This window comes from Micropterus salmoides, unplaced genomic scaffold, assembly GCF_014851395.1.
Source record: "Micropterus salmoides isolate LMB-PRFRI ecotype aquatic unplaced genomic scaffold, ASM1485139v1 Ms_hic_scaffold_20, whole genome shotgun sequence".
In the NCBI taxonomy this organism is placed as follows: Eukaryota; Metazoa; Chordata; class Actinopteri; order Centrarchiformes; family Centrarchidae; genus Micropterus; species Micropterus salmoides.
The window spans coordinates 16,771,386-16,825,329 of NW_024041151.1; the positions used below are offsets into that span (position 1 = coordinate 16,771,386).

The following is a 53,944-nucleotide window of genomic DNA, read 5'->3' on the forward strand; positions in this document are numbered from 1 at the left end:
CCAAAAATGGAACAATCCAGGTGAGGTATTGTAGAGTGATGGTACAAAGGATTGTGAGATTAATCATCAGTTAGGGGCATCGGCTGGCAAGGCTTTGTATGAGCATGTAGTGGTAAGGTGAGAGCTGAGCTATTAAGTAAAACTTTCAATTTATCATTCAGTCCTCATTCAAATCTTCACCTGCGGTCACAAGCTTTGCATAGTGACTGAAAGAATGAGATTGCAAATACGCGGGGCTTTGATGGGGTTTCTCTGCTCGATGGCTGGTCTCCCTGTATGTTAAAGAAAGCTCAGTGATTCTTGAAAATCTCAGCTTTGAACTACTGCTCCTTTGTGTTGTGAGGAGCCAGCTGAGGTGGTTCAGGCATGTCATGAAAATGTCAGGCTCTGTTTGGAGGTGTCGTCAGGCATGACCAACTGGGAAGACACACCAGAACAGACCCAGGACACACTTGAGGGAATACATTTCCCATGTGGCCTGGGAGAGATGAGGGATCCCCCCAGAGGAGATGGAACAAGTTGTTGGGGAAAGACCATTTGTGTTACTTTGCATTTTTGTTTAGTTTTGATAGATTTTTAAAATCCTAATTAAGTCAATCATGATATAGTGACCTTTATATTTCCAAAACTTCCCTAACAAACTTTTAAACCTTACAACCTTACTGTCTTATACTGTAACTTAGTTTTGTCTTTGCCTGTCTCTGAACTGCTTGTACTCTGAAATTGATTTCTTTCTGTCTGGAGATCAGAGCATGCCCCGTCCACACCGCTGCAATCCCTTATTATTGACAAACCAAGGGCAAAAGAAAGAAAAGGAAAAGAAAAAAGTGCATCTTTCTTTTCTTTTGTATGCTAACAATTCAAAAGCATACTGAAAAAAGCTGATTTTTTTCTTTCCTGATTTATTGCACTAGAATGAGCAATAAGATTAAGACGACAATATAAGCATTGTCAGACAAAAGTTCTTACGCTGTGAAATCCAAGACTCAGATAAAACAGTTTCTTTTTAGAAAGAAGATATTTTTTCAGCTCTTCATGAGATCCAGTAATTATTTCTTTCTCAATTCTTAGCACCCCGTCCACCCTTTCTGGATGTTTTGATTTTTAGAACGGAGTCACCTCTAAACTTATGAAAATAATTAGCAGCATCTAAACAAAACTGGCTACTGAATCATATTTCGGATCCATTTACATTAATGTATAACACACCTTATAAATGTGGGTCATACATTTTCATGCTCTCATTTGGATTCATTGAAATTAAAAGTTTTCTGCAGTTTTAATGTTAAAAATGACAAAAAAACTTCTGAGGCAACACAGATGGTGATGGTTTATCACAAGAAGATTTGGTAACACTTTCATTCTCCCTATTTAGCTTATACTATAAGGGCATGTTGAAGTGTTTATTTCTTTACAATATCAGCAATTGTCTGTTGTCAACAATTGTAACTTCTCCTATCAGGAAATGTTTTATATTATTATACATAATGTTTTACTATATTCATCCATTCTGTGTTTATATACCAGCATCCACTTATGGGTGCCCACATGATGAATTGTAGTTGTTGACAAATACATTAATAAACCCTTAAATTTGCGTACAACTACATTAAAGTATGTTAGAAATCATTTATTAAATGTACTTTATGAATGCTAAATAGGGGACTTTAAGTAAAATGTTGCCAAAGATTCTTTCTTTAATAAGCTTTTGTGTGTGAAAGGGAACAGTTTCGTCAATATTAAATTATGTGAGCTGTCACATAAAACAATCTTACAATGTTATTGCGAGATATGAAGGCATCACTGTCATACACGTCATGGTGACAATAGAAAAACAAATATTGCAGTGTGGTGCTCAGGTTGTGAATAACATTATGCGGTAGAAATTGGTTTCCTATTCTTTTTGCATGTTGAGGAAATGGATCAAAAGCTATCAGTCAAACTTCATAAGTATCCAAATCACACCAATGCAAATAAAAATAAATGGGTTTTTGATGTTAATACAAAGCCTTGTCAACTTGAATTTTTGTCATCAGCAGCTCAGAAAACAGGAGAGGAAGAGTATTTCATTTCCATTAAACTGCTGAAAATTATTCTTCATAAACATCTTTCCAAGTGAGCATAACAAACAATAGATTCCATCAAAAATTCAGCTTTACCTGGTTTATTTTGGGTTTTTTGTTTGAACGCAGGCAGCCTGCCAATTTCTTATGAATCTTACAACCCACATGCCCTGGTGTGTGTGTGTGTGTGTGTGTGTGTGTGTTTGTGTGTGTGTTTGTGTGTCACTGAGAAAGAGATGTGTGTGTGTGAATGTGTTGCACATGTGTCTAGCGTACGTCTGTTCGGTGAAAGGAAGAGGCAGACAGGTGAAAAGAGAGATGGAGAAAGAGCGAGACATGTCGCAGCACCCTCAGGACGTCTCCTCTTTCTGAGCAGCTGTTGTCTGAGAGCTGGAGGCAGCACTGCGGCGCCCTGTCAACTCCTTCTCCCACAGAAGCCCCCGTGCATGCAAAGCAGGCTCAGGCTGCCCTCTCTCCTTGGCCACGCTTTTCCGCCCCTTTTTGTCTCCGTATGTGACAGACACCTCCTTATTTTCTCCCCCTCTCTCTGAAGCAGAGACTTTATTCAAATCAATTTCAAGCCGTCAAACGTAGTGCGCTCAGTAATAGTTACAACACGCACAAACACAGCACACAGCAAGTGAGACCATTTTTTTCAGGACAGAACATTTCAAGGGCAGGGGCAGATAAACAAAAGCAAACGTATTGGTGATTTTTTTTTAGACCAGATTGATTGCGTACTAGATGCATCAATTCCTCCCTGCACAGGGACAATAAATGAACACGTTCGTTGTGATCCGATGTCTGAGATCAATAGCTTAAGCTTCATTAGTTTTCATTGACAGTTGTTGGACAGGTTGCTTACACTTTAAATGGCACAGTGTTAACTAAACAAAACTAAATCTACAGTATACTGTATGTTAATAAGTATGTAACAGACTATAGAGAATGTAATCTTTGACTTTGTCCATTCCCCTGTTTTTGAACTGTATTACAATATAAAACCTGCAGTATAGTTATTTGTTGTTGAGGTAATTTAAAAAACTGGATTTATTGTGCAAATTTATTAAGGCAAAGGTAGATTAACAATTTGACAAAGTGGGGCCCAAAACCCCCCAAACAATCCGTTTGTATATAATGTGATACATTTCAAATCTGTGTAAGAATTTGCACCACCAAAGTACAATATCAACTAAGGTGAGTCCTGCATTACACTAATCTTGTGTCCCCTGCCTTGTAGAGGGCCACTGTGTCAAAAGGTAGCCTTTGGAGTTTATTTTTGTTTATATTGCGCACAGAAAACATACAGCCAAGTAGTTAGCAATAGCAGTAATGATTGGGCGAGGACGGACAATAGGGGCCAAATTATTGCTCTGGGGCCTTCAAACTAGTTAATCCAGCCATCACACAATACTGTATTGGCACAGAGAGCATACAGAGCTCTCACAAGCAGATGATTATATCTTGACGTAGGACTCTAATTAAAGTTGTATCTTAGTATAAAGAATTCTAGTAACGTCACAATGCTCACGACATAGCGCCTTTCTATTACTGCACCTTCCTTTACTTAATTATTGATTAGTGTCATAATGGGGCTTTCAGATTGTTTTTAAGGAGACAGGAAGGTGTCAAAAGCTCTAAAGTGATCCTCGGGTGTGAATACAGTATTGTACAGGAATTTTATACATGCATGTCTGGTTTTAATCATGTTTGGCCCACTGTTAGATAACATGTAAAAGAACATGTCCATTGGACATTACTATAGTCAGATAAGATGATTCTCTTTCAGGCAGTTCAATTGTGTTGCTATTGTGCTTACAGTGTCTGTTGCTTCACCTTTAGCAGTCAATTGCTCACGACTGGAGGATGCACCAGTTATAGATGGTGGGGCTCGACAGCTTTGGAAACAGATATCTACACAATGCCTTACAGACAAGGGTGAAAGAGAAGTGATGGTATATCATTTGTTGATACAATACCTACTAAAAATGAGTACCCTGTTATTAATAATACATTCAACAGAATAAATGTAAAGAGAATGACACAGAACTTCAAATGCTACCCTCAAGTGACTGAGTGTGATCAATGTATAAAGGCACACACGTCGGTCCCCACAAGTATAGTAAATCCTATTTTTTAGTACTATACTATACAAACACACACACACACACAGTGAGTGAGACAGGTGTTCCATTACATAGCTGACATAATGCTACCACCATGTGGTGTACATTAGTATCACATATGATAGATTTAATCAATATAGGTATTTAGCATATAATTAGTTTCACTTTTGTCATTTCATTGATTGAGTTGTGTCATGTACATGAGCAAGTTTCTTTCAAAGCATGAATATCATAGTCTGAACTATAGTCATCAAGCTGTGCTTCATTGATGGAAACTTTTCAGACACCGGATAGTGTATTGGATAAATCTTCACATGGCAGTTCTGCGCACACTGGAATACAACATCAGACAAGATCAAAAATAGAACAAACTTTGGATATAAAATCACACATTTTACAGTTTGCACAAACACTGACTAGCTCTTCACAATCATACGGATGACCTAAGGTGATTTTAGTTTTGCATTTCTTCATTGAAAAGCAATAGACATTTGAATAACATTGGTGTTCACCTCTAGTAATGAGAGATAAGAATGAGACCAACATTTTATGTCTGTGTATTTAAAGACAGGTTTCTGGCTCTTAATTTAAGAGACTGTCAACTCTTCTGTGGTTTGAAGCATTAAAACATGTTTAGCTTCAGGACGCACTCAAATAAGTGGTGACACACACTCACATGTTCTGCCTTAAGCATTTCTCTTTAATAATCACAGTAATTTTTCTTTCTGTGTCAAGTGTTGTTTAAAAAGTGATTAAAACACATCAAGTAGGCATAATAGAGTAATCTGAGTGGATCAGATTTGGAGGAAGAGAAGGTCTGATAGTGGGTGCAGATTGTAAAGTTAGCTCAGGAAGTTTTGACCACATGGAGTCAAAATCGTATGTCAGAGGTTCAAATTTCCTTCCTTGAAAATATGCTGTGAAAATGACACTCAGTTGTGAAAGCTAACGACTACTGCAGCAACACAGCAGTTGACCAAACAATCTCACCTCACGGTCCCTTTAGTAGCTATTCAAGTAGCTTTCGATCATATCAAGGTCAAGTTTGAACCTCAACTTTTAAACCAACCTTGTTGAGAAAGCCCAGCTCTGCAGCCCTCAGAATCATCTACAAAGAAACATCTACAACAAGTGGAAAACTGCACCTGCTGATGAAGATCATGGGATATTATCAAATGCTCCATGGCCAATATTTTTATATATAACCATATATCTATCAAAATGACATATTTGTACGGCTATAAAATTACATCAAATAGAAATATTGTAAAAATATAAATTGACATGTTAAGTATTTACCAGTAGTTTAATTTTGTCTTAAAATGCCAAGAGATTACAATTGGGTTTTGTGGGTGTACAGTCTATGTTTTGAACACAAATTTAAAACAGGTGGGTCCACCTGTGGAACTGGCAAGATTGAATGGATTACAGCAGTGAGTTGGGCTGGTCATAATTCATGGCGAGGTAAACCTGTGTGAATAGCCAAAAGTAATTAAAATACTTCAGTTTGGAACAAATATCTCTCACCTTTCAGTCATTTGAGCCTGCATCGTGAGATATGAGAACTACTTGTATGCCTTTCTTACTCTCTTTGCACTCCACCTTCCCTGCCCGGATTGTAAACAGGTCACAGTCAATGGTCGCATCCTCAAATAAAAACACTCTGGATTAATAATTCAAACGGCACCCTGTTGTTCCCAAATGTGTGTCGTCATCGGGACGGTATTTGCGGAAGTAGCCTACGCGGTTAGCAGAGGATGTGACCTGTCTGGAGAACGCACTGAGACTGTCATGCAAATACTCAGGTAGAGATGGATGATTCAGAAACATGATCCTCTTCTGAGATCCGTTTCATTCTCAACAGTTTCGGTTAATTTTCTGACCCGGGGCAGCTTTTATTTATTTTTTATTTTTTGGGGAGGTATGGGTGCACTGCAATCCTCACCTGGTCAACCAGAATACGTTGATCTGGCTGAAAAGACGGGATGTGAGTAGCCTAGTCATCTTTATTGTTTGCATGGGCGTTAAGCGCTTCTTTTTATACGTCTGTTATGTAGGATGTGTGAAAATATGAGCTCACTGCACCGGAAATAAAATTTGAATACGCTACTGTCTATTTTTATTTCAGTCTTATGTTAAAGGGGGAATTCGATCATATCAACGTGATGTCTAATATGCGTTAAGCAAAAAGATTGCATTGCATTGTTTGCCTTTAGTAAGGCTATATTTACACATCTCCAGCATCTCTGTGTCCAAGGAAAACTGTCTGTTCGGTGCAGCAGAAATGAATTATTTAATCTGCAAGTTAATGGAAGTGTAACTTTACCCAGTTTGAGAGTGAGGTAGGCTACACAAAGCTTTGCCAACGTCTTTATAGATACCTGCCTTTGATGACTTGTTTCCACATGCCACAGTAGCTGCTTTATTTACCTGTAGCCTCGAGGAGAGTGTGATAGTTGCAGGGTGACACGAAGTGTTTTACATAAAGTATGAATATCCCAATAAGCTGCTTTGAAAGCCTCTGGACTTATGAGTGAATAAACAGCTGCTACTACCATACTCTCAACAAACAACAAATTACTAAAATTATTATAGATTTGAAGAGTTCTGTATCTGCTTTATGTCTCACAGTTTTTGTAAGCATTTAGGCTATATATGGATACACAAGAATTAACTTAAGGTTGCCTCTTTTCTGTTTACAGTTTCATTTGAACAGATTGGAGTCCTACATAAAAGATTCAAGCAGCTAAGCCACAATGAAGACTTTCTGCAGTAAGTTGATTTTGATTTCTAAGAACTGAGTGGTGTGAATTTTTCACTGCCACCTTCAGGTTTCCATATTGTTAGAATGTGATTTGTTTAAATAATCAAATGCATTTTCCTAGAAAATTGGTTTGGCATTTCATCAACTTTCTTATGTACTGGAAACCTGCTGGACAGGCTTCATGTTGGGACGTGCAGATTGCAAGCTTATGACCACATATTATGTATTATGTGATACCACATGCCACTCCTTAAAGTCCTTTTTTACACCCGCAGGAGAGATCACTTCAACAAAATTCCAGATCTAGCACTCAATCCTATCCGATCGCAGATCATAGAGGCCTTCTTTGACAGAAGGTACAGTTTACTCTGGGTGTATCACAAACAGCCTTTTTTGAAAATAAAATATGGAGTGGAATAAAAGGTCAGGCTTAGCTTCATGTTTGTTAGTTTTTGTTGTCAGAACTACACCGTCTGTATGCATATTTGCTCTTTCTGCATTTCTGTAGAAACTTTCGGCAGAATGGCGAGGGCACGGTTCATGATATCGGCTTTGAGGAGTTCCTGCTGGTCATGTCCCATTTCAGGCCCCCGTCACTGCACATTACAGAGGACCAGCGTGAGAGCGTCAGGAGGGACAAACTGAGATGTATGTCTCCAAACAAATCACATGATTGCATGATGGACATTATCTATGATTATTATCCTGATAGCTGTGTTTTGCTCTGCAGTTTTATTCAACATGCATGACACCGACAACGACGGGACAATAACCCTTGAGGAATACAGACATGTAAGACTCTGCTCACTTCTGTGGACAAAACATGCACTTTTAAACTATGTTAATTAACTTTAGTTTATATATATATATCACAACAACCTCTACTCACAGTCTGGGGTCACCATGAGTTTCTATGAGAGTGTTATCTGTGTATGTTTTTATCACCATCATTTAATACATTTCAGCTGAATTTCGAAGGTGAGTGAAGATGTAGATTCTGTGGAGGAAGGAAGTTCTCTCTGAGTCAGCTGCCTTCTTAAAAGACACCTAATTGGTAGCTAATGTTCAGTCTTAGAGACACTGTAGTAATATAATTTTATTTCAACAGTTGTTTTTACATCTGTCCAGGTAGTGGAGGAGCTGTTATCTCTCAGCGAGGCACTAGAGAAGGACACGGCCAAAAGCATAGCTGATGCAGCTATGTTGGAGGTGGCTAGTATTTCAATGGGCCACATGGTATGTAAGCTGTAGTATCTCAAGATAGCATAAAGTTTGTTTCACTGTTTGTCTGCACAACATCAGTAAATTCACTTATTCACATACAGGAACCTGATGAATTCTATGAGGGAATCACATTTGAGCATTTCCTCAAGGTTGGTACTCACACACACTACACACTTACGTATATAGTTTGCTAAAATTATACTTTCTTAGTAAACAACCATAGATTGAAAGTGCATTTAAATATGTGATTATAATTGATATCAAATGAAATGGTAGGAGCCAAGAATTCAGACTTTGTTGTTTAGCAAACTCTCAAATAATATTAAAAAAAGCCTCACCACTTGATGCTGATAGTGACATTATCAAGAATATACATATACATTTATACATTTTAAATTTATTGAAAACTCTCTTTTTTTTTTTTAGTTGCTGAATGGCTTTGAAATTGAATCAAGAATGAACATTCGCTTTTTAAATATGGACACAACAAACTTATGTAAGTGAGGTTTGAACACTAAACTATGCAGTGACTCGGGGAAACCTATTGAGGATGCATAATTATGGAATTATGGTTTCACTATAACAGTAACTATCTGCTGTTTCCTACACCACTTTGTTGCTTGCACTGAATATATGCCTTACTCATGTATAAAGAACTATGCAAATTCAAAGAAAATATGTATACAGCAGATGTAGTAAGAGTAGTTCATTTGATTTTAAGCAATAACATGAGAAAATCACTGAAACAACAGTCCACCTGTTAATAGTTGGACTAAGCAATAATCAAATATCCTTGTTTGGAGTAGCAGACAGTATGACGCTATGCATGCAACTATGGATGCTGAAGAACCTTTAAAAAAGATGTTAATGTGATAAATCAATAACTCTTAATAATCAGGGACTTAAAAGTATGCCTTTTAAATATATATCTGTGTCTAATAATAGTAAAGCAATAAGAAGATATGCCTTTTATTCATGTTATAAATATGACACTTGGTGCATGCTCTGCACACTACATTTGCACAATAAAAGACCCCATGAAACTGATCTGACAAGTCATGATGTGTGTTTCTGATAAAAAGGAAATGGGAGTGCTGTCATGCAAGATTAAATGCTTAAAGGCATTATCTCATCAGTCCTTATTTAAAAAGAGGAGGCGATACAAGTCGTAATCTATTTTATCTCCATTCTGCCTCGCCTTCGAAAGATTATTATAATTGTTGAAAACACAGGGTAATTAGTCATAGAGACATTTTACAGTTTAGTTAACATGAACCTTGGAAACAAAACACTGCGCAAATCACCTGAGGCTTTCTCATAAAATTCCACATAACCTTAGGGAGTGAATGACTCATGGAAATAACCTTTGTTAATTATGTGCTCTGTGGTGTATATTATCTCATTCCAATATTTTACATGCAGCAACTTCTCTTTAACAATGCAAAGAAGTCACAAGTTGTGTTGGGGAATATGGAAATTCTCATCATCATTATTGAACAGTTGAAAAAAAATTTTTTTATTGTTTTATTATCATTGTAATATTTGACGGTCAAAGTTTTATGTCTAACTACCCTTAAAACCACAGACCCATTTTATTCCAATGTAAGATACAACACGTGAATGTAGCTTTTGCAGCCCCATCACGTCAGAAGTTTTAATAACTTAAAATGAATCACTTGAGATGTCAAGCTAATCTTAAGCTCTCGATAGTAACAGCTCTTGTTTCAAGAGCTAGTACAAGTTTCATAACTCCAGTCTTTTGGTGCGACTTTTGTGGTAAATACACACATTTATTAGCAACAACGTCAAGAACAGTAATCTCAAAATCCTTTATGGTAAAGTGGAGAAACAGAGAAAAAAATGTATATGACAGCGTAAGAATAAATAAAGTAAGTAGTCAGAAGTTGATGTCTATCATATATATTGACCACAACATCTCCAGTTTTAGTCTGGCTAGGGATTTTTGTTGGCACCCACCTCCTCTCTTCCTCCTCATGTTTCCTGTCAGATTCATACTACTGTGTTGTATCAGTAAAAAGGTTAAAATTGCCAATACGTTGACTTGTTTTCTTTTCGGGCATTTATCAATACCTGTTTATTGTGTCCCCAGCTTTTGCAAGTCTTTTTGTTGTGTGATGTATATTAATTTAAATAACTAAAATATTTTAAGTATATCCTTTGACTGCCAAGTGATGAACATCCTAAGAAAACCATCAGCACATCTGATGCTCTTCATGGTGTATACTGCCCCCCACAGTTCAAAGTATGAACATCATGTGAAATGACAATATACCTGCACCTGATTCATTAAAGATATGTCTATTTCTATGGTTGATGTCATTGTGTTATTTAGGTTTTTACTTTGTAAAGTTGTCCATATCTTTCAATAAGATATCACATAAGTAATTGTGTTTCAGATTTCTAATTGCCAGTGTTTGTGTTCATTGCTGGACAGTCACACTGGATATTGATCGGTTGTGTTTCAGTGTTCTTAAGTTCTGTCAAGACATGTTGCTGGAAATGTGCTACGAGTATTTTTCATGTTTCCAAGCTGATTAAGAAGGCTGGCTCTGTGCTGGGTTGTGGAGAGATGGATTTTGCACAAAGTGCTCACAATTATAACACTTCTACTCTACTACACTTCTACCAACTACTCGTCGGACAACAGTGTCTTCAGTCAGAGACTCCTTAAGCTCTGCAGAAAGTAAAGTACTGCTACAGGAAGTCATTCCTGGAAGAGGTGACTTATTGTCTGAATGACAATGCACATTCTACACTCATTTGCACAGATATAGTTCTATCTATCTTATCTAGTCATCCTAAACAATCCCTACAACTATTTGAATCTATAACATTTGGTCAGCATAATAATTTATTCAGCTCAAGGTCACTCTAAGGTCTATTGGTGCTATCTATTATCAAAATTATATCCAAACAGCTAATAGAATAATAATGTTTCTTTATATGGATAAGAGAGATAATAATGTAGCAAATTCATAGTTTACATTAAGTTTTGCAAAGCAGTCAGTCGACCTTCAACTTTGGTCCAGACTGAAATTTTTCAACAATTATTGAATGGACACAAAATTTGCTAAAGATATTTAAGGTCCCCAGAGGATCAATTCGAGCTTGGCAGTCACTGAATTTTCTTCTAGTGCAGCCATCAGTTCAAGTTTTTTGCTTATTTAGTGAAATAACTTGATGTTTACAAGATGGATTAGCCCAGGTGATGTAGTCTTATGATCCCCTGACACTTTCTGTAGCACTGTCATGAGGTTGACATTTTTTGTTGTATTTAAACAAATTTAAATATTCTCTACATGCTGCATGGATTCAAATAACATTTAGTTCAAGTATCTGAGACCCCTTAGGATGCCTTAACGTCTAGCACCATCATCAGGTCACAATTTCAGTTTGGTCCAGTACTTATAACCGAATCCATGTAAAACCAATAACATTGCCATCATCAACACGCTATTTGCGTTTCTTGCCAACTAGCAAACATTAGCTTTCCAACACCCTAAACTATGATAGTGAACATGGCAAACATTATCTTGTTAGTATTGTCACTTTGAGCATGATAGCATGCTCATGTTAGCATTAGGTGAAGCACATCCTCACAGAGCTCCTAGTTTGGCTGTAGACTCATCGTCTTGTTTTTAATCTCATGTTTAAATGGGAATGTGGGAATTATGTGTGCTGCTTTGCAACCATTAATTTTCCTTTACACACCCTTTTTTTCTTGACCTTGAAATAGTAGTTTGACAGAATATATACAATAAATTGCAGTTGTGCAGAAGTTGACACATTTTCTCAGTGATTGACCCATTTATTCATTTAGCTGACACCTTTATCCAAAGCAACTGTGCGATGTTATATATGTTACAGAAACTTCAATAGGTCCTGAGTTAAATCTCCAGCCATCTAGTTCTGTTGGGGTTTGCATGTTCTTGCCCACGTTGGTGCTGAAGATGGGCAGATAATTAGGTTTTTCTCTTACAGCCAAAAACATGCAAGTCAGGTGGATTAGAGAGCGTTTTACAGTGAGCTGCACTTTCACAAAGCTGCATTTGCTGGTTTCACAGCTGACTTCATAGCTCTCTATGGTCTTGTAAAGCATTAAGTGGGTAGTGGAAATGAATTAAAAATGTAGACTAAAGAATGACTGTTGCCCTGAGGTGCCCTCTGTGTTGTGCTTTAAATAAAGCAGAGTTACAACAGGGAACTTGATTTATGACCTACAGTGAATCCCCCATCTACTTCCAGTTTCCTGAGAGCTTGTGATCTGAGGAAAGTTTAGTTAAGCATTACTTAATTCCAGCAAACATATTTAGTATCTGTTATATGTATGTGTGTGTGTGTGTGTGTGCATGTGCATGTGCGTGTATATTTACAGATGACAAGTTTGCATGCATTGTCTGCTATTCATCCATTTAAAAAAGGGGTCAGAATTTCAACCTCTCTTCCGTTTTCCCCACCCCACCCTTCACACACTTGCATCTCCATCTATATGAGGATGCAAGTGCTCCAACCACACATAAAGTTATCTGACCCACACACACCCACACCTTGTGACTAGCCAGACAGCTCGACAGTTTCATGAAATCTTTCCTATCTGATGCAGCCTTGTGCCGAACACATGCGTCATTCTGAGCTGATATCACACAGTCAGCGTCTCAGCAGCTTCCTGATTTTCTTTTAACCCTTGTTGATGGACTGATTCTGTGCACAGCGCATGATGCTTCAAATGATTTTTTATTTTTAACATTTGTCAAAAACAAAGACATTTAGCTTTATCAACAGTGCAGAAACAGATACTTAAGTACAGCAAATAAGTCTGTGTAATGCATGAAAATCTGTTTACTTTTTTTGACATTGTCTTTTTTTCCAAGACACTCCCATGTCGCTGAAATTGTACATTATAGATGCAACCACAAAAAAAACAAGAGATCATAAAGAAGTACAGATGCAAAGTATATTTTAATAATTTTATACACCAAATAAGTTTACATCAGCAAAGTAGAACCTTATATAACATATTAGACAAATTAAATATACATGACTTCCATAGGGCCTCTTTACCCTCTTTTGACAGCACTCGTCTTATCAGAAACACACAAGAAAATAAATATTAAATACCATAAATAATTTCACTGATGTACCAGCCACCTTCATACTCACACATATGTTAAAATCTTTATTGTTGAAAACTGACTGTCTAAGGCCATGAGGTCATCCTCAGAAAAAGAGTGTGTTTTTTTGTGTCCTTCTGCACACTTTGTTAGTCCTCAGTTCTCGGGAAATATTTGACAGGAGCTCCTTGTAGGTCTTCAGGACCACACAGCCGTAGACCTTCTGCTGGAAGACATTCTGGGGTGGAGGTAGTGTTGTCGGCCCCCCTGCTGGCTCCGGTTCCGGCAGGTTCGGGAAGAGGCTCTGATAAAAGCTTTTAATGCGATCTGCCAGGTTCCTGCTGCCAGCACTGACGGCCGTGAGCTTGGTCAGCAATGGGCTTGTGGGTAACTGTAAGTCTGTCTGCTGCTCATACACCCGTTTAAAATGTGGGAAGAAGGCTTGGAGATGTGTGTAGATGCTCGCTATCCTCTGTGATTGCTCAAGGCCGGAGATGTTGGGGTCAGGGACGTTGTTGACTGACACCTTGCAAAAGAGCTCTGACATTTCTCCTTGAGAGGCTTTCTGCGAGAAAAAAAAAGAAAAAAGAAAAATTAATCAGATACCAATAAGCCACACATCTTTAAAAGGAATAGTCGGCATACTATGTTTAAAGGCGTACTGAACAAGCAGATGAGGATTTAACACAGCAAAATAAGATACAACAGTTTTATGTGTGCACTTACATATGTTTTGATTAGGTCAACAGATTCCTTCTGTATGAGTCTGGTTAGCTTCAAAGTCTGTTGGAGTGAATTCCCACACTGCTGGTTTCTGCTTGCTGCCACAGTTCTTGTTGAATCAACAGCCATAACCAGCAGGAGAGAGAGTAACGCTGAGGAGAAAGGAACTGGTCAGTTAAGGTTATCCTACATCCCATCGGCGGGGGGAACTTCATTTTAAAGCCACAAGTGGAAGGCAGGAGGGATAAAAATAGATTCCTCACTTTGCAAATATTCAGCAAGAAACCCCCCCCCAAAACTCAACTATATTATCAGTTCAGACAATGTATAAAGTCATATAGCCTACTGTAGTTAACAGTATGTTTAGATGCCTACAAACATTGTTGTCAAACAGTTTAAACACTAGTTTACTTCATTGATGCTGAAAAAAACTGTTAAAAAACTGAAGCAGTAAATTCTGAATCTGAAACTTAAAGCAGTTTCAGGCAGCTGCACAGCAATAAGGCACTGAAAATAACCACAACAGCATGCACAATGACAAGAAAAGAAGAAACTGTGTTTAATTGTTTTTCAATATTTGAATAGAAAAGTAGATGTAAACTTACTTGTTGCTGGTTGCATGAATTGTTGAAAATGCATACTCTTTACATGACCATTCATTCTCCCCTCAGTATCATCGGCAAATTGCGCGGACTCGTCATAATCACACTCCTTTAAAACTTTTTTAAAAGACAGAAACCACACATTTGTCATAGGAGGAAATGACGTGCACTTTGTGAGGCAACCAAATTTCCCAGAATGTCCTTTTTTTTGAGATGTGCATTTTTTTTTCTTTCTTCTATATTAAACAAGTGGGCAATGTCCCTGCATGACTTTTCACAGAGCAGCCATGTAGGGATGTTTTCTAATTATTATTACATGTATGACCATACAGTGCGGCACAAATGATTTTTAATAGCACTTCCTTTTTATTTGTGCATGGAAAAATATACACAAATGTGATGTATTTATATCACTCTAAGAACATGAAGTGGCTGATTTAAAAAAAGAAAAAACAGTGTCATATATGCATGAAAATAATTTAAGGACTGAGGTCAGCCAACCAGCCTTTGATACAGTTCACTGACATGCTTTTTTTTGCCGCCCTCTAGAGAATGTGGGTGAGAACTTAATGGTGTGAAAAAGTAAAAGTGAGCTCATCACAGTGAACACAGCTGCACAGTGATGATGTTTCTTATGCACTGTCTACATAGTAAAAACCTGGAGTTATATGTAAAGTTCCTTAAACTGGAGTGAAAGCACACCATGCTGTAACAATCTAATACCAACAAAGGGATTTGTGTGGTTCTTCCGATGGCTTTCCTGGCTTAAATATGACTCAGATGATTCAACAACAAAACCACACCTATGCACTCATTAGTGCACGGATGCTACTGCGGTTAACTCACAAATTTGACCCTATATAATCAACTAAGACAAAGGTGACTCTTGAGGTAGAGTTGGTTTCAACCAGACAAGTGTCTTTTAAAGTAGAATTGGGTCTGAAATAAATAAGAGATGACATGAAAACAATCCCTGAGAAGCTTTTCCATTGAATTTTGTCTTTGCAACTGCTCCTCAAACCACGTGGGTCTTTTTGCAACAATATATTCTTGCGGGCATTTGCACAGGAAACTGGCAAGGTCACAGGAAATGCATTTCTCAATCAGAAACTTTTACATGTGCGTAAAGGGGAGGGTCTGCTTAGCCGAAGTAGGCAATATGTCATTGTCATCACACCATAAGTTGAAGCTTCTGACAGGCTGTGCTCACATTATCAGAGGATGATCACATCATGACATACAATGGTGTTGCATCCTCCGATGAGTTGTTTAGGCAATATGAGAGGAGGAACCGGAGGATTATGTAAAAAATGAAAATAACACAAACTGGGTTTTTCATATGTTGTCTAATCTCATCATTGTCACCATCACCACAAACATCGAGGAATAATTCTGCTTGGAAACACCTTATGATGTGTGTTTAGCCAGCTGGAGTTCATGGGAGTTCAGACTACAGGACAGAAATGTTCTGATCCGTGTGAGAGCTATAGGTTAACTTTGCATTGAAACTGAAACAGCTCACTGAGAAGCGACATGACTACCACCTTTTTTTGATGGTGAAAACATCTCTGTTTTAAGCATCCAAACTAGATGCTTCATTGCTGTCAAACCACTGACTACTTGAGAAAAGACAGGGGGAACTCGAAGCACCACAACCCTGTCAGCACTAATGCAGGTAAAGGCTAACCACTCTTCTGCCATTCTCGGGGCTTTCCAGTTGCCCCAGGGGATAATAAGAGGGGTTGCGGTGAGGCGGGCAACTGCTGCAGATGATGCCGCAAACGTCGACAATTCAAGGAAACTACAGTCGGATTCCTGCCAGCTTATACAGTACAGTCATGCCAAAAAAGCCCCAAATCAACATCAAAATCAAGTAAGCTTACTCTGAAATGTAAGGAAGCCTAGAAAACACAGGATGCTCTGCAGTGTAGCTTCCCTCTCACCTCCTGTTCCCCTTTCAAGGTTCTGGTTTTTGCAACCAACCCTAACCTGCACGTATGTTTCCAGATTTACAGTAAATCATAATAAACAGCATTTGATACAATGAAGGTCACAGTGGTCACATCACACCAAAGAAAAGCAAAAGTGAGACATCCTAGACCACATAAGAGAGTATTACAAGGAAATCAACCACAAAACAATAACAGATGCACTGTCATTAAATGCAGGATGTTGATTGAGACTCCTTTTTTTTCAACAGAATCTCTTTTATTTTGTCTTTGTACTGCACAGGAAATGGTGAATAAGGTTGTTTAGGAAAGTCCCCTTTATTCTAACTAAATACATCATTCTAGTGACTTAGAAATTCACACAAATTGTAAGTTCATATCTGTTCTGAAGCTCTCAGGCAAACCTTATTCAAGCATCCCAATAGCACTTTTTTTTTTGGAACCATTTGTCCGCAAGGCTTCAGTTATATGTGACCAGACAAAAGGCCTTACTGCATATGAGAAACGTTTTCATCAAATTTCAGAAAGTCTGTGAAAATGTAAAAGGCTGAAAAATCTAGAGGAGCCATTCAACTTCAGAACACACTCTGGTCAAACATAACAAATTCAGAATTTAGTTTTCTACGTGTAAAACAAGAGCATTTAAGTTCTATTGCCATCAGAAATTGAACGTCATTATATTCCTTCATTTAAAATACTCTGTTCATGGGACATACTCCACCTTTCAGCCCTGTGAGGAATATGACCGAACATTAATACAAGTTGTGGCTCTGAAATGAAAAGAAAAAAAACAGGTAAAGAAATACCTGCCAAACATAACAGGATTGCAAGACCACCACATTAAACAATGTTTCAAAAACTGATCTGTGATAAAATAGTATTTATTTTTTCATACATATACTTAGAGGGTTTCACTGCATGGGGTACTCTAAATATGTCATGAGTGTTTGAAAAACTTAGTAGTGTTTTGACTCAGAGGGGGTTTCAAAATGCTTTACCGTTAACATTTTGTAAAAATCAATTGTTTCTCCAAGACAAAAAACTACAAGGCTAAAGGTGGTATTATAAATTAAGCACCAAACAATTATCTTTCCATTTAGTAGAAATGGAAACATTGTGCAACCTGTTCAATGACCATAATGAACATGATAAAAAATATGTAAATCAGATAATTAGACACTAATTACTCAAATGCAATCTGGACCCACATGTTGTGTTTGCTTTTGTAGAACCATTGACCCACAAAAGATCATCGTACTGATATCATAAGACGTCGAAGTTCCATTCACCAGCATGTATACAATCTGAGAGTCTAGTCATTCGACTTAGCAATATATTAAGCTATTGTATGACCATATCTCTATATTATAAAACAAAAATGAAGCAAAATCTTTATCATTAAGCTCTGTTATCAGTCATAGACCAGTATCTCTGTATGTTCTAGCTATATTCTCATGTACAAATATTCATATCAAAAGTTATACAGCACAATTCTCACCATTTCCTTTACAAGAACTTTGATTAGTGAACATTAAATGATTCACAAGTTTGGATGAAACCAAAACAAAATAGTGCCGGCCTCAGTAAATAAAATATAGATATAACAAACACGTAACTAAAATCCGCTTCAGGCACAACTTAAATAAAGGCATTTGTGAAATTATCATATCAAATATGGCGCTTATGTCCAGTATCCATAGGCTTAAAACAAAAACAAAAATGCTTTTATTTACAAACAGCTAAAATCTCTGACAGATTCATGCTTCACTTCACAACCTGAATTTGTCCTTAAAGTGCATGCAATAATAAGCAGTTTTTACCAAGTGGGATCTTGAGTTGTGATAAGATAAACTGATTGATCAAGCTAATGCCAATTGATCCTACATATCAAATGAAAGAAAAGGTAAGAACTGTTGCCTAGAAAAGTGAGGGACCACAGTATACTGAATGCAATATGGAAGCATAACCAAAAAAAATAACAAACTCTGACTTTATCCAGTGACCCCATACAGTAATATTCACATTCAGAGCATAAAATAAAGAAATAGAACAAAGTAAAATAAAACTAATAAAAAAGACAAAGCAGCTTAACACCACGGGGGAGTCCGCAGCTCACATTCCACAATGTCCCTCCATGTAACACACACATTAGGCATCATACGAACATGATGGGTTTCTACCATAAACATATCAAAGTGCCAATTTTACTAAAATTTCCTGATTTATTCAATTCATACCAAAATGAGGAAATGGCATGGAGGAAAGAGTCTGTTATTTTTAACACATACGTTTTGAGTTACACTGACTAGGTTTGATTTTTATTGACATGTTGTTGTTGTTATTTTGTTTTACTTTCCCCCTTCAAGTTTCACAAAAGAAGTTCTCATTGCACGTTAACGCCTCGATTCAAAGATGCAATATCTAAGAGAGAAGAAAAGCAATAGAGAAAGTTATCCAGCTCTGTCACCATGGATGTGACAAATGGTCAAGTGGACATGAAAAGGGCACGGATATGTTGTCCTCTAAAGATAAATCCACTTTCATCTGTTGTCTTCTTTGGGGAAGTCCATAGATCCCAGGCTTCCAAAGCCGAGGCTTCTACTTTCTGTGTCAAAAGTGTTAATTTCCCTGTCCTGGCGTTCCAACAAGTGCTTGATCCTTTCAGTACGCTCCTTCTGAAGTGTGGCCAGTTCCTCCTCAATCTGTAATGTATAAACATGATGGGGGTTATTTTGTTATATGGGCACTAAATTTAAGCTAGTGTTTTGCCCAGCTAGCGATGGGACTTTGTTGTCTGTAACTCTTTCACAGAATGATGCCACAAAAGCTACTTTCTATGAAAGTTAGTGGAGATATTCGTAGTTCATAAAATAGTAATCTTACTCTCAGTGGTATTCACATCTAAAGATAAAACAATTACATGTCAATCAACATATAATTATTCTGCAATCATTATCAATTAATAATTTTTAAGCACAATTACTACATTACATAGTCCAGCTTCTCAAACAAAAGGAGAATATATGTTTTATGCATAGCCCATTTATAAATGAATTGTCTCTTTATTTGGTGTAATAAAAATGCTTTATGGTTATTTCTCTATTTTTGGTAAAGGTAAGGGTTCCTATCTCAGTACGCCCCCTACAAATTCGGTTTTAATAAGGTCCGAAGAAAAGAAAAACAAGACTGTGAGTCTGCAGCCATGCTAGCGGCTCTGTGAGGCTGCACTTACGTACAGCGGTGCTTTGAGCTGAATGCTAACATCAGCATGCTAACATGTAAATATGTATTTTCACCATCTTAGTTTAGAGTTTTAACATGCTAACATTTGTTAATTACAGCAAGAACAGCTGAGGCTAATGGGAATGTCACAAAATTTCATGGCAATCCATCCATGAAATTTTTCAGTCTGGAACAAAGTGGTGGACCGGAGAGCCATGCCACTAGCGTGGCTAAAAACAAAAAAAGTTTTTTGATTTTGCAATTATTCTTATATTTTATGCATACAGCTTTGAGGTCTGTACAACCCCTAGCAAACAAACAAAAGCCTCTGAATAATACATACCTTTCACCTTTTAAATGACTCCTTAGGTTTTCCTCTAGCACCACCCCCATGAATACACCTTTCCTGGCCAGTTTTCTGCCAATTTGGAATGACCAGGTTCCTGTGCACTGCAATCCTTTTCACTAACTCTGTTGTTGACCAGAAGAAGGCTCCATAACTCCAGTGTCACCAGCCGCTTGTTTTCACTTGCCCGCAATGAGCTTCACCAGCACAACGAGGATGTGACACATGAGAGACCCCTAACTTTGTGGTTGAAACCAACCATTAGGAGTTGGTGGAACCCCCCCATCCATACTGCCCTCCAACTGCAAACTCACTAGGTCCAGGAAAGCATGTCTGGACCATATAAGGTGTCTTTCTGGATATTAATCTGCCTTCCTATCCAGAGGTCATTTTCCTATATAGTATCACACTGCATTTATTTATTGCATGCATTTAAGTATTTTATAATGACTTCAATCTTAAACCCACCTTCTGTTCAAGGTGCGCTCTGCGTATGGAAACCTTCTGCTCAAGTTTCTGCTGCTCTCGCTCATGTTGGGTCTCCATCTGTGACTTGGTTTTTCTCTGGTAAGCATCCAGGAGCTCCATCTCTTGCTTCAGCTGCTGCTTCAGAGCTTGGCACTCGGTTTCCTGCTCTGCGTCTAATCGCATCTAGAGACCCAGCAAGACGGAGGTAGTTACAAACACATTAACATCAAGCACAGGTTGGGCGTCATTTGTCAAACTACAGGCCAATAATTTTTTTTGCAAAAGATTTAGAAAAACAACTGTGGCATGAAACAGCCCTCTAGAAATTCAAATGTGTGATAAAGTTGGAAAAAGTTAATGCACGTGTAGACTGTTACCATTAGTTTGATGTGAAGAGCAAATGTGTTGTACAAATAAATATACAACATACAAATGATGAATGAGGCCCACTTTTGCTATGCATGACAAGATGCTTCAGGATCCTCGTACCGCTTGTGAAGCCATCATCTCGTTGATGCTCTGCTCATATTGCTCGGCCAGTATAGCGAGCTTGCGGGTCTGCTCCTCTTTTAGGCTCTTCAGGATGCTCTTGTGGTCACCTTTGGGAGAGACCTCCAACTGATGGTTCCTTAGAGCTTTGTACTGCTTGTTCTGCACCTTGCAGGTATCCTGAAACTGTTTCTTGATCTGCATCTCCAGCGTCTACAGAGACATTACATTAGTGTCCTGTTCTTTCATGCTACAGTCAGATAATAAAACTTTAATGTGGATGCAAAATTATTCTACTGACCAATAAAACAAATCAAAAAGTAAACAGCGTACTCTCTTTCAGCATCTCTCTTAATTTAGTTGACTGACTCATTTAGATTATGGGCTCAGTACCTGACAACATAACAACTTGTATGCATTTCATTTCACCTTGTTCTCAAGCTGCTAATGTAGTAAATCACTTTGAAGTGGGTTAAGTGGTATAAATCAATAATAATTCATTCATTAATGCGGGCATGAAAGTGAGCTTTCATGTCTCTCCATTGTAGCTTTAAAGGGGTAAAGGGCACTTCTGACATAGGTTAACCAAATATCAGAAGAGTAGAATAGTAGAGGGGACAGATAAAAAGTACCTGCAGAGCTTTCATTTAAAACCCATTATGAAATCCTCTTTTCATGAAACATGTCACTTCCCTTTTATAAACAAACTTGTAAAACCTCTTGAAAGGGGTTTACTGGGTATCAACTCACTAAATAAGCATATAGTGGCAAAGGGAAAGTTCCTAGCACCTTGAGGTTTCTGGGCTGCTGCCGCTGCTCCAGAGTATGTTTCCTGTGTAGCTCCCTCTGCCGCCGGCCGTTGTACTCCTCCTGGTTTTCAAGCTCTGTCTGGTGCTGCAGCCGCATGAGTTCGATACGCAGCTTCTGCAGCATCTGCAGCTGCCTGCGCTCCATGTCCTGGGTGGACTCGTCCTGCCGGATCATCAGGGCATGCTCCATCTCCTTCTGGGTCCTCTTCTTGTTCAGCTCCTGGGACAGTGAAGAACAACACTTGACTGGTTAATTTTGTTGTCTTTCAACATTTAATTGTTAGGCACTCTTCTTTTTAACTTAAAGTGCTTCTTTTTGCTGATATATTTAATAAATCTTGTGTCTTCTTTAATAAATCTATGTAGATGACGCACAACTTTAAATTGATCAAAAAAAGTAATAACTACAGGCTTTCATGAGGAAATTGTTTTACTAATGTTGCAAGTAACCCTGATAAAATTAGTAAATGACAACCTTAACAATAACCACACTAAATATAATGATGTTAACATGCAAGTTAGTGTCTCATTCTACCTTTCTTTTTAGCTTTTTCCAGTAAAGTTCCAGTAAAATGTAAAATTTTGTATTCAAGTTGTGAGTGGATTCATTCAATCTCACTGTTTGAAGTGTTGGAAATATAAGTTCTTAAGGCAAGTCTGAAAATCCTTTATAATATGGCTAATTTAATTCAGCTTAATGTGGGTTGTACTGAAGGCCACCATGTTTACTGCCTTGTTAATTCCCACTGTGGAAATGTTGTATTGCAAATCTATAATAGCAAATCTTTTGTTGGTTCCAGGTTCCCAATGTGAGGATGTGCTGTTTCATTTCATAAAAATACAATGTCAGTACCCTAGTTTTTTTGGAAAGCTGGTCAGAATGGCAATTGCTTCATCAGAAAAAAAAAAATCACCTGATTCATAATGAAAAATTGTTAGTTGTAGCCTTATCGCTGACATTTCAATCAATCAAAAGTCCTCCATATAAAGGAACTAATTTTTCTATGCAATCTGATCTTGATTTGGTCATCCCTGAATCACAATAATCATTTCACAAAATGCTCTTATGTCCAAACATCTGAAAACACCACTAGCCACATGATATTTAATTTTGGGATTATCAGCATTGTCTGATTACACATGATGTAATGTCAGGAAATCGCATTACCTCTCTCAGTTGTTCCTGTTCAAACTCGTGCTTCCTGACAAGACTCCTGCGTTTGAGAGCCCGGCAGCTCCGGTCGTAGACCAGCCTCTGTTGGGCCAGCAGATGAGCTTCCTCCTCAGCCTGAGAGCGCTGCATTGTTTCTTTGTGCCTGGACAGACGCTCCTGCTTCTCCTCCTTGGGTGTACAAGGGTCCTCGTCCATCTCCTATAACACACAAAAATAACAGAACAGAACGAAACAAGTGTAATTATCTGACAACAATCTCATAGAATATGTGTTTCACATTGAAAGTACTGAATATATATAATAAATGTGATCAAAAACTTTTCACTGCATCTTGTCCGTGATATTTACTTCTTTGATCTTCTCTTTGCAAAGCCTGTACTCCTTTTTCTGATTCTCTAAGAAAGTCGTCAGCTCTTTCTTTTGCTGAGCAACAATCTGTTGCTGGATCCTCCTCTCTTCCGCTGCAACTGACTTCATCTGTGAAGACACATTAATATTAATATTCAAATTATCACCCTTCATTGATGTCTTAACTGTCATAAATGCCTGTACAGACAGAAGTTTGGCTTCAAGTCACTTTGATCACTCTGTAGTTTCCACATCATTCATAAGTAACACCTGCTGTTGAGGCTGTACCTCTTTGTCTGTTTGAGCAACGTGCCGTTTGGCCAGTCTTTCCAGCTCAATGTAAGTGTTGTTCGCATGTGTCTCTAATTCCTTCTGCAGCCGGAGCCTATGCTCATCCATCTCGGCCTTTAGCCTGTTCTCCAGGGCGATCAGCTGCTTCTGGTGCTGCCGCCGCATGCGCTTATACCCAGACATCTGCTCCCGCAGCTCAAAGTCCTGCTCATGCTCCTGGATCTACCTGATGACCTAGACAGTGGAACACAGGAAGCAGGAAGTAAAAGAAACAGAGCAGGCAGAGAGAAACAACTGACATGGTGCAGACAGGGAGGAAAAGGGGACAACTGGTAAGACAGAGGCCATGGCCTAAAACAGACCACATACAGTATGAAGCACACTGAAAAGTAATCTCATTACTGCACAGCCACAGTAACTCAATAACTTAACAAGAGTTGATAAATAATGCAGAAGTCTGACAATCCGTTAGGGTTGAGAGTATCAGTGTCTGTCAGCATCAGTTTCATACAAAAGAGGTGAACATGAATGAATCAGTCACTTCAGCACCATTTCTGATGCATACCTAACATTTATATGATGCCACTTTAAGGCTCAAAACCAAATGAATATTTAAGAATTGCATGGGAGAAGATGTGGAAACGCACCATTTCCAATCTGACAAAAAATAAACCTCATTGGTAACAGACATCAGGCAGAGATTTATATGGAATATATATAAACGCAATGCACACACAGCAGAGGCAGGAGGAAGCTGAGGATGGAAAAAATGACATCCATTAACAGGATCTGGTTGCCATGACTACAGATGTACAGCTGAGAACACAGACACCCCTTCCCTCCCCTCCTCACCCCCGCCGCCAGCACGCATGCACGCACACATACACTAACACGCGCGCACACACGCGTATGTATTTTTTTGCAAACGGAGGAGAGAGGGAGCTGCGTACCAAAGATGCTGATTTGATGGTGGCAATGTGTTCACAGATCTTGCAGTCGAGAGACCGGCTCTTGTGAGAAGTAGGCCGCAGCTCTGGCCTGGTGTCCCTGTGCACAGCCTCATCCCTCACGCAAGCATGGTCCTGCAGGGGGGGAGGAAAAGGAGGAGATAGTGGGGTTGGGTGCTTCCCAGGCCCTCCGCACTCGCTGTTTCTGCTAGAGCTGCTATTATTGCCGAATCTCCCTGAATGCAGCACACATCCAGCTTTAAATGCATCCTTCCCCTGCTTGTTCTCCCGCTACTGTTTGCAAGTTCTTCCTAAGAGAGAAAAGGGCATTGCCAAACAATTGCAGGCACCACCGAGAAGGCAGCTACTGGACGTAGTCGTTTTTTCTGGCGTCCCCCTCTTCCCAAAGAGGAGAAACCAAAAGGCTCCGGTGGATAAGGGTGAATTATGCAATGCCTACCATTGAATATCGGAGAAAGATAGCACAGGGATATATTTCACTGCCACTCTCCTTTTCCGTTTCAAAATGCAAAAAATGTTTGGGAGGAAAAATACTTTTCCTGTGTTCCAATAATCGCATGTGGCACCATATTTAAAAATATTTGAATCAGGTAAGGCACATCCAAACATGGTTTTCCCTCGAATATGTCGCTTGATGATCCGTTTGTATTCCACTCGAATTTCTGTCCTACATTTACAGCGCACTTGGTCATGGTAGGTGGTTCTGGTGCCTTCTATTCATCTCTTTCCTCTGTCCCTCTTCTACACTCCCCCTTCCTTTAAAGAGACACCGCAATACTACAGGCACATCTCAACGAGCCTGAAGTTATTCAACATCAGGCTCTATCAGAATTTGTTTGAGAAATCATAAATATCATTGATGATTGATTTTTATTATTATTTATTGTATGGATTGTGGATTGTTACTGTTGTTATTATATTTTCACCAAATCCACTCCTTTTAAAAATGTTACAATGTATTTAATAATTGATCAGCTTCATGGTATCTTTTCTAATTTTTGAATCATCTTTTTTCAAAACTCCTCCTTTTCTTTAGAGAAAAATGGCAAAATAAGACCCATATCCACATAACACTGAAAAATGTTTTTCCTCTGTGGACTGTGAACATTTCTTGTGTTTTTATATAGCCTACATTGGCTAGGCCTATTTGATATGAAATGAAGCAAAGAGACTTGAGAATATTTCCACTTCTGTTATTATTCCTGTCCTTCACTTTTTATATCTCTCACTTTCTGTCTCTTCCATGGTGCTGAATATGTCTCAATTTTTTAAATGCTTTCTCATTACTGCTACTTCTACTGCTATTGCTAGCTTTAATACTTCTCCTATGATTACTACAAACATAAAGTACACCTTAGCAACTGTTAAGGAAATTTCATAGGGTGCTTGATTGATGTAACAGGAAAAGGTAAGACAGCTCTAACTTGGAGTCAGCCGGGCTCAATAAACCATGCTATGTTAAGTCTTCATCAGTCTCTGAAACCTCCTCATCACACCTGAACCCGGCACACAACATTTCTTCAACCACTTGCTACTCCCTGCTACCACCTGGAATTACAAGGGAAACCACCTCATGTGCCTAGAAATAGCAGCCACCTACCACAATCTAGAGACAGCATACTGGCAACTTATCCAAAAACAGAAAAACATATTGAATCTACCACCTACAAATCACCTATAGCAACACCTCAATAAAATCTTAATTAGAGTAATTTTGCACAGGCAGAAGGCACGTGCACGTACATTTTACATTTACTACCCACTACGCTGAGCAAGAACTGGGGGTTACTCTTATTACCCCGTGGATGCCTGCTTTGCTTTATGATATTTGACTGTAGACTTTTTTTGTCATTTCAACCATATACAGGAAACGTGCCTCCAGGATCACACATGAGACTACACAGCACCAACTAAGAATACAAAGACACAAGACTGCAAAAAAGTGCACATGTGCAACCACGTACAAACACTGTGCAAAGACTGTGGAAAAATACTAAATTACACCTTTGAAATCACTTTCGTTTAACCTTTGCATATATCACTATTTAGCTTAGAGGACCATATAATGTATACACTCATTAAAATGGACAGACCGTATATCTGGTCTGCTTTAGTTGAAACATGTTTTGGGTTGTGTTGGGGTCATTTGTTGTACACTGAGCACTTTTTTTGTCCGAGAGGTCCAGTGATTGAATTTGTGGTATGCATGCCCTCTTGTGGACTATTTGATATTTTCGGCAAACCATGAGAAAATGGCAATGGATGAATAATCAATACAAATTCCTTGTTTTTTTTAACTGCTTACACATTTTTTCACAATTCCTAAAACTGCACACTGCATTCAGCATGCCATAAATGCATCTCAAAATGAAGCATTTTCATCTAATGGGGAATTTATAATAGTATGTTTTTTGGATATACCATGTACACACTTTTGTCTTTCATGGGCTTATGTGTACATTTCCATACAATGTTCAAGAGTGAAAGTAATCTGCTGAGAGGGTTTGAAAAGTACACTGTAAACACCAATGCAATGTTGTAACAGAAAATATTTATTTGGCAATACATTACTGTTGTAACAGTAAGCAGTTACTCTTTGCGCATGTGAGGAGTGGGTGTGAGACCTGGTGAAGTGTAGCATAAGTGGTTACGTTTGAAAAAGGAATTTTGTGTCTTAGGTAAAGAACTGTGTGTAGTGTTTTGAGAAAAATGCAGTGAAAGGCTATAAATACTGTAGCTTATGGTTTGGGAGATTTGGTGTATAGTGTTTCGCTCTTTGAGTGAGAGGTTTCAAAAATCGTGTGACATGCAATGATTTTGTGTGTAAGTAGTTGTCCAAAACTGTAAACTGCTTTTTGTTAATCCTGTTATCTGCTATTAAATGCATCAGTAATGAAAGACACTAAAAGAGAAAATGATGTTTTTAATTTATCAGAAGCTGTTACATTTGTGGAACATTATAGGATGTCAGGACAGTTTCATTAGACTGGTCATTAATTACATCTTATACTTACACACAACTTTCATTACAAACATTACAACTTCTACAATGTTTCTCTTCCTCAAAAGCAAAACAAAATTAATTATACGTCTTCTATTATGTTGCCCTGTTACACAGAAGCACTATTTGATGGACAGTAAATAAGCTGCTTAGATACAAATAGTCAATTACTATCCAGGACAAGTAAACCAGTAGTGCACTGTCCATTCTTGGCCAGTATTGTCAGCCATAATTTCCACAGTCCCTTAGGTCATGCAAGGTCACAACTACAGCTATTAACATGTCTTTTTTATATATAATGAAGACATTGGAAGTGCATGGAAAGGTGATGGTATGTTGTTAGAAATGCAAGGTCATGCTTAGTGCTGACAAGGAAAAATAATTCCTTATTTTCAAAGTCTGTGTTATATTGAGTCCACCTTTAACATTGAACAACCAGAAGTAATTGTACTGGTGACAGTGCATTTTGTGTATTTTGTGTATTTGACAGTATCTTATGGCAGGAAAACAAGCTTGTTGTTACAGATGACATTTAATAAGCTGTAACAAACTTACTTATGCCAGTGCACAGGTTGCTACACAACTTGGGCTACAACTGATTGTAGTTTCAAATTCTGCTTACTGGTTTCCCTTTTCACCATCCTGCATCTGTCTGGTCTGAACGGGTATGACAATTTCATTTGATGGGTTGCTGATGGAGGTCCCAGGCGGGGCGGGGGCCTCTACAGACAGAACTCCATCTCCAGACAGAGAGGAACTGATGTGCTGCAAGTCCACCCCCTGTGGTAGCCTTAAAGAAATGAGGAGGAAGTTTATCAGCAACTAACACATCAAATCAAGCAAATCCCAGTTATCTTGTGTAGCTGAACTTTTTAAAGTTCTCTAACTTACTTGTATTTCCGGGTGAAGCACCGGGAAACCAATCCATGCTCATCCTGCCTTTCTTCATGATTTCCTTGAAATGAACAGTAATATAAAAAATGATGTTAATAATAAGGAACACACTGATTAGCTCAAATGTCTGTGTATGTAGTACAACTTTTAATGAAGCTTCTACTTAGGTTTAGTCACATTATTTGTTTCATATTCCTCAAATAGCTTATGGAAAATCAGAGATGCATGTGCAGTATACCTGATATTTGCAGATAACCCTCCTTGGTTGTGATAGTAATTTCCTCAGGCGAGAAGTGATTGACGTCCAGGTTAATCTTCCAGCTGTCCTGCCCTGTTCGGATCTCTGACACTCCACTTGTCAGTTGTCTCAGACCCTTTTGGTTCAACGCCGCAGGGTGCTGACCACTGAATGGAGGCAGATGGGGAGTTTGAGTGTACCCAGGCCAGGAGAAAGAAGCCAGTCTCTTCTTCGCCCAGTCTATCCAGTCCAGATCGCTGGGCTCTAGGAATGGAGGGAGGCCAAAATCCTGCGCAAAGATGCGACTCGGCTGTGTCCAGTTTGGGAAAGGATCCCAGCCCACATCTCGGCGGAAAATGGGACGGGATAATATTTTATTTGGTTCACCCATATCCTAGAAAATAAGCTCAGAGTGAAGGAGAAGGATGTTGAAACTGCAAAGCCTGTAGCTCCACCCTGACAAACAAGTCTAGATTGATGACCTGGACAGCAGCTGAAAGTGAACTGAGGAAAATGCTGCTTTGGCATCTGTAAAGCTCCACTCACACACTTTATATACCCGGCTGATTCATTTTAACACTTGTCCAGCATTAAGTGTGATCTAAGGGGTGAGAATGACTTGTATGTCATGAGCTGGGTTGTTACCCCTCTGTTGCCCAGGGACCGGGAGAGGATAATGCTAATTATTTGTATTTATATCTCTGGAGTGTCTGTGGCAAGTTGTTGGCGAATGACTCTGGAAGCAGCAAGCAGACAGTTTATTCAGCAGTGGCTTCTGCAGTCTTGTCACATACTGCTGCCCTTTGTCCATAGAAATCACAGCTTTGTGTTATTATGTGAGGGAACAGCATGAACATCCACAGTCACACAGTAAACAACAGATTTAATTCCTGTTTCTAAACACAAGATTGAAGGGAAAAAAAACTCCAGACCAAACAAACGTTGATAAGTATGGAGGGCAAATTACAACATGCATACAAGACATGTTTACATCCAAGACAAAGTGATGGCCTGACGCAGTCGAGTGGTAGTGAGGAATTTTGCATCTAGAGCTAGGTCTTCACGGGTGTTATGTTGTACAAAGAATGACCCGAGCATTTGAGAAATAAATCAAGCCATTCCCCGTCAGAGAGAAATGCTATTTATTAATGAGGCAACATGGCCTTTCCATCTACGCTCATCCAAAGCATTAGTCAAAGGTATTAACCAGATAAATACAGAGATACAATTTAAAAGTTCAGTAACTAAACAGCAGAAGTAATACATAACGTTTGAAGCGATCCCATTGCCGGGAAGATGGACTAGTGTTAGCAACGCCATATTGAATTATCTAATTTATTTATTCTAGGCCCACCTAATTTTCAAACCAAAGAGTTTGCTGTACGTTGTAGGCAATACTGCAATCAATGTGACCAGTTGTATTATCAGCAGACAATGTTTGTGTAATTTCTGAGCACAATACTTTAAAAATTAAAGAAGCATTAATATTACTTCATGAGTTAAACAATGCGATCACTGGAGAAGGCTATCAGTGCTGGAGGTTCCCTCTATGGTGCCGTTCCAGTGGAGAAATTGCGATGCAGTGCTATGCACACTGTGGTTTTATCATAAATGCATGAATGGCTCCCATGAACCTCGCTTTGACATGTTAGTCTGTTGTTTTGTTTAGGATGTCAATTTAGCAGCTAAGTTAACTTTTGCTGATAGGTTCCTGTGAAGGTACATTTTAAGTAATCTGTGCATGTATTGCCTTGAATGGAAATATAAAACGAGCCGCAGTGAAATACAGTAATATTTTATTTTATGTATTGTTGGTGTTATAGTTAACTGATAACATTTACACACATTGTAGCGCAGTACTGATGCTGATCAGAAGAACAATAATGTGTTATTGTATGTAAGAAGAAAATCTTAGTCAACATCAAGTCTTAAATGTGTTACATAACAGAGCTAATAGGAATCATACAGAAGATTCACCCCATTAATCTACAGAATATACTGCATTTGAAAAACTTTATTGTCCAACAAATTTGAATCAGTATAACAATATCTGTCAGCATTTGATTATCATACACAACCAGTAAACACAGTGCAGAGTTAATTTAATTGCATAGTTTTTCCTGTTTCTGTAAATACACAGGTGATCTAATGAGCTGACCAAATGACAAAGATTTTCTTTGTCTTTAATAATAATGGAGTGTTTAGACAAAAGCATGTTGCATCGTTAATGTTTCACCTGTGATGGGAGTTTGATTTATTATTGTTCACTTATTGAACAAACTTACAGTGAGTTCTTGATTTAGGCCTGAAGTTTTTAGATCATCCAACTTGATGACTGAATGTGAAGTAGATGAATCCACTAACCTTCATTAACTGTTTTCACTTTACAGTAAACCTAAAGCTGTAGTTTTTGTCGGTGGGTGTGGTCAAAAGTGCAACACGGGTTGAAATTTCAACCTGTAGAAATCAGTGCAACAATACACGTCTGCCATGGAATATGTAGCGTGTAAAAGATATGCTGTGTAGTTACTCTTTAACTATGTACGGACCTTTGCTCAACCTCAGCATATATTAAATCTGGAGGTTTATAACCAAAAAGAGAAATCTCTTTTGTGTTATTCTGTGTTTTGTTATCTAAACATGTCTTTATGCATGTAGTATTCATTTTCAAGTTGTTTCATTTTCCAGCAGATGATGACATGAACACATACAGTATGACTGCAACCAAGAGTTGTGGTTAGAATGTCTCAATTGTCACAACTCCATCTGGCTGTGCAGCTTTTCTGAAATAAATAAAACAGTGAAGAGAAATACTTTATTTTCATTCCTTAGTAGGAAACTGCAATGCATAGCCTCTTTCCATATCAAGAAAATGAATTATTGCATTTTAGAAATATTACTTTAAAGGTAAGTAATGCATCAATTAAAGTACCGCACCTTTTCTGTTTTCTGGAGTGGAGAACAATTGTTGTTATAATTACAATCAGTGCGACAGCTCCGATGACTGAACCGGCCACAATTCCTGCAAGATTATCTGAAAAATGACCAGACCAATTTTTAAACCAGATGCTCCTTACAGGAAGCAATAAGTATTAACTGTAGTTTGTTGGATTCTGTTTTGCCTCCAGTGGTTTACTGCATAGATTTAGATAGGAAGAGAGAGTAGCTGCAACAGAGGTCCTCAACCAGAATCAAAGTGGGAAAGTTGCAGTTATTTGTCAGAGACAGTTTGTTATTTATCAAAGGCAGGAATCTGGGGTGTGACTACAAATAATTTTTTTTGAGCTTCCCTGAGTTTCTAGGGAAAAATGCATGACTCTCCCTCCACCATAAATTACCAAATGTAGCTAGAACTGAAGAAAGTAAAAAGCAAAGTCTGACCATGGCCTTTCCCCTTTCCCTCATCGGAAAAAAGCTAACTGCCAGCCCAACTTACGGTTTCCTCTCTTATAGGACGTAAAAGTATTCCTCTGACAATTCTAGCTCTGAAACAAAAATATGAAGCCAATTTAGTCCAGCCGATGCAATCAGCAAACATCAATGATAGGAGGGATAAGAGGGAGTGAGAGTTAGGCTATCACCAAAACAAGGCTAAGTTCTTAGGCAAAATCAAAATGCAAATCCTCCTTACAAATAATTGCATCTTCACACAAGCTGTGTGTGCACTTCAGCAGAATATGTGTCAATGATGGGATCTGACCAAGCACACCTGGAGGTAGTCTGGCTCGCATTGTGTTCAGATCTTAGGCAGGCTAGGTGTAAACACAATCCGTAGCCTACAACGTGCATCCACACACGACATAACATACATACATATAACATAAATAGTCTACAGATATTTGTTTTTAGCAAACATAAAATAGGCTATAGAAAGCGAGAAGGTGGAAAGTTGGAGTTGTTGCATTACTAAATTATTTATATTTCTAATTTGATGTGTGTATTTATATTAGAATCATTAATCTTGTAAGTAATTATTCAGTGATTTGATTTTTTTGCATTTCAACAAAGAGCTGATTCGATAGATCAAATAATGCACAAAAAGACACACACACATGCATTCTTAAATACAGACACTCACACATTTGCCATTGCTGATTTGTGAAGATCAAAATCATTGGGAAAGCCCGATGTTACAGGAAAGCCTGTAATCATTTATTCATACTGGGAACCACGCAGTTTGTGTCCTCTCCAGACCACTGGCCATTCTGCTGGCACACACGCTCTGCTGAGCCTTTGAGAGTGTAGCCTTCATCACAGGAAAACAGCACCTTAGCTCCCTGTAAATATGTGGTCCCCTCCTTCTTTCCATTATTTGGTGGTGAAAGCCAGCCACAGGAGACCACTGCACAGTGTAACAATAACTAAAAATGTGAAACCAAGTAAATGTTGTACATAGCAATCACTGGAAGTGTTCTTAGACTTTTCATTGTCTCACCTGGCTTTAGATCCTGAACAAGAGAAATGTGACTCTGGAAAGACAATCTGGTAGCATTTCCCATTTTTGGACTACGACCTACCAGAATGTCATACCTGCAGGACAGTGGTACTGATCAGTTAATGAAATTATTTCACTGCAATGAAAATTACTTGCATTTACATAAAGTTGAAAATTGAATCACCAGAAGCTGACATATCATTACTTTTAGTCCCTGTTGAGCTCTAAAAACACTGCATCCTACATTTCCCATGATGCAACTCAATAGTCTTTTGTGAGCGCTCCATGTCTGGTTAATGCTCATGTCTTTCAAACTCCATACCTCCAGTTTATAACTGTTAATTACTGTCGAGCCGAGATAACCCTGATGACATCACTGTGACATCTTCAGGGTTAATTTATCAGATTTTAGAAAGCTCCCTGTAGAGCCACATGTGTAAAACTGAGTGCCCCACTGAGATGGCCAAAATTGGATTCGAAACTGATGTGTTTGTTTTATAAAAACACTATTACATTTCTTTAATTCATTATTAGAATCAGTAAAAGTAGACTCAAAGTTTTCTTCTCATACCTACAAAACTGAGAGCCCTCTCCAGAGCATATCTCAGATGCCTGGTTGGCTAACGGATCATCTGGACTCTCAGGGACAGAAAACACTGGAAGAAAACTAAAGTCATGTCGGGTACCATAGTAATATGTGTCCAAAAGGTATTCTGAATCATATGTGAACAAAGCAGAGTTGTTCTTGACAGCCCCTGTAACAGAAAAAGAAAGATACACACTTACCATTGAAAGTGCTTGAATTTAAAGGGAAACTTAGCAAGATCATCTGATTATATTTCATAAAATGAGAGTCATTTCCTGAAATGCCTGATATATACAAAAAGAAATGATGTGGCAAAAAGGATCTTGACTTTGGTCAGAGATCATTTCATATCTACTGTAAAGAATACATTTATGATGGCAGTTTACCTTTTTAAACCTGACAGAAGTCCTGATCTTAATTACACAGTTGCCTAATGTTAGCCTTAAGTTTTTTTATTTACCTAATTTAATAATTAACTAATGTTTCACACACCATAAAATGGTCAATATGTTATTTCTCATTAGGGTTGATATCAAATTTTTTACACAATCCACTGGTCTTTATGAAAGAACATAATCTTAATGTAATTCATATTCACAACTGTAGTCTGTGTCCCAAGATTTTCTTACAGCTTGCGCCGAAGCTGAACAGCTCCTCTGGATTGCTGTGGTTCAGCACAATTTGACCGTTGCTAAGAACGAGGTCGTCTTTGGCGTCACCGTTCATGTTTCCCAGCAGTCCGAGAGTGGAGTCTCTGAACTCCTCTGGCAGGAGCACGGTGCTTGTCATGGTTCCCTCTCTCAGTCGCACCTCCACCCCGGCTCCAGTGGGGAACATCACGGTCACATTTGTAGAGGTGGGAGCAAACACAAATACACCTAGAAGAGAGATTTAGTTAGAATAAAGGCAACTCTTGTAGTTTTAACTAGAATATATCAAGATCTCACTTTCAAAGGCATATCTTCTTCTTGAGAAACAGGGTCCTATATGAACAAAATGATCTGCCAAAGTTGAAACAGTGCAGGGATAAATCTATTTGTACTAAAAGTAACAATACAAGCGTGTAAGAATACTCTACTACAAGTCCTGCAAATATAGTGAAGCAGAAGTATAAAGTTGCCTAAGATGTAAAAGTCTCTCACATTGTACACACCGTACTTAGCTGAGTACTTAGTTACATTCGTTACAAACCACTCCATTTCTATCTGTGCTGTTCCTTTACCATTCCTGTTCCTTGACCATTATTCTGTAATGGTCACATATGTTGCTCCAATATCCAAATCCTTAGCATCAAAATTTGATAAGTGTTGTAGAGTTTGTGTATGCCATGACACTGTCAATCAAATCTGATCAAACCACACCGACAAGGTGCTTTTTTCATTTTAACCATTTTGTAATGTTTTTTATGAATATATCATTTTAAGATATTGAGTAAAGGGTATTGTAGTTCCAAGCCCAGGGGAGGGTCCATAGAAAATATTAATAACACTGGGTAGGCTGTTGCTTTTTAATAAGATGAAATAAAAGATTTAGCACCCCTCCCAACCTCAATAATTTCTGTACAGTCTCTAAATGTTATCAAAAAGAATGCCTTGGTTTAGGACGGATTACTGCACTTCTGAGTCACGCTGCTGTCAAAAACACTCAAATGTCTGGTCTGGGAAGTAACTTTTTGATGGGTATAAAATTTCATTAATCATAGTAAAACCAATGACTTCATCATAAGCAATTAGGTGAATCAGATTATTACCATGAAGGTCCATCCAGCTCTGTTCAGTAAAGGAGAGGATTTTTTGATTCTGCAGCACTTCAAGGCTGTTGTGACCGATGACCAGACGCACCTCAATAACATCAGAGGATTCTTCTTTCATGGCAACAGCCGACAGCTTTGTTGCTTTTATCATGGTACCTATTAGGAAGGGGAAAGTAATTGTCATAATAGCTCGTGTGTACTGTGTATTTAATGTTTGTTGTCATTCTTTAGTGGTGCTGTAGCACTTCCTGATCATTACTGAGAAAGGAAGGAAACTTTTAATAGCTCAGTGCCCTCCGTAGCTCACCATTCACAGGCTCTGTTCTGCCTTGGATTGTCAGCTTTTTCTTTTCTGAGGTCACCAAAGTGTATTCTCCTTTGCCGTTGAAGGAGTAGCTGACACCGTCAAATGTGATGAAGTGGGGGTCTCCAAATACCACAGCTGGTATTACACACAAAACTCCACAATAAACAATAATCTTATAAAACACATAGAACCAAAAATAAATGAATAAATAAAACTGTAATTAATGAGTTACTCACCTGAGCTGGGTGACAGGTAACTCCTGCAGTCACTGGATGGCCGGTGTTTGAAGTAGTAGTGGCAGTTGTCGGACCACAGGCAGCAGTAGTAGAAGCTCAGGACGTCATAGACCCAGTGGGACTGTCCAGGGATTCGAGGTGGTTTCCTAAATGGAGGTGAGCCCCAGTCATGTGCTCGGTCTGGAGTACTTCCCCCAATCGAATCTGCTGTCAGGACCTGAGCACCGGTGCTGTCATAGCAACACTGTTGTCCTGCTGCATACTTAGGACTGTTGATATATTTCCACAATATTGTCAGTTAGAACAGTGAACACTCCTACAACTAAAATAGATGTTGGTTTGGGGTATTTATGTACAGAAATGGCATGATGTTTTTTTACCCCTACAAGAGATCCATTAATCAGTACACAGAGTTAGTTTTACTATCCAATTGCCATAATTCAAGTTTAGCATTCATATAGATGACTCGTGCAGAGTCTGAGTCAACATACATGTGAGTACAAAGAGGATAAGGAGGGTATTTATTTACTGCTACTTACCGTCAGGGGGAGGTAAAAGGCAGCCACAAGGCTAAAGCGCATTACAAGAATAAACATACCCAAAAATTGTAATTTTCTGTTTTTCTGTGCCTTAAAACTTAGTGGTATAAATATTTGGCAGAAATATTCACAATTGTGAAAAATCTGGGTGACGAAATTCACAAAACGCTAATATACAGTATCTGCCAGCAATGACATATGGCACTTCAGCAAAAAAATACATTTGATTAATTAAGTTGTTTTGACAGATGTGAACAATACATTTTTTTTATACATACATTTTTGTTTTGCTCATAGAAGATGAGTTAACACTCCATGAGTTAACACTCCATTTTTATCTATTTTAACTATGTAGCCTATTAGAGGTCACTGGCTTGTCCCCCTTTTGCCAGTTTCACATAACAAATTATAATAGTAAATAAAGTTGTACTATACAGACATACCCTGTTAAATATGTTGTGAATGTACTGCTAATGATGTAAGTGATGACAATGATGTCACCCAACCATGAGGATGAGTTGACAGTTTGGGTCAAGGACTCACCTGGCTTGTATCGCCCTCACACAGTGAACACACCCAGGGTGGTAGGTGCACACGCTCCCTTTCTCTATATCACAGCCATAATCAGTCTGAGGAGAGAGATACAGTATCTGTGACCAGGCAGCCACGTGTGCGTTTCACTGTGTTCATTTATAAACTGCAGTTCAGGAGAACTGCATGAATACTACTAACTAAAACACACACAAAAAGCCCCCCTTTTATTTTTGTCAGTAATTATTATATGACAAAAGCAACCACTCAGTTTTCCAGTTTGCTTGTCCACAGTTTGACAGCAGTTAGTCAGCAAATGCTTTATACTGTATATAATAACATATAAAAGGGTCAGTGCTGCAAAGGTCAATGCTGAAAAGTGTTGATCTTACAGAGAATGTGTGTGCTTTATAAATTCTACAATAAGCGAAGAGCATCTCATTGACTTTGAACTGATAAGCAGTGAACATTAGTGACAGGCTGCAGCCGCTGACAACCACCATAAACACATAAAGTAATGACATACTTTTATTGGAGCTATCTATCAGTTTTTATTGAGCCCCCCACACACACACGGACACTTCACTCTCCTCTGTTTGTCTCTCCTTCCTCCTCTCCGTAGGGTCCTGAAGGGGGTCTATGAGTTCAGGCCTTGCATACAGTCTGAGTTTCTGTTCAAGTCATTCATCTGTGAAATGATGATACAAGGCACCCTACTGTTTACAGGCCTTTCCATGTTCCCCTCTCAGCCCACACACAAATAAGTCAATTCCAGCAATTTTATCTGCCAAGAAGATCTAGCGCAGCTTTTGTTTGCCTTGTTGTGTATTAGCTAGTTTGTTCTTCTTTGTGACAAATGTGAAGCATTAATTAATTTTAATTATTAAACTTTTACTGCAAGGTTGTTTTTAGTGAGTGCTCACAAATCTAAATTTGCCACTCGTCACACTTACATGAAACCTTCCTGTGTCTGCTCTCGCTTGAGCCAGAGTGCAAGGGCAGTCTATGATCTCACTGAGGAAGTTGGGCAGCTGATTTTCCAGCTGGTCCCATGCTAAACATTTCTCCAGGGCCCAAGCTGTTGAGTTCTGCCTGAACGTCTCCGCCAGATGCCAGGCCAGCGCGTGATCCTCCGTCCATGCGGCTTGTACATTCCTGAATGAAACAAAAGACAATAACAGCTGTTTTCATTAAATATATGTATAATAATTAATTACCTTTTTACTAGACATAATAATAATACATAATGATCTTTGGATGATTTAGATATCTTGAATTGCAAGAATAATATTTTTTATCACACTCATCTGTACTATACGAAATGTTTGTACATACCACATGCCATCAGGGTAGGTGCTGGGGCTGACCCGAACAGACCCAAGCTCCCAACTTGAGAAGCCGTTCTCTGCTGGTTTGGGCAAAAAGCTAAAGGAGCCACTGTTGGGCTGATCCGTTGCAAGTGAGTAGAGATACTTCCACTCACCGTGCCAGTTCTCTGTATAAACCTCTCCTGCAGAAAAACACATTACAGAATTTTGTGTTTTTACCCAATCAATGGTAATGTGACTTACAAAGTGTATATGCTGTGTATATACAGGTGTACTCACCAGTCTCCCTGTATCCCCAGAGCTCTATATTGACCCTCTCTGCTCTGACCAAAGTGGTATTCCATGTCATCTCAAGAGTGCCTCCAACATTAGGTGTGCCATAGTACTGCCATTTTGTTGAGTTGACCATAGTCGCCTTAAACTTAGAATCTAACTTGCCGGTATGTACTGGAGAAACCCATTTGAATCAGAGAAATTATATATTAATGTAATTTCTACAACAAATGGGGAAAAATGTGGTATGAAAATTTAAGGAAGCTTTCTGAGATCATCCTCCTAAGAATATGCAGACAGTTACTGTACCTGAGAACCAGGTTCCAACTCTGCTGAATGTGGTGCCATTATCTGAGGAAACATGCAAAGGGACCCATCCTGTTTCATACAATAGTGGGGAGATACAATGGCCTCTGCTGTTTTCATCCACATACCCCACAGTGTTGGTATTGTTGTTGAACCTGCCATTATAAAAGAGCAATCAGCACGTTTCTGTACTTCAACTGTAAAATTTTACTGTAATAGAAGTTATACTTGAGAGTGAAAGTTAAGTCTACAAGCTTTTTCCAGCGCTTTCAAATCCATCTCATAATTGCTTTGGATGAGATGGGGTTGAAAATGGGGTGGTAAAAGTGTTAAAAACCTAAAAATTATATTAAGGTCTACCTAGTCACTGTATTTCTCGTAACCGTAATCAATCAAAGGTATAAACAGAGCAGGTTTAGGAATGTGTAAACACTAAGGTGTAAAAGAAAGTCTTACCTACATACAATCTTGGAGCTCTTATTAAAATTTGCTTCAAGGACAATAAAATCTGTCCCACCCAAAATGGACCCGGAATATGGAAAGACTTCCACGCAGTACTCTTTATAGTCTGTACAGCAGTTCTTCAGAGACGTGCATGTTGAATGGCATGAACATGAGTCTAATTTTCCCCCGCAGCTGCCTTCACATGTCTGTCCTGTCAGAAATAAGGAGAAAGAGGTCTTCAGTATGGAGTCTGGAGTGTGCCACCAGTTTCGTTTTAAAACTCATAGATTTGAAAACAATGCATGTATCATTGAATTTAATGATGCATACACTATTTTAACATATTTAATTTTCTGAATAATAATTAATTACATTATTCTGTCTTTGAAGAGATGATTTGACACACACACTCACACACAGACACAGACACACACACACACACATGCCGCTGCTGCTGCTTTTTAAAAATGTAGCTTTATCTGCCCAAATACTAATTTATAATATATTTAGAAAGAGCTACTTAGTTAACTGTTTACTCCTGCATTCAGTCTTTACTCATCACCATAGTGAACACACAGAGATGATGTCCATTCTCTAATGTCTTACTCCGAGTAAGACAGCAAACAAGGGAATGTTTTTTTAAATGTCAGAGATGAAATACAATGTGTGTAAAATTTTAACAATTTAGAAGTTGGTGAGTTCTTACCTAATGTCCTGCAGATACATGAAGCCAGAAAGACAAATATTACTGCTGTGAATCTTTCCATCATGACAGTGTGAAATTGTTACCCAAAGTTTCTGCTACTCTCTCGGCTGCTTCTACAACTTTGTCCAGGTTAGATTCAGTTTCTTCTTATTTAAACTTTGTCCCTTTGATGATAAGCATTTACAAATATCTGTTTAATCATCAACCAGAGGTCATTATGGCTGGCTACCTTTGACCATCTCTCATTTTAGAGGCAATCAGTTTGGTAGATTTTTTATCTGCTAAATAGATTTTAGATCCCATTAATTTCTCATTGTCATGAGATAATAGTTGAGATAATAGCTAATAAACTAAATAATAAAACTTTCATGTGTAGAGAATATTTGTCTTAAATAATATTAGATATATCATATATCAAATGTCATATGAAATAATATCAGTACAATGAAACAACATATTAATTTATGTGTCACTATGCCACAGTAGTGCCTTTAGACCCAAGTCTGTTGAGCAAAATAGTAATTTAGCTAGCTAGGCACATTATACTGTGGAAATGTTGGAGTATTTTGACCAAAATGTTGACATTTGAGGGAGGAGACCAACATACTCGTAGTTATGATTCAATCTTGACATTTTTTTTATTCTGAATCAGCATTTTGTTTCTTTCATTCTAACAAAGACGATTTGTGCTGAGACAGTGATTCGTAAAACTGAGAATAACAAGATTGCATTTGAGTTATGACTGTGCAACTTTTAGCCTGCTGATGTGCTAACAATGCATTTTGAGGATGTGAGAATTTTCCATTTTGAGCTGAACACAGTTTACCAGCAGAGATGTAGAACTTTAAACATTTTCTTTTCATGTTAATATGTGTGTTGTCCAGCAGAGTGTAGTGCAGATTAAGCAATCCAACGCTGCCTTCACTGAGAGAGATAATTTTGTATTTTGCAGAAGACTAAATTAATAATTAAGAAGAAAACAAGTTAAACTTTTATCGTCATGTCCTTATTTGTGTCCTGGCCACCAAACCAGTATCAGGATGTGAAATTAATGTTGAGGGTAGAGGGAATTTTAATTCTGTACATGACTTATCTTTTAAGTCAGTACACATAAGGTATGTTGATTTCCCTGAGGTTTTATTGGGCAACCTAAAAACAATTCCTGAGGAGGTGACCTGTAGGGCCAGCTGTAGGCCAGTAGGGGACGCTACTACCTCGGGAATCATCTGTGCCACACGCTAGTGTACAAATCAGTCTATGGTACAAATCTAGCATCTACAGGTGAAACTCGAAAAATTAGCATATCGTGCAAAAGGCAAAAGTTCATTTATTTCAGTAATTCAACTTAAAAGGTGAAACTAATATATTATATAGACTCATTACATGCAAAGTGAGATATTTCAAGCCTTTATTTGATATCATTTTGATGATTATTGCGTACAGCTTATGAAAACCCCAAATTCAAAATCTCAGAAAATTGGAATATTGTGAAAAAGTTCAGTATTGTAGGCCACTCAAATGTGTGGGGGAGCTTCACAAGGAGTGGACTGAGGCTGGAGTTACTGCATCAAGAGCCTATCTCACTTTGCATGTAATGAGTCTATATAATATATTAGTTTCACCTTTATGTTGAATTACTGAAATAAATTAACTTTTGCACGATATGCTAATTTTTAGAGTTTCACCTGTATGTGCTAGTGTGTTTTTACATGAACCGAACTAATTTCTCCCAAAAAGTCCACTGTGGTTTAACATGTTTTAATGTAATGGTACAACATGGTGAGATATTATAAACATTCATGGCTGTCCCTTTTTTACTGTTATTATATAGACAGGATTTCATATACATTTAATACAAAAGAAATTCATATTCATATTAAGGATGGTTGATTTCCATGAATTATATGATTTAAACTGCAGATTTTAGTAACAAGCAGACCCTCTGATATTCTGGCTAGGCTCTACTATAAGGTTGTTGTCTAGAACTACAATATTGGCGGTACTTGTGTAATAACTGCATACACATAATAGGATAACATTGTCTTAAAGATGCAAAAAGTAAAAATCTGCTGACATAAAACACAAATAACAACCATCAAGTAAGATTACAGAACAAACATGGCTGTTACAGCAACATCATCCCAAATCACTGGCAACATCATCTGGACTTGGTTTTTGTTGATTCCTGTTCAAGAAAAAAAGTAAAGCACTCAGTCAATGGTTAATTTTGATTTTACTTAACCTAAGTCCTTTAATGAATTTCACACTCACCACCATCAAATGGCCATTCTTTGCCCTGTAGACCATGGACTCCTGACCACTCTTGAAGTCCACAAACCCCTCTCTACCAGGCTGGATGTCAAATCGCACACTGCAAGAGACAACAACAATTTCACTTTGAATCAGGCTCATCCATCGTTTTTAACATTTAGATTTCTAGCTTTCAGATGAACATAAATTCAATTCCAGATTCTGTACCTGCCCTGGACCACTTTGATGGAGTTCTGCTTGTTGGCAATAACACTCAGTTTAGTCAGGGCTTCAAACAGGTAGTCACATTGCAGAACCAGATCACCCTAAAAGAACAAATGGCATTAGTCCTGCAATTGTTATGGTGAATTTATAATCCCTAAGCCTTGAATGAACCGATTCATTAAGGAATGTTTCTGATCTGATCTGGAGTCTGCTGTGAGAGGTGCTCAAGAAAGTCATGGACAACATTTTTGAGTTTTTGATTATTGACTAGATCTATGAACACACTTTATTAACTAAATCCATCACCCAACTCTCCTGGTAGATAAAGATTAACATTTCAAGATTCCTGGAAATGCATTCCTGGAAACACTGGTCACTAGTAGGCAATGGTCAAAGTGATTTTGATTATCCCTGCAGCGTAGTATCACTGCAAATTAATTGAGCAACAGGGTGCTTTGGTGGTCTATAGGAGCTGACCTAACTCTACACCTATACCTATACCTTTCTCTACACATGTCTGAGTTTAAATAAATTACAGCTTGTCCAAAATGCAGCAGCCAGACCCATCATCAAAACTAAACAAAAAAGAGCACACTGCTCCTATTTGAAAAATGATACATGGATGTATACCTACAGATTTTGTTATCATGATGCCATCTGTTTTTAAAGTGAGTTAGACATTGGTGGTTTTGACATTTAAAAAGACACGTAAAACACTGGCAGTTTGGCAATTTTGTTTTTTAAACATCCATAGACACCAGTCTGTTGATTGGTCTACCTTTTGCTTCATGTCATCACATGTAACATGAAGGATCAGGAAGTTGTCACTCAGGTTGCTGACCGACACACCTATTAAAAAAACAGTCACCTTTTAAATTTCTGTAACTGCAAGTTTCTCGTGTGTTCATACAGTAGGTCTCCCTATAGGTGAAGAAGCTGATTTTGTCTAACTGTCTCACTCTTTACCTTTCAGAGAGCTGTAAACTATCCGCTGCTTGATCTTGGCCTCCTCGACCAGGTAGGTGGCTTCCTGGGTAAAGATGAGCTGCCGGATACGAGGCCTGAACCCGTTCCTGTCATACTTCACCACTGGCACGCTGTACTGTGGGAGGGACACACACACACACACACACACACACAAAGGTCAGAGGGGATGAAAAAGGACAAAGATGGAAAGTTGCAATGCCAATTTACCTTGATGTGCTCATGCCGAATCATCTGAAGCACTTTGATGTTTATGTCTTCTGCTCCTTAATAAAATAACAGAAACTATGAGAGAGGATTCCAAAAAGGTTCACTAAGGATCTCAGCATGCATTATCAGATCTTGTTATTTAATATGTAAATGAATATGTGCTGTCACATATTTTTCACAATCCGGAAAGAAACTTATTCCAAATTTTCAAAAGCTGGTAGAAAGCTAAATAAAATATCTCAGATACAAAAATGCTGAGTGGAAAACGTATCAAATGTACAGTACTGCTGGCATCTGCAGTCTCTACAGATTCTGTTTTATCATGTATGCTGTACTTAAAGTACTTGTAAGTAAAAATGCTAAACACTATATTCCTGTAAGTGCACTCGATAAAAATAAAAGAAGTGTGCAGTCTCAACCTATCCTGGTGTCCACGAACGGTCTGCACACACTGAAGGGGTAGTTTTCTTTCTTTCCTTTGAACATGGAGCTCGTCTGTACTTTTAACAGAAGCTGGAAACAAGGACACAGTATGGAAACACAAAGTAAGTTAAGATACTTTATTTCCTTAAGTAAATGTGTTGCAGACAAACTGCTTTCAAAATGAAGTTATATTAAATGTAGAATGGATATGTTGAGGGTGCATGTATTATGGTTCTTACACTATTCTTAACATTGCTTTAAAGAGGGTTGATTGTACCTGTGCTTTCCTCTGTGGGGTGATTCCTCGAACGTACTTCCGTACCATGTGGCGAATGTAAAGCTTCTTCAAGAGCTGGGAAGCCTAGAAAAAATATAGTTTTACATGTGCCGTTTGATTTGACACCTTTACAGGGTGCAGCCCTTACCAACATTACCAACCTGTGCCCTTATGTATGCAGCCTTATAACTAGAAATGGTCGTATCACCCACCTCCTTCATTAAAGGCGGAGGGGTGAGCCAAGAGTCTTTCTCGAGGACTGTTTTGGGAAGGTTTTCTGTCAGCCGTGTGATGTAGTTCTGCCTCACATACGCCAGGTACTCACTGTTGTCAATGCAGGCTGGCTGATTCCTAGTCATGAAACCTTTAATGAACCTAGAACAAATCAATAGACAGGTAACATCACAACATGTACTTTTTAGATGTACATTTACATGTACATGTATCTCTTTGTCATGTCATTAAACCTTCAACCCTTGTGTGAACTTACTTCTTGATGACCTTGACAGCCCATGCCCTCTTTTCACGCTCCTTTCTGGCCATCAGACCTCTCCAGCAGTTTTCAATCTTAGTGGCTATTTAGATAAGATAAGGTAACAGAAAGCGATATCTTAAAATGGTTGTCATGCAGGCCTCTCACCTACATTTACTCAACAAAAAGCATTTATTTTTGTGCTTATACACAAATCTGTGGGCATTTTAACACTCACCAGCCTCTTTCTGTTTCAGGTAGCCTCCTTTCACTCTGTAGCCTTTGTACTTGGCCTGAATCTTTGTTGCTGCAACAATGACAGTCACAGTTTTTCTCCCAGGAGTGTTAAGAAGCTCGATGTAGCATTACAACTACATTTAAAGAACAGCATCTCACCTAGCTTATGTTTGCAGACCTGAAAGGCATCTTCTGTTGCAAACAGAGTTCTAGGGTGCCGGATGAAAATTTTTGTCCTTGATGGAAAGAGACAAACAATGAGAATTCTTTCAGGTGAACCAGCTCCCATGATAGACAGTCCATGGCACCCATACATTTACATCTTCCTACCTGCCCATCTTGTACTCATCAGGTGTGTAGCCCAGGTGTTTGATCAGGCACTGCACACCTTCTGCTGCCGTACCTTTCCAGTTGGGCCAGGTGTCCGGACACAGAGGTTTATACCTGAGCACAGAAGAAGACCGCATTTATGCAGCTTTATTATTATAATATTATTATTTTAGCAGTATCAATGTATGTGGCAGTGGCAAAAATGAGAACCTGCCAAATGTCTTCTGCAAGAAAAAGAGTAATAATGTGCTTTTTGGATGAAAAATATGAGCGGCGAAAGTGTGCTTAGCCACCTCTGGAGAAAGATGTCGTATTTGCGTCGGTAAGCAAACCCAGCGCGCCTGACCCTCAGATGTTCCATCAGTCCCAGGTACTTCACCTGATGTCTCACCAACACATCATCAAAGCGTCCTGCAGGGGACACCAAAGGACATCTAGAGAGCTCAGGGGTCAAAACTGTCTGGTCTAACTTCATGTGCTGGCTTACTGGGCTGAACAAAAATTTTGCTTTAAATGTTCCTAGCTATAGGGCACTGGAGGAAAGTGGAGGATACATAGGAACACATGGGCTCACCTGGCTGCTTGGCTTCATTGGGTTTAATGCAGCGGACGTACCAGGGCTCTTTGGACATTAATATTTCAGTCAAGCCCACCAGACTGGTCTTAAACTGTGTCACCACCTGAGGAGTTAAAAGAAAATGGCAGGTGTTTATGGTTTGTTTATAGTAGTTTTGTAAATCAAGAAATCAGTTGGTCATTGAGCAGCAGCATCTGAATCACTTCTTACAGTTTCAGGTCTCCTCTTGCTATCCGGTTCAGTAGAAGGAAAACAGTGTTTGATGATAGCATTCTTGGACTTTCGCATGACCTTTAAAAGTATAAGAAAACTGTATAAGCACCCAACATGTCAGACATGCAGTATATACCTTAAATAATACTGTAATGTAAGAGTTATGCTCCTCTACTTTTATACATATTTTCACTCTATTTTGGTTCTTTTTGGTCGCAGTGAAGGATATTAGAAGTCAGTGGATTCAGAACAAGCATTGTGTTTGTGTTGTACAGTGAATCAAATACATGTCCAACCTAGTATTGGTATCACCGGATTTCGTTAGTATAAAAATTTAATTAAATTACCTCTTTCCCATTTCGATACAAGAGATCATTGTTTTTGTCCAAGAATCCTGAAAGTTTAAAGAAATTAGGGTAACTTTAAAATACTCTCTTACTTATGAAAAGTTGAATTCATAAGCAATAAAACACACATTTGCAGAATTCAGTACACTTAGTGTTTTCCTTGGTCTGGTATGACCGGCAGCATATGGTGGTTAATGTAAGTTTAACAGTGTAGTAAACTAATATGTTCATTATATATTTGTTTCTAGAGGATTGCTCCTGTTAATAAAATGTGATATAAACAGCCTTTATTGTAACATGCTAGTTGACTAGTGTCAAGCTAGACTATTGTAGCACATAGCTCATGGTTCGCTGTCCTTCATCTACATTATTTCTTTTGTTAGGAATACATATTTTGTGTTATTAATTGTGTGTTTGTACAATTCGTGCTGTATTATGTGTTAGCTCATGTTTAGTAAAAAAATAAAATTTTATTCGTAAAATATAAAACATTGCAACTGATGGGTAGAAATCGTGTCACTTTTAAGGCATACTTTTGTCAGGATGAGTCTATACTGAATTTTAACAATACTATTAGAAAGTAATGTGTTTTTATTTTATGCTGGTTTATTTAATATGTTGACAACTGAGGATGTGATGTATATAATGGCACAGAGAAATATATGTTAAGGTGTGCATGTAGATGCCCAGTTATAAGCTGCTGTACTGATTTTATTCTATCCAAAGGTGAGAGCAGTTGTCCTCGTCTCCTTCAACCCCATTCACACACAAACACACAAATTGTCATTTTATACTGGCTACATTAGCTAATGTTAGCAAACTTTATATTGTTGTGTAACTGACATCTCTGAATCAGTTTCCTGACTGACTCCTTTCGACGTGTGCTACTGTTACATTACATTTTAGGATTATTAGTGTTTCATCTCTTACCAACAACACAGTATGTAACGTCCCCAGCATAGTGCAAGAGGCGGAAGTCTCCTCGTTCCAGTGTTTTCCTAGTCTTTTGGTCTGCAAGCTTGTGTCTGCAGGGGGGATAGAGTAGGTTATTATGATGTTTATGGTTAATCCGATGTGCTAGTCTGGCTGCTGGGTCATGTTCCTTAACCACATGTTGTTAACGTGCATTTTCTGTAATTTAAAAGTGTACAATTTACGTGACAAAATGAGGGTGACCACCAATCGTTTCCTCCATCTTCTCCAGAAAGGTGAGATCTGTGGCCTCTCCGGGACGTAAACATTCCTCGTCCTGTATGTGAGAACACACATCAATAATTCAGCCAAGTTTTAGTTGTGTGGGCGAGTAGGTTGTTTGTTGTTTTTCTGTAGGACCATCACTCAACCATATCTTTACCAATAAGGAGATGATTCCTTTGTGTTTCTCCTCCACAAGATCACATATTATCTTGTTGTTGAAATATGGCACTGGTTCCCACTGTGCATTAAAAAGCAAAACAAGGTTAACGTGGTTAAAAATCATTTTTATTGTATGTGAGTTTATTTTTGCAAAGTAGTTGCCCTGTGAACCACAAATGTCAAGAAAACATAAGGAATAATAGAGTTATTACTTCAATCCCTTCCATCTCGTACTCCTCCTGCTCTGACTTGAGGGTCAGCTGGATGAAAAGCTGCTGCAACTTCTCGTTGCAGTAGTTGATGCAAAACTGCTCAAAGCTAAAATAAATTATAGGCACCATCAGAATCTGATTCTTCATTTCACACTTTTTGCTGTTATTGAATCAGCTCATCAGTGCAAGATCTCACCTGTTCACGTTGAAAACCTCGAAACCATAGATGTCCAACAGACCAATCACAGTTTTCCTGGAGGAATCCTAAAGATAATTTACACATATGATTTCTGAGAAATTCAGGCTCATGTGTTGGTGTTACTATAAACCAATAAAAATACATTTTAGAAAGAAAACCAGCCAAAATAAATATTTGCCACATGTGCCATTTCCAGAATTGGGTGTTTTCAGACTCTCAACCAATCATGTGGCTGCATTTAGGCTTGCCTAAATGCCTTTAACCCAATTTTCCTTCCCATTTCCTTGAATGACACAGGTCTGGCTTGGCAGGATTAGAAAGAGAGTACCTTTTTTTCTCACCTTGTTAGCTAAGGATTCATTGATCTTGTTGACCAGCCAGTTGAAAGTGCGACCATAGATGGCTTTGGCAAGTGCATCCCTGGCATATACTGCATGGTCCACAGAGAAGGGACTGAACAGCTTTCACATCAGAATAATGACAGTAATTAAACATGAACACTACAAAGAAGTTAAACATATTTTATATTTTGAATTAAACAAAAGGAGTCAATGCACCTCCTCTGTTTTGGCTTCAATCTTCCTGTGGGTTAAGCCCTGTTGTAGCACCTGAGTAGGAATCCCCAGCAACTGCACAGCAAAAGCAAAGCAAAAGAAGACATGTAACACCAGATCTCTTCCTGTTATCCATCAGAAACTTGCATGGAGACAGAGTTTAAACTATCTGTATTTTGTTAGGGGCTTACCTTTGACACCCAGTGCATTTCCTGGTTGTTGTTGAGAGAGGCGTATCCTCTAACATCTGCTTCAAACTTGATATTGCCCAGATGGAGAACACTAGCAATTATTCCAAACAGGTGCTGCATTACACCCAGAGAGAAATACTTCATGAATCATCTGCAACATTTATCATGCATGGTTTTAGATAAAGTTACAGTTTCGGTGTGTAAAGATTTGACTGTACCTCACCTCAGTATCACTCTCACTGAACTCTATAACAGAGAGGGCTTTGCGCACCGTCTTCCAGTCACTTTTATCATTGATAGAGCTAACTTTGGCACAATCACCCTGGAGGAGACAAAGAATAAAAAGTCTGAGTGAAGAGATGTTGCACAATATGAATGAAGTTTGTGTTTGTTTGTTTTTCTTTTCTACTGACCTGCACCAGGTAACTGTAGTGCTGGCAGTTTCTCTGCAGGCCAAGCCAGCGGAGCAGATTTTCCTCACCTCCCTCCACCAGCTGATAGAAGATGTGGAAGTTTCTTTCTCCATGGTTCTGGTGGACCACACGGGACTTCTCCAACAGGTAACTCAGGATGTGACCACCAACTGCACCTCCCTGAGGGAGAAAGGTAATCCTTAACCCAAAGTCAGCCAACATTGATATGTTATCTTGGCGTTGTAATTTTCCCTGTAATTTAATGAAGGTCTTTCTGTCCACCTGGTGGTCGAACTGGATGTCCATGTATTTCCCAAAGCGGCTTGAGTTGTCATTCTTCAGGGTTTTGGCATTTCCGAAAGCCTGGAAGATATTAAATAAAGACGATAAATGTTTGTCCTCTAAAAATGGTCTCACGAAGCAGAAGCTTTGCCACACATATGCTGACCTCAAGCACTGGATTTGAGAGAAGCAGCCTGTCCCGGACGTTGTTCAGGAGCTTGGTACTTGGACAGCTGACAGCGTAGAATTGCAAGATTTTCTTGGAGGCCTCAGTTTTGCCGGCCCCACTCTCCCCTGAGATCAGAATGAAGTGGTTGTTGAACTCTGACTGCATGGTGCGGAAGACGTTGTCTGCCAGTGCATAACTGAAAGGACAGCAATAGGTCAAAGTCAGCCACCTTTTGAAATGCTCACATGCAGATTTTTAACAGGTAAAACGTTTATCATGTTCACATCTTAGTTTGCTAATTAGCACTAAACACAAAGTACAGCTGAGGCTGATAGGAATAGGAATATCATTCATTTTGCAGGTATTGGTGGCACTAGAAGAAAAGTCAGAGGTTTACTAGAGTCAGTAGGATTCATCCTCTGGGGATCATATATGTCTGTCTGTAAGTTCATGACAACCCAACCAATAGTTGTTGAGCTATCTCAGCCTGAACCAAAGTGATGGGATGACCAAATGATATTGCCGAGCTGCTAGAGCTTGTTGCTCTGTCCACCCTTTATCTTATTGGAGAACTATCTAGCATAGAAAAGTCCCACCTGTAGTTCCCACTATATATCAATACAGAGCATAAATAAATAAAGAATTAAAAATGTCTTACATATGAGGTGGCAGCTCAAAGAAGTTTACACCCATGTAGGTATCCATTTGCTTCTTGCTGTAGATATCTAACTCTTTATATGGGTTGACCGAAACCAAGAGAGTCCCAATGTATGTCTGCAGAGAAAGACAAGGAAATTCATGTTCTGCAACTCTTGCACATTTGATTATACAAGAGATTGTTTTTCTCAGACATTACATGACATTACAGTAAGCTTCCAGCAATGCGGTGCCCATGCATCACTCTGCTGATAAGTAATTTTGTCCCTCTCATCAAAAGCAATAAGTTTGGTTAATCACTTGTCATGACCTTAGGGACAATGGTGACCTTTAGATTGCTCACTCCACAAATGAAAAGAACAGGAGCTGCTGCTTCAGCAACACAGGATGCCGCATTTAGCAGAAGGCAATGCAGCAATAGGACCTTGTTGGGTTGTAGGTCAAGGGCGTGAAGTGTAATTAGAGTAAGAGAAAGAGCCAGGCTATCCAATGCACAGGAAGACTCACGTAAATCAGATTCTCATGGTAGCGTTTCCTCAGGTTGTCCAGGAAGGCACTCTCACTTGTGTAGGCGTCCAGGAGAACAAAATCCTGGATGCCCACGCGATCCCGGGCTGTCAGGGAGGCCTCCATATTCCTCAGGATCTGGTTACACCGCTCCTCCAGGCTCTGTGCCCGAGCAAGAGCACATCAGTGAAGTGACAAGACAACAAGGTACATGACAACAAAACGTACATGATAAATTATTATGTCCTTTATGAAACCATGACACAATTGATTGTTTTCTTTAAGAAAATCTGCAGATATTATTTTATTTTTAGCCTAGTTCCTCATTCCTTTCTTCAAAACCAGGCTTATATGTCCCGCCCTTTTCCTTTGTGTCCTGTTTTCCTCAAAAGTTATCTGTTTTATGTTTTTTTGCCTCAAGAAGATGTACATTCTCAAAATCATGGACAACCTAGGATATATATTTCCAAGTGAGTGACTCATTTCCTGCCTGTTTGACCTATATCTGTGACTTCCAGTCAGAGCTAATAGTGGCCTTGCCTACATCCTCTATGCTCATGGCAAATCTAAATTCAACCTCCACTATCTAATCTGATTCTGTGTTCTCTAAAGAGCCATCAATCTTATTCATGGCAAGGACACAAAATACTCCACTACACTTGAAGCTCCGTGAATACAAAGTTTCACAGTTTGATCCAAGATTAAAGAATAATAACACAGAAAAAAGAAGTAATTGCATTCATTATAATATGTATAAGCACATTTGCTCTGCTACCGAAAAATACACAAATGAAGAAGTGCCAGGTAAAATAATCAGCAACAGCAATGCACTTTAATTACGGTGCTATGACAGAATCACCCAGTATTGTGCTTCAGTAGTTTGGCTCTCATCACTGCCAAGTTGACCTGTCACCAAGTCGGAGTAAATGACACTCACAGATCATTCGCCAGTTCAACAAGCTGCTGCTCTACGGACCCAGCAGACACTTACAGCAAAATGTAACAATAAATCATGTCCCGAAATCCTAATGTAATCATTAAAATGTTCAACAATGTTTTGCAGGGAAAAAGTTAAAAAACTTACTTACCCTGAAGCTCCCTGAAGTGTGTGTGCCTGTGCACCTTTTCTGAACTGAACGTCTGGTTTTATTGAAGGAAAAGGACAGTAGTATGACAGGAAGCACTGATAGATTAAAGTCTCAACATCCTTCAATAGGAAACCATTAATAATGTAGTGACTGCGCAACAAAGGAAGTGAATCTCGTTCTAAATATGTATTTGTGTGTGTATGTGTTCTGTTTTTGTGTTTGTAGATAGATAAGTTAATGTAGATGTTGCCTGGGCACATGCAACATATTCGCGTGACCGTGTTCACTCTTTTTCACAATTTACTGAATGAAACTTTTCATCGTTTCACTATTTCCAATATAATCACAGAGAGTTGGATGGTGGAAGATTGGCAAAGGGCTGCAACGTGTCAGGTCACTCATCAGCAAAAATAAGAACTTGTTGATCTTGCTAATCAAATAAAAAAACTCAACTAAACATCCACAATGATATGTTAACTGTTCTTTGATAGACTGGGTTTTGTTTTTGAAGGTTCTTCATGTCATGAAATGCACAAAAAGTAAACAAAAATAGGTGAAGCTCACTCTGCCCTCTTGTTTGCACTCTATGTGAGCAGGCTGTTGGCCAATCACTAAGTGCAGAGCAGAGATTTTCTGCTATTCAAAGGAAATGTTAGCTCTGCTGAACACATAACAGATAGTGAAGAGGGCGGTAAAGAGGATGGACATTAGGAGAAATTAGCAACAAGATAAGAGGCGACTTTCCTTGGCCTCGTTGTCATGTGATATAAAGTGGACAGTGCTGAGGACATTTAAGATTTTAAGACAAAGATGTGAAAATAGATATAAGACACAATTACGTGTATAAGGCAACACACAAAAAATCCTAAATGAACAGCTATCGAATACATCAAAATTTGATGTCAGGCTGCAGCAGAACAGGAAAGTCTATCTGACCCAGAGACCATCACCTGGGAGGGCACTCCATTGTCCCTGTCTATCCAGTATGGTGCAGGATCCTGTTACGCAGCCACAAAGTGGCAGTTAGGCCCCTGAAAGAGATAGCACTCCTCGTGGGCCACTGACTGACACAACACCTCAGCCATGGCAACACACATTTAGGGGGCTCCAGGTGTCTAAGGAAACCTGACCATCACTGGCCTCCCTCACACAAGTCAAGTACAGTACCTCTTCTGTTGCTAATGTTTCATACAAGCATACAGTAACATGCTATGATCTGATTACCATGTTTGGCTACATGTATACATCACTGAATGGTAAACAATTGACTATAACTGTGTTACTTCTGAACAATAAAATATAGTTTGATTTGATTTAAAGCTGCACTTACTTATTTTGTGTCCACACAACAGACACATACTGTCATTTTTAGAAAGTTGTAATTTTACACCTATTAGCAAACATTTGCCTATTTCCTCTTCCATCAGTTCTGAGGGAAATATCTTTCTCTTACCCTCTACCACATGAATGATGTTTTTGCACCTAAATAAAAAATA

The 53,944-nt window shown here is 38.6% G+C and overlaps 6 protein-coding genes across 11 annotated transcripts; 1 reads left to right on the forward strand and 5 right to left on the reverse strand.

Annotated features, from left to right (window-relative positions):
- Positions 1–5,915: 5,915 nt before the first annotated feature.
- Positions 5,916–10,503, forward strand: tescb (tescalcin b). The gene is made up of 8 exons (XM_038734737.1): positions 5,916–6,176; positions 6,892–6,961; positions 7,229–7,309; positions 7,462–7,601; positions 7,684–7,745; positions 8,082–8,189; positions 8,279–8,326; positions 8,604–10,503. The coding sequence occupies exons 1-8, from the start codon at positions 6,005–6,007 to the stop codon at positions 8,679–8,681; spliced, it is 759 nt and encodes a 252-aa protein (XP_038590665.1). The 5' UTR covers positions 5,916–6,004; the 3' UTR covers positions 8,682–10,503.
- A 2,635-nt stretch (positions 10,504–13,138) lies between these two features.
- On the reverse strand, positions 13,139–14,762 carry m17 (IL-6 subfamily cytokine M17). The gene is made up of 3 exons (XM_038732985.1): positions 14,638–14,762; positions 14,036–14,184; positions 13,139–13,874 (listed from the first exon to the last, which is right to left on the reverse strand). The coding sequence occupies exons 1-3, from the start codon at positions 14,690–14,692 to the stop codon at positions 13,416–13,418; spliced, it is 663 nt and encodes a 220-aa protein (XP_038588913.1). The 5' UTR covers positions 14,693–14,762; the 3' UTR covers positions 13,139–13,415.
- A 2,064-nt stretch (positions 14,763–16,826) lies between these two features.
- taok3b (TAO kinase 3b) lies at positions 16,827–25,430 on the reverse strand. 2 transcript variants are annotated; one of them, XM_038733667.1, is made up of 8 exons: positions 24,681–25,430; positions 23,728–23,964; positions 23,440–23,568; positions 23,086–23,289; positions 21,898–22,137; positions 21,109–21,321; positions 20,620–20,802; positions 16,827–19,285 (listed from the first exon to the last, which is right to left on the reverse strand). In XM_038733667.1, exons 2-8 carry the CDS (start codon positions 23,911–23,913, stop codon positions 19,124–19,126), a joined length of 1,317 nt encoding a protein of 438 aa, XP_038589595.1. In that variant the 5' UTR covers positions 23,914–23,964; positions 24,681–25,430; the 3' UTR covers positions 16,827–19,123. The 2 variants fall into 2 exon arrangements, with proteins under 2 accessions (XP_038589595.1, XP_038589596.1); XM_038733668.1 differs by lacking the exon at positions 24,681–25,430 and having other exon boundaries at positions 23,728–24,633.
- Positions 25,431–27,603: 2,173 nt separating this feature from the next.
- Positions 27,604–30,477, reverse strand: LOC119914382 (heat shock protein beta-1-like). Its single transcript, XM_038733669.1, has 3 exons — positions 28,832–30,477; positions 28,591–28,654; positions 27,604–28,489 (listed from the first exon to the last, which is right to left on the reverse strand). Exons 1-3 carry the CDS (start codon positions 29,220–29,222, stop codon positions 28,318–28,320), a joined length of 627 nt encoding a protein of 208 aa, XP_038589597.1. The 5' UTR covers positions 29,223–30,477; the 3' UTR covers positions 27,604–28,317.
- Positions 30,478–30,818: 341 nt separating this feature from the next.
- On the reverse strand, positions 30,819–40,425 carry LOC119914380 (sushi domain-containing protein 2-like). Of its 4 annotated transcripts, none has more exons than XM_038733664.1 (16): positions 40,276–40,425; positions 39,582–39,780; positions 39,129–39,280; positions 38,826–38,993; positions 38,554–38,728; positions 38,172–38,373; positions 37,231–37,316; positions 36,149–36,417; positions 35,913–36,047; positions 35,603–35,761; positions 34,482–34,730; positions 33,838–34,021; positions 33,267–33,361; positions 32,994–33,173; positions 31,769–31,865; positions 30,819–31,614 (listed from the first exon to the last, which is right to left on the reverse strand). In XM_038733664.1, exons 1-16 carry the CDS (start codon positions 40,337–40,339, stop codon positions 31,569–31,571), a joined length of 2,460 nt encoding a protein of 819 aa, XP_038589592.1. In that variant the 5' UTR covers positions 40,340–40,425; the 3' UTR covers positions 30,819–31,568. The 4 variants fall into 4 exon arrangements, 3 of the variants coding, with proteins under 3 accessions (XP_038589592.1, XP_038589593.1, XP_038589594.1); XR_005446769.1 differs by having other exon boundaries at positions 31,573–31,614; positions 32,910–33,173; XM_038733665.1 differs by lacking the exon at positions 32,994–33,173.
- Positions 40,426–42,017: 1,592 nt separating this feature from the next.
- Positions 42,018–52,503, reverse strand: myo1hb (myosin IHb). 2 transcript variants are annotated; one of them, XM_038734388.1, is made up of 32 exons: positions 52,449–52,503; positions 51,361–51,522; positions 50,855–50,970; positions 50,194–50,392; positions 50,028–50,108; positions 49,746–49,925; positions 49,556–49,654; positions 49,333–49,446; positions 49,145–49,216; positions 48,929–49,048; positions 48,585–48,652; positions 48,389–48,494; positions 48,175–48,255; positions 47,978–48,069; positions 47,751–47,845; positions 46,821–46,867; positions 46,471–46,551; positions 46,258–46,363; positions 45,977–46,094; positions 45,684–45,797; positions 45,513–45,589; positions 45,355–45,423; positions 45,135–45,219; positions 44,857–45,019; positions 44,645–44,728; positions 44,364–44,457; positions 43,945–44,000; positions 43,717–43,852; positions 43,529–43,599; positions 42,754–42,851; positions 42,547–42,646; positions 42,018–42,460 (listed from the first exon to the last, which is right to left on the reverse strand). In XM_038734388.1, exons 2-32 carry the CDS (start codon positions 51,484–51,486, stop codon positions 42,434–42,436), a joined length of 3,075 nt encoding a protein of 1,024 aa, XP_038590316.1. In that variant the 5' UTR covers positions 51,487–51,522; positions 52,449–52,503; the 3' UTR covers positions 42,018–42,433. The 2 variants fall into 2 exon arrangements, with proteins under 2 accessions (XP_038590316.1, XP_038590317.1); XM_038734389.1 differs by having other exon boundaries at positions 52,445–52,497.
- Positions 52,504–53,944: the final 1,441 nt, after the last annotated feature.

Bases quoted from the DNA above. Each gene is read 5' to 3' on its own strand.
- tescb (XM_038734737.1), top strand. From the start codon at position 6,005: ATGATTCAGAAACATGATCCTCTTCTGAGATCCGTTTCATTCTCAACA. The intron at 7,602-7,683 runs GTATGTCTCCAA...TTTGCTCTGCAG, and splicing joins CAGGAGGGACAAACTGAGAT to TTTTATTCAACATGCATGAC. The intron at 8,327-8,603 runs GTTGGTACTCAC...TTTTTTTTTTAG, and splicing joins CATTTGAGCATTTCCTCAAG to TTGCTGAATGGCTTTGAAAT.
- taok3b (XM_038733667.1), bottom strand. From the start codon at position 23,913: ATGTCTGGGTATAAGCGCATGCGGCGGCAGCACCAGAAGCAGCTGATC. The intron at 23,569-23,727 runs GTACAGCCTCAA...GTGTCTTCACAG, and splicing joins TTGCTCAAACAGACAAAGAG to ATGAAGTCAGTTGCAGCGGA. The intron at 21,322-21,897 runs GTGCTAGGAACT...ATGTCTCTGTAG, and splicing joins AGCAGCCCAGAAACCTCAAG to ACGCTGGAGATGCAGATCAA.
- myo1hb (XM_038734388.1), bottom strand. From the start codon at position 51,486: ATGGAGGCCTCCCTGACAGCCCGGGATCGCGTGGGCATCCAGGATTTT. The intron at 49,926-50,027 runs GTGGACAGAAAG...TTTCTCCCTCAG, and splicing joins ACATCCAGTTCGACCACCAG to GGAGGTGCAGTTGGTGGTCA. The intron at 42,647-42,753 runs GTACAGAATCTG...TGTCTCTTGCAG, and splicing joins ATCAAAGTGGTCCAGGGCAG to TGTGCGATTTGACATCCAGC.
- LOC119914380 (XM_038733664.1), bottom strand. From the start codon at position 40,339: ATGATGGAAAGATTCACAGCAGTAATATTTGTCTTTCTGGCTTCATGT. The intron at 38,994-39,128 runs GTACAGTAACTG...GGGTTTCTCCAG, and splicing joins AGTTGGAACCTGGTTCTCAG to TACATACCGGCAAGTTAGAT. The intron at 35,762-35,912 runs GTGAGCTACGGA...CCTTCCTAATAG, and splicing joins CAGAACAGAGCCTGTGAATG to GTACCATGATAAAAGCAACA.
- m17 (XM_038732985.1), bottom strand. From the start codon at position 14,692: ATGAATGGTCATGTAAAGAGTATGCATTTTCAACAATTCATGCAACCA. The intron at 14,185-14,637 runs GTAAGTTTACAT...CTTTCTCCTCAG, and splicing joins ATTCATGCAACCAGCAACAA to CGTTACTCTCTCTCCTGCTG. The intron at 13,875-14,035 runs GTAAGTGCACAC...TTTTTCTCGCAG, and splicing joins TTGACCTAATCAAAACATAT to AAAGCCTCTCAAGGAGAAAT.
- LOC119914382 (XM_038733669.1), bottom strand. From the start codon at position 29,222: ATGGGTGAACCAAATAAAATATTATCCCGTCCCATTTTCCGCCGAGAT. The intron at 28,655-28,831 runs GTATACTGCACA...GTTCATTTCAAG, and splicing joins GGGTTATCTGCAAATATCAG to GAAATCATGAAGAAAGGCAG. The intron at 28,490-28,590 runs GTAAGTTAGAGA...CATTTCTTTAAG, and splicing joins TGCTTCACCCGGAAATACAA to GCTACCACAGGGGGTGGACT.